Raw genomic sequence first — 67,777 nt, 5'->3', positions numbered from 1 at the left:
GTTGAATTGCCAATGTATAAATAAATATATCTATGAGTGAATGGCTGATTTGCCAAACCGTAATTAAATTGCTATGTGATAGATGATTAAAATATCATCTATGGTCATTGTATGTATAAGTTAGATTATGATTAGATATACTTAAATTAGAATAATCTAGTACTTACAAGTTAGTTATTTATTTTATAATACTAATAAAGTAATATTGGTGGAGACATGGATAAATTGTCAAAGCATAGTTATTGGATATGTGATTTAAATAATTAAATCATTATTAGGTTTTGGATTAATTATATTATTCCTTTAATTATAATTTATTATCTAACTGATTAAATAATTGTTTGGGTTGGAATTAAGGTTTAAGAGACTTTTTTTTAAAAGAAATGGTGGATTGTTTAGGAATGATTATTACTTAATCATTGTTAGTGGTTTTGGAATTAATGAACCTAGTAATAGATGTGAATGTTATATTGTATATAATTAATTATATATATGTATATCATTGTATATTAAAGATAAAAAAAAAAAAAATTAAAAAAAAAACTTTATTAAGATTGGCTTTGATCAGAGATGATCTTTCTATTGGTTTTCAGAGGCCTGGTAAAGAGAGCTTGCTCGTGGTTCTAACCCACGATTTATTTTTCAGGTTATTAAAAGGTCCAAGTCTCCAGGTTGAGAATCCACAGTTGGAGGACTTATCCATTCTTTCTATTTTATTTCATAGTAGGATGTTATTACTTCAGTATTTATTGATGAATTTCTGGATAGTGGATTTTGGTTAAGGGATCCTTAAGTTACGGGATCCCCGAGTTGTAACTATTGGAGAATTATTAATGGATTTATTATTTAATAGATTTTTCTTCAGCGAGTTATTTATTCTTTTTATTTTCTTTTTGTACCATGTGCTTGTTTGAAATACTTTAATTGTCTTGATATTCCTTAATTTTGTTCGCAAATTTGATCAACCCATGTTCCGAAATCAGGTGGTATCACAGTTGGTATCAGAGAACTCCAGGTTCAAGTGTCCCTAGGATGTCTTTTGTTGTGTGACTTCCGCGTTGTTACTTTTTTACTTAGAGCTTAAATTTAGGATTCACTGTATTATATATTCGGTCTGTTAATGCATCCTAAAGGTAAATCATTGAGTCTTATCAAAAAATGGTAAGATACCGATTTGGAAGGTATTTGAGAAGGAAGGAGCATAGGCGCCAAAATCGTATGCTAAATCAGTACGTAGGGAGATAATATTTATTGTGGAAACTGATTGAATTACATAAACTACGAAGGTCGATAGTTTACATTCACACAGTAAACACAGATACGAGATAGAGTAGATAACTGAATTGTGAAAATTTATTACTTCTACACTCAGTATTGTTCAAGGTGGATGAATGTAGTTGCAGAATAGGTTTTTAAGTTCTGTTTTGAGGATTGGGGTGTTTCAAGTTTATTTAGATCAAACTAGGTGATTTAAATGGTTGAAATAGACTGATTAAAATCTCAGAATGCATAATTTACATTAATATGCTAAGGACTTGAACAATATAGAATTTTAATTAACTTACATGTTGTGAATAAAGGATTTAGTTGCTTAATATTTCAATGTATATTTATGTAATTTTAATCATGTATTGGCATATAATATAATCATATATTTATCGGATTTTTATTATGTTTACTTCTGGATTATATAATGTATAATTATATATGTTGCATCAATTATGGATTTTATAAATTTATGCACCATTAAAATAATATGGGGGTATTTTAAGGACGGATTAATGGAAAAGTTAAGTCTTACCTATCTGTGTATTTTAGGGACAGATTAACGGAATAGTTAAGTCCTACCTATTTATATTTATATTTATAAGGGAACGGATTAACCATAAAATTAAGTCCTACTTATTCGTATCAGGTCAACGAAATAGTTGGATAGCATGCCATTGAAATAATATGGTTGGATAGTTTACTTTTATGTTTGGATAGAATAGATTTTATATATGTATAGATATGTGCCACGATATAAACTTGAGTCTTAGGATCAATGGTTAGAATGGAGGTGTATATTGCCGATTGAGATGGGTAGCTGGATTTAAGAATGTGTGGGCACTGGTAGAAGGAGGACTCGTGACCACCTTTGTGTGCGTTTTGCATGAGAACCCACTATTCGGTTGAGACTACCTTAGTCCAGTGAGAGTCTCTAGTGTGTACTTATATTTATCAATTACATAAATTTAGAATTAGCTAATTAGAGATATACAAAGATTGAGGTATGTAGACTACAAGGTAAGGCGTATCAGAATATAGAATATCAAGATGAAAGATAGGAATGATAGTGGTAATAGCCATCATTACTTCCAAAGTATCTGGTATTTTCGATATTAGGTGTGATCAATAGAGATCATTAGTGTTGTGCAGACACTTTCCATATTAAAATGGCCGAGGGGAGATATTTCTGCGAATAATATTGTGGGAATACCCATGTTGTGAGGGAAGTTTATTTCCATTGGGGTCGTCAATAGTTAGATGACAAGGTGGTTTATTCGTTATAACAAGTACATGCAGCAAAAAAAAAAGTCTTAGATAATATGGACAATTAGGTATTTACTCAAATTGTCTCCCATAGGGGAAGTAATGTTGATTAGAAAAGAAAGGAGGTTATCACATCACTATGTATCGATTTATGTTTTATTTATTAAGCAATAGCCTATTGTTGGTAAAGATATAAATATATATTTTGCACCATGTGTGTAAAGGAGTTTTTATGTGTTTTACTGCAAGAAATTACAGCAATGGGATATTTTCCCAACACATATAAGTTGGCGAGATTAGGTTACAAATAAATACAACGAGCATAGAATAGCTTAATATATTCTTAATAAATTACAAGATATGCTTGCTAATTATGAGTATGTTTCTTTTTTCCACACGGATAAAAAAAATAATGAAATTTGAAATTAAATAATCAAAGTTTTCATTTCATGAATTCGTGAATTTCGAGGACGGAATTCCTTTTGTTAGCGGGGAAGAATGTAATACCCTAATATTTTAAAGGTTTTATTAATTGAGATTAATTACTTTTATTTTATTTTAAAATGATTTGTTTAATTTAATTGAGTGTTTAGAATAATTGTCTTATTTTAATTAGATTATATTTCGTGATTATATTTGTTGAATTGATATGGTACTTTATTTATTTAATTTGTGTGTATTTATGCTTGTGTGAATTGTTTGTTAATTATTTATAATTATTAAATTTAATTTAATTATTTTAAGTGAATTTGGGCTTAAAGGAAGTTGGACCAAAGGGTGTGGTCTTGGACTTGAAAGAAGCCTTATTGGGTTAATTAATAAGGGTCCATGGTTATAAAGATATTTAAATAATTATTTTTGTATAATTATATATATACAATTATATATATGTAAATATAATTAATTAATTATTATTATGTAAGGAAATATATATATATATATATATATATATATATATATATTGATATATATGTGTGTGTGTGTGTATTATTTAATTAATTAAGGATTAGCATGGAAGGAAATATACATTTATATATTATATAATAATATATGTTTATATATATTACTTAAGATACTTACTATTTTTATTATTTTATTTAGTAGTCCTACTAAGAATAGGTTTTGGATTTTAACGTGTATAAATATACACATAAGGTTTTATAGTTAAAAGTTTACACGTTAGAAAAATAAAAGAAATAGAGAGAGAAGAAGAAGAGAAGGCTGACAAAGAAGATGCCGGAAATGGAAGAGACAATTAAAACTTGAAGTGTCGGTTTCGTTTCGAAATCTTCAGGCGAGTTATTCTCTAACTTTCCTCTTAGAACTCATAAGGATTTCACCTTGAGTATCAAGGCTTTAGATTAAATTTATTAATTAAATAATGATTAGAACGGATTAATCAAAAGTATGAATTATTATATTTTATTATTATTTTTTTAAACTTTGGATTTTGAATTGTTAGACGTGTGTGTTGTGTTTATTTTAAAAATCAACTGATATGCATGATCTATGACCCAAGAGGGTTAATTAGGGTTTATATAATTTTTAATAATTTTCTGGAATTTTTCTAAAATTTTCTGGGATTTTTCTATATTTTTTTGGATGTTTTAGAATTATATATATAATTATATATGTGTAAATATATATAGCACGGATTTTTCTGGAATTTTTCTATAATTTTCTGGGATTTTTCTATATTTTTTTGGATGTTTTAGAATTATATATATAATTATATATTTGTAAATGTATACATGTATATATAAACTATTTATATATACGCGAGGCTTTGTATAATCTGCGCATGAATAGGGGTACAATCCTGTGTGGGGCGGCTTAAGGTAGGTTGTTGTGCACACTGATCTAGGCCGTAGGTGGAGTTGATGGATGGTAGAATGATTCGGTGCATTGCGGCGTATGGAAAAAGGTGCTAGTGTGCATCTTGACCGTTGACTTGGTCTGGTCAATAGTTGAAGTGATCTAGTGCTTCACGGCTCACAATAACAGAGAGAAACAACCAACCAGATGCTGCCAACATGCGCCGAGAGTGGAACAGGCGCGTGAAGGAGCGTGGCAACGCGTGGACGCGCCTGCCAATGAAGGGTAAGGCTGCAAATGAGCCGAGCCTAGCTAAGCCAAGCTTTGGGTTGCTCGGGCTCGACTTGTTATATCCAAAGAGGTGCTCGGGCTCAGCTCGACAGAGATTCAACAAGCCCGAACCCGGCTCGAATCGGTCACATACACAACAATCCAATCTCCATCTTCAATAAATCATCCATGAAATCCGATCTCCGACAAGAATGAAATCCATCTGATCTCCATCTCTGATACGAATGAAATCCATTCGAACTCCATCTTTGACAAGAAAGAAAAAATAGAATTATAGAACAAATTTTCAAAATGATAGCAAAGCTTCCAAGGTTTTACCGACTTGATCTACAGTATTGTTGCACAGTTCTATGTTAGATCCTTTAAGAGAGAGAGGAGGTCTGTGTCGTATGGTGAGGACTGCTGGCGATAGCATTCGCGAAGCTGAAGAAGGGAACAGAAGAACATGCGGCTCTAATAGACTTTTAGTTCTAGGTTATACATATCTCTTAACTTTAGCGAATATACGGCTGAGATGTATTAACTTCAGTGAATATACGGCTCAGATGTATTACATAACAATGGTAAAAGAGAGAAGGTTATGTGATCATGTGTCAATACCTAGAGAATCCAAAGAGGTGAAAAAAAGTAAACAAAAGAATGCAAAGAGATAAGGTTACGTATATATGATTTTAAATAATCAAAGATTATTAAGGAATGTGTTATACATATATATATATATATATATATATATATATATATATATATATATATCATTTAAGATAGTTAATATTATTAGTCTTATTTGGTATATATGGATAGGTTGGTTATTAAATTAATTATATGCATAAGATATGCATAGAATGCCTAGGTATGAATTGTTTTGTTGATAAGTTAATTTGCCAATGTATGAATTATTTGGTTGATAAATTAACTTTTAATGTTTGCAGACATGGTTGAATTGTCAATGTATAAATAAATATACTTAAGGAGACATGGTTGATTTGTCAATATATAAATAAATATATTTATAATGGCATGATTAATTTGCCAATATATAAATAAATATATTTGTGGAGGCATAGTTGATTTGTCAATGTATAAATAAATATACTTGTTGGAGGTATGGTTGAATTGCCTATGCATAAATAAATATATTTATAAGGTAATGGTTGATTTGCCAAAGCGTAATTAAATTGCTATGTGATAGATGATTAAAATATCATCTATGGTTATTGTATGTATAAGTTGGATTATGATTAGAAATACTTAAATTAGAATAATCGAGTACTTCATGTTAGCTATTTATTTTATAATACTAATAAAATAATATTGGTAGAGACTTGGATAATTTGTCAAAGCATAGTTATTGAATATGTGATTTAAATAATTAAATCATTATTGGGTTTTGAATTAATTATATTATTCCTTTAATTATAATTTATTATCTAACTGATTAAATAATTATTGAAGTTGGAATTAAGGTTTAAGAGACTTTTCTTTAAAAGAAATGGTGGACTGTTTAGGAATGATTATTTTTTTAATCATTGTTAATGGTTTTAGAATTAATGAACCTAGTAATAGATGTGACTATTATATTGTATATAATTAATTATATATATGTATATCATTGTATATTAAAGATAAAAAAAACTTTATTACCTCAAATTAGATATATAAACATGCTCAAATGATAGGAATGCAACTCACAGCAAAATATCAACATTATATACTTATATAGGGTAAACCAAAAAAAAAAAAAAAAAAGATGCACAGATGGAGGTTGGCGACGTCAAAATGAACTATAACAATAATATGTGTATGAACAATGACTATGTAGTTGTCAAATGACAAAAACAAAAAGAACAAACAAACAAGCTTGCCTCAACCCCTAGAAACCCTTGCAATGGCCTTAAGCCTGGATTGAACCTCTGAACCTCTATTCTACACCGGCAAAACAGTACACAACAGCCTTAAACATCCTTCACAAGCTCACACTCACTATATGGATCTCTAAGATGAAATTAGCATATAAATTGTTCTCAAATCTCAGGTGAAGTTCATTATTCTTAGTGTCACAATGTAGCTCACAAGGATGCTCACAAGGGTGCTCAATATGGCTTGAGAGGTTCATTGCTATAATAGGATATATATAGGGTACATGGATCTGTAATCCTACCCTAAAGAGGAAATCCACATGGCATCATTCACCAATCATTGGACAAATAATGTCCTAATATTCCCATAGCAAAAGGACCATAAACCTTTGTAGCCAAATTAGACCTTTTGAACCTGAGACTGAAACCCTAGAAGGTTTGAAAATTGAAGTACAATGTACCTTCCTCAAGTAATATGAATTGATCTCTCATGAATGTAAAAGGACCATATTACCCCTGTAAGTCATTGTAATGCACCGAGCACTCCAAAATCACTTAAAGTTCATTGAGATGGACCTGTGATAGTATTTTGACATTTAAAGTGCAAAACCTAATTCAAAAGTGGGACCAACGGTCTCCCTCTTTTGCCTTTAAATGTCAAAAACTAAATAATTATTGAATATCATAGAAGCACTTAAAATAGCAGCAATGTACCATTAAAAGTAGTGAAAGCATATTAAAGGATATACATATCCTTGATTTAGATCAATTTCTCCCGCTTTTTGACATTGAAAGTCATAAGGTGAAAGGAACAACAATGTAAAACATGGAGCGGTACACCTTGCCAGTGGAGGACGTGCGGAAGTATAGCAAGGCCAACGTCACAAGGAGTCGTGACAAGTAGAGAGCCAAGCTACACATTGAGGCCATGGAAGGGTGTGCACCAAGAGGCACTAAGAGTAGAAGGCTCCCGTGCGAGGAAGGAAGTGCAAAGACGAGTAGAGACGAGTAGCATACAGAGAAGACACACAGCTAGAGTATCTCGTCAAGTGGAAAGGTTCCCAGACGAGTTTGTAAGACAAGCGTTGAGATTACGACGAGGGCGTCACAAGAATTGGGTGGGGGAGAATGTCACGCCCTGCCTAATTGCAAGGAGTGGCGAACATGTGTACGCGGATGAGGCGGCTGCATGGCATGAGAAGAATGTAGTAGAGTTCTAGATGGTAGGGAGTTTTGTATAATGTAATTAATTAGGACAATTATCTAGAAAAATGTAAGTTAGTAAGATGCCCATCAATTGGAGAGGAGTTAACCAACAAGCTCTGGTGTGAGAGAGCATTGTACACTTGAGTAATAATAGACGTATTATTCCTCTGGCCAACAATTGCCAAAGTGCGTGTGTGCAATCTGTGTAGAGGGAATGAGACATTACAACACGGGTTGATTGTGTTGGCACGAGCAAGTGTGAGAGTTAGACAGACCAAGGCCTCGGCGCCGCACGGGTGTGACTGGAGTAGCAGTGAAACCCTAGGCCCTTGACACAAAGCTGGTAAGCAAGCCACTACTAATTGTACAAATGCCCATGGCAAGGAAACAGGAGTGTGACCTGGCCCTGCCTCGGAAACTGAGTTCATATACGGACACACATGGATAAGAAATCTAGTTATTTTTTGTGTCAAAACTGAACCATATAGACAAGGAGGACCAGTTATTTTACGAGTATTGTGAGGTTGAATAATACTGTATTTAATTGTACCTGAGCTTATCCAATGACTTATACTGTGTACCAAATAAACATGTTTTAGTTGACTAATACAAGTAAAAAAAAATTATCTCTACAATGATGTGACTAAATTTGAGTGAATTCTAGGTTCTTGGATTCTATAAAATTTACCTTGAAAGCTAACACATCAAAACGTTCCCGTACTATATGGATGTGTGCGCGCGTGTTATGTATGTATACTATTTGAGCGTGGATGACATTTTTTGGATCCCAGCACTGAAAAATGTATAATTCTTTTTTCTACAAATGGGAGCAGATAAGAGCAACTAAGACCAATAATAGGTAGAACAATATATCTATAGCCACAGAGCTCATCAATTGTAGTTTCAATTTCACCAATTCATCAAAATTATTTCACTAAAGCTGCAAGCACACGAACGAATATGAATTGATAAAAGTTATACACATTTAAGCAAATGTTACATTAAGTACATGACTCGTACATATATAATATACAGCAAAGTCGTGAACAACACTAATCTATATTGACCAAAACAACTACTCAGGTTATACAAAGAGCGTTGCACTGGCTCCAGCAACCGAATATCCTCTTGTAACTCTTTAAACTTTGGGATTGCAATTTCCTTTAATGAGTCCGCTAATTAAATAACATGAATAAATATTAACCTGAAATTTATCCACTAATCGAACAACATGAAAACATATTGACCTGAATTTTTTTTAGGTCAAATAGAAGAGATTTGCACTGGCTCCAGCAACAAAATATCCTATCTCAGAACTCCAACTTCTGAATTGCCATTTCCTTTAGTGAACTCACCAACCTACAGAAAACTTTAAGGCTGTGACCAGTTTTATCCTGTGAACACAAGTGAAAGCCACAGAAGAACTAATTAGTATACAAAATTGCTGAAAATTATGGGCGAAAATATTCCAAACTCAGATGATGGATGCATGAAGCTTTTGAAAATTTAGTGCACCCAGGTACACAAGGAATGAAATGAGTAGAGAGTTTAAACAAAGTCTTCCCCAAAACCCCCAAGTAGCTAAGGTAAACAGCTAAGAAAATAACATACAAAGTCTTCCTTGACATCTACCAGAAACTAAAATTAACAACTAGGCAAAACACCCATTTGTAAAGAGCAAATAAAAATGAATGTTTTGTCAATGGGAACAAGAAAGTGTTTCTAGTACATACTCATGGCAATATAACAAGAATCCTCATTTGAGACACAAGAACATGTATATACGTTGTAAAATACGAAAATTACCGCATTATTAAATATCTAATAGGCAATGAAGATCACACCATGTTCATATGGCGAGCAAGGGATAAGATAACAGTCCTTATAGTGTATGTAGATGACATAGCAGTGACTGTTGATGCTGAGGAAGTGTCCAAGTTGAAAGCTCACCTAGTCCAGAAATTTGAGAAAAAGAACGAATATGGAATCTGTGTTACATAATTTGAATATAGGTTGCCAGATCAAATAAGGACATTTTTATCTACTAGAAGAATCATACATATTAGGTGGCAGATTCTTCTATTGAGACTAATCATCATCTTCAAACTGGTGAGGGTGATCAAGTGGACAAATTAAGATATTAGGGATTGGTTGGGAGACAAAATTGCTCATACTCGTCCTAACATAGCATATGCAGTAGGAGTCGTTAGTTAGTTTATACATGATCCTCACACCACATATTTAGAGGTGGTTTTTGTATTCTGAGATATCTAAAGTCTCCATGTAGAAGGGATATTGTTCTCCAATCATTTGAAACTTGAGCCCTTCACAGATACAAGATAAGCTAGTTCAATTGATGGTAGACAATCTACCTCAGATTATTGCACCTTGGTAGGAGGGGACTACTTACAAGGGAAAAAAACAAACAGCAGTAGCTAGATCCAGGGCTATGGCACATGAAATATCCGAACTCATGTGGCTTTAGACCTTGATGAGTGATTTGCGAGTTATTTGTATTAACTCATGAAACGATATTTGCAATAACAAGGCAGCCAACAATATGACGCACAATCCGATTCAAGATGATAGAAAAGGCATGTTGATATTGACATGAAGTTCATCAAAGACAAGATGAATGATGGAGTGATTTGCATAATTTTCGTGAAATCGGAGGAACAGTTGGCTGTGCTAACTAAAGGTTTGAGCTAAAATTTCCACTAATATATGCAAGTTGGGCATGAAATATGTGTGTGCGTGCACCAACTTGAGGGGGATTGGTGGAGATTCAAACTGATTTTTATTCGATAATATAAATAGATGGGGTGTAGAGATCTTAAATTAGATCTTGAAACCATTGTCTTATGTCTGCTCTCCTCACCCCCCCCCCCCCCCCCCCCCCCCCCCCCCCCAAATCACATTATTGAATTCTAATTGGGTCAAGTGTTCTACAGTCTATAATTCTCCTCTTTACATTCCTACCCTTAGCGAGAAATTACCCTACGGACTATGTAGCGGAATGGGCTAAGGTGATGATGGAAAAATCAAATATCTTAAGCTTTGATTCTCCTGGAATCTTGACCTAGTGAAAATTAGGGGACACTATGGACGGGCTCCTTTATTTTGTTAGGTTAAGGGGGGAAAGGAATGGTATTTCAGAATGCAGCACAAGCAAAATTCGGTGTATAGCAGATCTTTAATGGATAAAAAATGGAAGGAAACTAATTTCTTCTCAATTTCATTTTCAAGGAAAATGATACAATCTTTTCCTTGATTTCATTACTGTTGAACTAAATGAACCATGAAACCTCACATTAACAAACCAAATCTCAAAAAATGATTGAAAATCCAAGAAAATAATAATCGATACAGGATACATAAGACTCGGTCGCTTGATAGGATGACCAGGAAAAACAAGATACCGAGCAGTGAGATTAATAAAGGAACATTGCAGCGTACCTCACTCAGCAATTCTAGTCTTTCTAAAGTTGGAATTAACTTTTCACACAACAAAGGCAACTCCTCTCCAGAATCAGGCTTGGTGCCATACGTAATCATTTTCAAAGCTTCACTGGAATCACCAAGTTCAAAACTGCCAAGAAAAACATTGATCAACAAACAAGAAATAACTTTAACAAGTAGTACAGCTGCAAGTAATAACAAGCATACCCATCCTGGAAATGGATGAGGATAATGTTCAGCACATTCTCTGCAAGCAGAAGTAATAGAGTAATAAGCTGATCCCTGTTTCCAGCAATATGGCACATCTCCACCATAGCAATATACCTCCTGTAGAAATGTAAGCAATTGAGAAAACAACTAACATATTGCACACACTTTAAATGACAAATTAGGTTAAAAAAAAATATATGTAACAGAACATTAAATTGTGATTCATGAGCAGGCCTATTCCAGATCAAGCAATCATGTTAGACAATATTGCTTCCAGCAGTACGCATTGTTCCATATTTTTTCTATGTCAAAAAGGCCTGCATACCATGATATGCAGAATGAAAAAATTAAATGATCTTTCAAAACTGGAAAATCTTAAAAAATGTTGAGATGTTCCAGTTAAAGTAAATGTTTAAAAGTTTAGACTTCCAATGGGGTCAACCATCCTAGTACTACTCACACCCAAGCACGCTTGTGGATTTCTGATGGGATCCGGTGCAGTAGTACTGGTATGATCACATCCAAATGGATACAATTTCTTAAAGTCAAATGGATCCAATTCCTTTCCACAGGAGCAAGACCAGGATTGTATTATCAAAGGCTTGGACAGCAAATGAAACCAGATTCGAGTCTGATTCAAAGGTGACAGAGAATCTTATATCTTGGATAAATTCCAAACTACTTCAATAGATATCCAATCTGATTTTGTTCACATGTGCTGACATGGAGAGTAAGGGCGGAAGGATATCGATCGTAACATCCAGGGGCGGAGCCAGGATCTTGAGGTTGGGGGGGCCAAAATTATAAGCAACACTACTTAACTAGAACTTATGGAGAAAAAAAAAAATATTACGTAGGCAAAAATATTTTACTATTTATTATATTCATACTAAAATATATCTATCTAAATTTTTTTTAAAAAAAAAATAGACACACTCACACAAAAATACATATATACATACAAAATTTATATAGAGAGAGGATCAAAAAAAAAGCTTTGAGATTAACCTGACTGCAGTTTGCATAAAAATTATCTACATCCATGAGCAAAAAGTGATTCCTTAGGTCAAACAAGGTTATGGAAAGAATCGTGATTGAGTTGGAATTTTAGGATAATAAGGTTATGGAAAGAATCGTGATTGAGTTGGAAGGATTTTAAAATAGAACATTATGGAAAGAACTCTGTTTGAGTTAAAATTTTAAGATAGCCACATTAAATTTTTATGAGTCATTTTTTGTATTACTCCGTATCTTTTAAATGCTAATTAAAGAAAGAATTATTTTTTTTGTTTTTTCTTAGGGGGGCCAAGTATAGATTTTATACCATATATGTTATACTAAAAAATAAATTCCAAAAAATCAAGGGGGGCCATGGCAACCCCCAGCCCCCCCCCCCCCCCCCCCCCCCCTTGGCTCCGCCCCTAGTAACATCCAATTTCACTGACGCCATGGCCTTAGATAGAGCGGAATGGAAACAGATTTCAAATATAATCTACTAGCAAATTATGTTTACAAAAGCATAAACACCTCATGTATCCTTCAAAAAATTTAATCCAACATCATGATTCCAAGAATTTTATTAACAGGACAGTATTCTGAGACCTTAGTTGATATAATATCAAAATAAATAATGTTGAAAAATAAAGCATAAGATTTCTTCTACAGTCTCAAAACTCATTTTTTTTTGATAAGTAATAATAAATTAAAAAGGGTGATCAATAGGGAAACGCGTCACGTGGACAAAGGAACCGGGGTTTAAGGCCCCAAAGAATCCAGAAAAGAAATTAAATCAACAGAAGAGGAACACGAACTTCTGTTCACATAACAAAAAAGAGAGCGAATGATAAAAAGTTTCAGTGTCGCTGTAGACGACTCCTTCCCTTCAAACATTCTACTATTTCGCTCCTTCCAGATGCACCACCAAATACAATGTGATACAGATCTCCAATAAGCACAAACGCTCCTACTCACACGACAACCTCTCCAAGTATGAATTAGCTCCCTAGTAGAACGTGGCATTACCCAACACATGCCAAATAGGCCAAGAATGAGATTCCAGCAATCGCGCGCTATAGAGCAATGCATTAGGAGATGATCGACTGGCTCCCCATTCTGCTTACATAAACAGCACCAATTAACAAGAAAATTTCCCCTTTTCCTCAGATTATCGATCGTTAGAATTTTTCCCCAAACAGCAGTCCATACAAAGAATGCCACCCTAGTAGGGACCATGGAGCACCAAATAGTCTTCCAAGGAAAATCATAGGATGCAAAATTAGACAGACAGAAAAACAAGGACCTAACTGTAAAACGCCCGTGAGAGGAGGGAAGCCAATTTAAACTGTCAAAACCCCTGCCAATTCCTTCTTGCCGATACAATTGATCCAAGAAAATGCTCACCTCTTCCAACTCCCAATCCTGAAATGAACGCCGAAAATGAACATTCCACGTAATCCCACTATTATCAAGATGATAACAGTTAGCAACAATGGCATGTTTATCAACTGCAATACTATATAACCTGGGAAATGTACAACATAAAGGCTAGTTCCCACACCAAAGATCATCCCAAAAGCGGACACAGCTACCATCCTGAACTCTAAATCTGATATGAGAGGAAAAGGCATCCCATCCTTGTCGAATGGATTTCCAGGCCCCAACTCCTCCCACAATAGAAACCGGACGTGTAGTCCAACCACCAACATCTTCCCCATACCTACAAGACACTAATCAGCGCCAAGGACGATGTCTTTCCTTCCCATATCTCCACAACCACTTACCCAAAAGAGCTTTATTAAAAGGGATCAATCGTCTAATACCAAGACCCCCCAACTTTATAGGCTTGCAAACTTGCTCCCATCTAACAAGATGATACTTGAACTCATCTCCCCTACCTCCCCAAAGGATATTCCTTTGAATTTGTTCGATTCTATCAGCAACGGAGCATGGAATTTGGAACAAAGAAAGAAAATAAGTGGGAAGGCTTGATAAAGTGCTCTTGATAAGAGTTACTTTACCCCCCTTAGATAAATATTGCTTCTTCCAACCAGCCAACCTCTTTGCATACCTATCAAGCACAGAATCCCAACTCCCCACTAACCTGGAAGAAACCCCTAGGGGCAATCCCAAATAAGGGATGGGAAAGGAGTTCACCCTGCACCCAAGAACTGCAGCTAAAGAAGACATATCCTCAACATTCCCGACCGGGACAAGCACACTCTTGGCCACATTCACCTTTAACCCGGAAACTGCCTGAAAGCAAGCCAGAATGCATCTCAAGTATCTAAGTTGAGACACATTAGTATCACAGAAAACCAGAGTGTCATCTGCAAAAAGTAGATGTGAAATCTCCACCTGATTGTCAATATCTCTTCCCACCCAGAATCCCTTGATAAGACCAAGATTCTCTGCCCGTCGCATGAGTCTGCTTAAACCCTCCATAACAATTAGAAAAAGAAAAGATGACAATGGATCACCTTGTCTTAAACCTCGAGAAACGAAAGATAGCTCTCAATCCATGTCATCCATCTACTTCCAAACCCCATTCTTTTAAGCAAGTAGAGAAGGAAATTCCAATTGACATGGTCATAAGCTTTCTCAATATCAAGTTTGCAAAGAACTCCAGGAACACCACTACGCAACCTTGAATCCACACATTCTCCAGCAATAAGAACTGAATCAAGAATTTGCCGTCCTCCAACAAAGGCATTCTGGGAATCTGAAATAATCACATCCATAACTTCTCTCATTTTATGAGCCAGCACCTTAGCTATGAGTTTGTAAATACAAACCACTAAGCTAATAGGACGAAAGTCCTTAATATTTGAAGCGTTTCCCTTCTTAGGGATAAGGGCAATAAATGATGCATTGAGCGATTTTTCAAAAACACTAGTAGAATGAAACTCCTGAAAGGTACTCATCACTTCATTTCTCACAACCGCCCAACTCATTTCTCACAACCGCCCAACTTTCTTTCAAAAGGCGCATAGTGAACCCGTCTGGCCCCGGGGCTTTATCCCCATTACAACTGGATAAAGCCTTAAGAACTTCTTCTTCAGTAAAAGGAAGCTCTAACCCATCTCTCTCCAATACAGAAATGGCCTCAAAAGGGAGACCATCAAGTTTAGGTCTCCAATCTAAAGGTTCTGTGTAGAGCTTCTGATAAAAAGAAACGATCCCACTACACACCTCTTCCTCCCTCCACAACTCCACGCCTTCAACCCGTAGACGTCCTATATGATTACTCCTTCTGTGAGCATTAGCAAGTCTGTGGAAAATTTTTGTATTGCGATCACCCTCTTTCAACCAAAGAGCCCGGGTTTTTATCGCCACGAAATCTCCTCCATGCGAGCAATCTCAGCAAGAACTGCCTGACAGGAAGCTCTCCTAGTAGAAAGAGACTCCACATTCCCACCCGCCTCCTCAAGCCGATCAATCTCAGAAAAATTAGCAAAGACTCTATTCTTCCTCCATTCAAGATTCCCAAAGACATCCTTATTCCACTGCTTAAGAGCGAGTTTGAGAGCTCTTAATTTCTGTGTTAATATGAAGCTGGACGCACCTGTAACAAACACTCCCTCCCACCAAGAACAAATAGTCCCTTGGAAGTCCTCCGCTCTCAACCACATATTCTCTAAACGGAATGGGGTTTTCCTAGAACACAAACCCCCGCAATCCAAAACTAAAGGAACATGATCAGAGGTAACCCTTTCTAAGACACCTTGAACAGCGTCTGGGAATTTTTCTTCACACTCCCCAGATATTAAAAATCTGTCTAATCTTGAGAGAGTAACTGGGTCTCTACCATTGGACCAAGTATAGGTTGCACTTTCCATTGGTAAATCAATGAGAAGGTGCTCATCAATGAAGTCTGAAAACTGATCCATGTTTACGGACCTTCTTCCTCCAGTAGACCTCTCTGACGGGAACCTGACTGAATTGAAGTCCCCACCCAAACACCATGGTAAAGAGCATAAACCTTGAACGAGGCTTAGTTCCTCCCATAAAATAGGTCTCTCAGCATCGTCAACCGGTCCATAGACCCCAGAAAAAACCCATCTGAAATTATCCTCTTCCATCTTAAACTCACAAGAAACAGAAAATCTCCTCTTCCATACATTCATTCTAGACAACCACCTGCTATCCCACATAACTAAAATACCACCCAAAGAACCTGTAGCATCCAAGGCCTCCCATTCCACAAACCTTCCTCCCCACAAACTTCGAACCACTCCGTTAGTAATGGATGCCATCTTGGTTTCTTGCAAACAAATAACCTGTGCCCCCCATTTTCTTAAAGCTACCTTCACCACCCTCCTTTTATTCAGGTCATTGAGACCACGAACATTCCATATAATGATTCGTAGCTTCATTAAAAACCAGTTGAGATTAACTCCCCTCCCCCCCTCTTCAAACTCCTACTCCTAGTCCTGCCCCTTTCCATCACCACACCTTTCTTCTTGTCGTAATTGACATGAGAGATGAGATTCTTAATCTCATGAATCCCTTTCCAAGACGATATGGGTTTCGTGTTTATAACTTCATTAGTGACTGCTATCTCAGTTCCAGTCACAATTGATTGAAGAAGAGATAAAGTCTGAGCATTATTACCTTCTGTAGAAACTCCCAGCAACTCACTAGTAGTTCCAATGTTATCAACCACCCAATCCCTCCCCAAGTCATCTCAAAACTCATAAAAGGAACTTAAACTTCTATATAGTATATGTGATGTGGGTTCAAACTAACAACTTACTGTTGGCTTTAGCGATGATATTCCATGTGTCTTAAATGTAGCACGCGGATCAGGATACCATTCAGAAAAGACTTCTTTTAGAGAAGGGAATGGAAATTACTTCCTTATTTCCCTTAAATTTTGAAGTAACTTAGATTTAATAAACTTTTGAAAGAAGTAAACCTTGCCATGCATCATAAGAAGCATACATGTACACTACTATGAGGTTATCACAACATACTGCGAAGATAGTGCCATCCACAATAATGTGCATATTGATAACTAGGCTTAATATTTGAGGGGCTTTAGGGAATCTTCGAAAATTCCCAGCCAGGAAACATTGAGTTTGTTATACTTTCTTATTTTTTAAGTGACCTTGAATCCAGAAATAGATGACTTCGGCTGTCACAGGCCAACATAAAACAAGGATATCTTATCCTTACCTAATTGGTTCTCCAGTTTCCAAACAGTCCTTAAGATATAGTCTTTCAAATTCCAACTGGAAATTAATGTTTTGATTCTTTAATTATTAGAAATGAAGAAGAAAAAGAAATTGCAAGTGTACCTTCATGTTTGAGCTTTATTGAACAACCTTTTTTCAGCTTTTTCTAGTTTTATTACCTCCTACAACACTTTTAGTTTGCATGTTTTATTGTTTTAATATTTCTTCCTTGTTTACCACAGGGGTATTGGCCCTGGTGCTGTGAGCTCTACTCCCCAAAGGGGGGATGAACAGTTTGAATCTCACATGGTCGCAGGGTAGTGTGTGTGAGTGTGTGCGTATGTTGCTTACTTATCCAAAAAAATATTTCTTCCTTATTTAAATTGCACATACTTAATGTAGTCCTTTGTTTCATAAGGTTGTGTACCTTCTTGCTTTTGTTACTAAACAATATGTTACTTCAAGGAAGATCTAAAAGTATCCTTGGGCCAAGAGTAGTGGTGAACTTTGATTCTGTAAGGAGACTGCTTAATCCCTCCCTACCCCATACTATATCTAGAAATCAACTTTGGGTGACAAGGGGATAAACCTTAACCATATACGCAGGACTAAAGGCTTCTGACCAGGGTCCAGACTAAAGAAAACTAGCATTTCAGATGCTTTGGCTTTCTTATGTCAGGAAAAAATCCGTTACAACAAGAATTAAAAAATATTGCAAGGATAAACTTATCAAAAAAAAGATTGCAATGAAATGGCAAAAAAGTAACTATAAGTAAAAAAAACATTTGAAGTCAATCAGAGATTAGACCATTCATGTTTGTCATGAATCCGGAAAAGGTTATGCAATGAAATCGTAAATTTTGGTGAAATTTAAAACCAAGTAATAAACAACTTCAATATGCAAGCATGATGAAATTACGACAAATGTCATAATACAACTATACATTCAACCAGGCACAGGCTGCATTGGGTTGCCTAAGGCCTTAAACAACGCCTGTCCTGCCCACAACTGGGGATGAGTTTTCTCAGTCAAAGCCAAATCCGGTTTGAAACTACAGCCCAATTTTATCTATTGGTCAAGTTTGGCCACATCCAAACCACCAAAGTTAGCACACGGAATGGCCAAAGCACGCAGTACAGATGGTAGTTGACAAGAGGGTCTAGTTCGTTATGTACTCCATAAGGAATTTACTTCAGCATGACATACATTTTAACTTTTAAACTTACATAACTAATGTCCATAAAACCTTTAGCACTTCTGCATAAATGCCATAAAATAACCATATCTCAACATTCATTTACAATGACAATTCCAGAATACTCCACTGTAATTATAGACACGAGGCACAGAACAACAGGGAGTTGATACCAAAATTTCACAAGCAATAGGACACTACAACAATAAAGGTGACAAATTTTCAAATTCCAACACACGTGACTGAAACCGGACAAAGAATTAGTGGGTTACAATAGAGCATAATTGTATTCGTGTTGAAATTCTAGCGATACAATTAACTGGTTGTTTTTATGTTTCTTAACTTGACAAGAATTACCTGATTTGATCCATTTATTATGTCACATTAATGTCATCCAAAACTATGTAAACTGCTCTCATAGTTTATAAACGATAAAGGGGCAAAGAAATTTGGACGCTATTGGAACTCTAATTCCTTTTTGTTCAAACTGAAGAGTTTCTATGGTGGTCGTTTCTTACCATTAAACCTGATCACAAACTAAAATCTGCATCAAATGTTAGATCTTCAATCTCCATATTGAAAAGGTAACCATGATGACTCCCCCCTCCTACTCCTCCTGGGGGGGTTTTAGCTTTTGAGTTGAAACCCTAACCTTGAAAAAACCTGGCACCTATTTCTCTCTCTTAACAGTCTCAAAACCTTGACCTAGGACTTGGAAGTTAAGAACCAAAGTCTCTCTCTCTCTCCCTCAAACACACTAGTTCTTCTTCAAGGACTTTTCTTGTTTGATTTCTATGAAACTGTATATAATATATGATCCTAATTAATGTAATTTTTTCGAGGATATCATTGGTAAGGTAATTACACTTTTCTTGACAGATGTTAATGCAAATTTGAAATTGAAATTAGAGGATTATGTTCGTAAAGAATATGTTATAGTCCCTACAAGGGTATGAACCAAATCCGATATAGTAACAAATAATTTTATAAAATTTGGAAAATGTTCTTGGCTGGCTAGTTGTTTGAAGTAGGATTAAAAAAGTTAATATGTTTTATAACTGATTTGTACTTGTGTTGGGCTATGTTACATGGACTTGGGGAAGTGCATCAGGTGCACATAACAACCATCGGATATATCAAATCTGGGTAAATATTTATATTACTAACAACTCTTCTGTTTTCTACAGTAAAATAATTATTTTACGGACACAGCGTCTTCATTTTAGTCAGTTCAAATGTAACAAAAGGAATATATTTAAAGAAACTCCGTGTACAACTGTACAGTGAACTTAAATTATTGGATATGCTTCTTCCGTGCATGACCGACCAGACACGTCGCACACATAGCTCATGCCAATGTTTGAGAGTCTCATGTCCAACTTCGACATGAGAAGTTAACAAGAAATGAAAGTGATGCTGGTCTGACACACAACTCCTTATATGAGGCCATGATTCTTAGAAAACAATTCAAATTTAAACCTTGATAATGCACAGAACTTCCACATAATGTACACCACTGAAATTCATCAAAAAATGATAACAAAAAAATTGTAAAGCAGGCCAACTTATCCATCAAAAAGATTTAACTAATTCCAAGAATTAATTGATCTAGATATTGCATAGGATCTCATAACATAATCCAACAACAAGGCCTAAAAGGAGAAACAAAAGATAACTCAAAATTCAAACGACATAAACCGAACAGAATATTTCCTTACTGACTTAAGCGATTGAAAACCAAAGCAACAAATGCAAACATATTAATACCTTTTCTGTATATTGTCGTTCGATTTAACACAATCTTGTCGAACACACATGTTGATAATTTCATCCACCTCTTGTCTGGATAGTTCATTTATGTCTTGAATCTAGAATACCAGAGGTATAAATAATTTAGTTGTGACTTAAATGAGAGTAGCATAATGTCAACATAAATATATATATATATATATATATATATATAAGTAAATAATGAGTGAAGTCAACATATGAGAAGCATAAAAAAGTCACAACTAGTCCACACACACTTTCACCTTGTTAACTAGCAATGACTTTTCCTCAGCAGCTCTTTCAAGAGCAGTTGTCGCAGAATTAAGAACAACAATGAGTGAATTCAATGTAGGCTGCTGCTTTTCAGCAGGTGCTTGGTAGTTGGTGGGAGCATCTGAAACCTGGAACGAATCATGTTGGTTAGAAGAGAATATACGTTTCATAACATTAACAAAGATTTGGAATGATAGCAGCAACAAAGAAAAAACCATATTGCTCCGAGCTCGACCTTTAAACATCTACCTGCAGTCTAAGGGATTTCTTTGTGACCAGAAAATATAGATAAGAGCTCAGGCTGAAGGAAAGGCGAAAAGTGCTCAGTTCTGACTTCCTCTGATTCTGAATATTCATAGTAAAATTTTAAAAGAAAATAAAGGGAAAAAGTAAAAAAGAAACAAAGCATAGTTAGATATACATTCATTTTGAATCAGTCTGTACCCTCCACAGTAGCTTCAATAGAGATTATATGACTTACCTCCACAGAACGTGCTGATCGGGGAATTGAAGAAGATTCCGAATCATGCAAGAAAAGCGCATGCATCATACTGAAAAGCCCTTGAACAAAACCATACTCACCACTTTCTTCATATGGCCAAACCTATAGAAAAATCAGAAGGGTGACAAAAGGCAAGATTCATGAAATAAATAAGGACAGAGTTATTGAGGGGCCACTGTCATCCCAGAGTCCATTGTAATTTTCACTGTGCCCCAGCAGTGTTAGTTTCAAGGCAGCTAAATTTACACTTCTGTGCTAACAATTCTCTAACTCAATTAAAGGGCCTATACCTTGCTAAGTATCCCAACAACAAGATTTATCATCTCCATGGTCAACTCATCAGCTTCAAGAACATCTTCCCTAAGAACTTGATCAAAAAGGAATTGATGCCCTTTGACAAAATTAATGACCTCGCGAACAATTTTATTCTTCACCTGTCAGATAACCAGATCAACAAGAATAATATTTACCAGATGCTAGAAAACGAAAAAGAAAATAGAGGGTAAAGAATAGCATCAAACTTAAAGGCCCATTTTTATACATCTTAGGGTTGGAATTAGATGGCTTGTCTCCAGAATACGTGGATATAATTTTTGACTTGCTCAAGCTTTCATCCCAATTTAATTGTTGTTCCAAAAGTTATGACGTACTTTCCATTAAAGATAATAAGTATATGATAGTGCAGTTTAAATATTAGCAAATCATTTCTCTATAAGCAAAATTCAAGTAAGTGGCTATTGATCAGGCATAGATGAATTAATGCAAAGTACTAGACATCAGCACTTGCTTCTGATTCTTTCTTATAACAGCACCTGTTCAAGGATACCGTTATTTTGTTAGCTCAAGGTTCTTGATTTTATCTAGCTAGGTCAAGGTTCTAGAATGACATAACCATGTTCCTGTCACCAGAGAGCTGATATATTCGTCAGCCCCTAATTGTATCATGGAAAGACACAGATAATACATTACTAAACATTTAAAATAATAGCAAAGAATACATAAATTAGAACTTGCATATGCAAAACACAATGCGACAACAGAAAGTAACAATTGAGGAAATTATTGGAAGCTGACCTCAAAGAAATCAGATGTATCTACCAAAGAAGTCAGAGAAAACACCAATCTCAATATTGGAGCTATGATCATACGTTGCTTATCAACATCCGCAGATAAATCTCTTCCAAATTTAGCATCAACCCGCCTTAAGCTTCCCTGATACAGAATCGAGCATCAATTTAGGCCCATTGAAATGAAAACAAGATTAACAAGCATAAGTAGTACCTTAATCTGCATATTGACTGCCCTGCATGAAGCAATATGCTCCAAGGCACCCATGGAGAATAGAACCTGAGCCCCCGATTTCCCATACTTGTGGCTGATTCTCAACAATAGAGCAAGTTCTGCCTCAAGAGTACACACCCGCTGCAATGAATCCAATGACCGCCCGACATCCTAAAAATTAAACGTAAGCAAAGAAAGAGGTAACATATTATCAGTAGAATTTACATACAACTAGCAATAGAATTTACTGGCAATAATACAAATAGGGAAAATTACCCTGGCCTATCCTGAGATTTGGGGTAATCACTAATGGATGGAAGTTTTAGAAAAATCATTCTAATACCCCTTATCAAAGTTTGGAGCCTATTGACCCAAGACATCTGATTCTGATGTGACTATATTCATTTTTAATTTTAATGACAGCATAAACAAAATAGGATGAATTTACCAGTTAAACCCTCCAGCAGTTTGAGATGTAATCAGACTCTCCCTCTCTATTCTCCCTACCACCACAGCAGTTGTCCCCACACTCTCTCCTCCCTCCACCACCACTGCCGCCCACCCCCACATTCTCTCCTTTCCACCATGACCACCACACTCTCTCTTCTCTTCACCACTGCAACTGTCACTATCAATTCTTTTACAGAAAACCCCCATGACCAAACACTGGTCCGAATCAAACTTTCATTGCCTTGTTCTCTCTCTCTCTCTCTCTCTCTCCCCCTATATATATATATATATATATATGTTTCTCCTCCCCTGTTTTTCTTTCTAGAATTTCTCTATCAACATTTATACCTACACCTCCTCTGATGGCCAACGGAAAGAAGCATACAGGTCAACTGCAAATTGGGTTTGCATATAGCTTGCTTCTTGGACCTTTCCGTGACATATATATAGCATTTAAGAATTTGCCCAGATCTACATCACAAGTGTTATGACAAACGCAATGAACCCAAGTTGAACCTAGAATCACGACAAAAAAGTAAACACGCCACACAAAGAACACAAAGATTTATACGTGGTTCGACAACAGCCTACATCCACGGTTAGAATCTGGCGAAAGTTTTCACTATGTGTAAAATCAGGGATTACAAGTTTACAGCCCCACTCTGTTTCTGTACGAATATCAGAGTCTCTCTTGTCCACCACTCCAAACCCTAAGCGCCCTTATATATCGGGCTACAATTGGGCCCACACAAAGCTCATCCAACGGGTAATCGGGTGACCCGGCACCAAATTCGGGCAACAATATCACAACAAGGAAGCTAGCTCCTTGCATATTTCAACACAAGACAGAGATATTTAACTCACTCTTTGACTCATGCTTAGTCTCAAATTCTTAATATTAAATGGAGATTGGAACTGTGAAGCATCCTTAAACCCTTTATCAGCCCTTCAATTCAATAACTTCTGCCCAAACTTGCACCACAAAAGAGGAAGTAAAAGGGGCCATCTATAGAGGGAGAAATTAGAGAGGAAGAGATTGAGATCTCCAAGTTTTTGGTGGCACGGTTAATGGTGGAAATGCATGTCGTTGCAGTTGGCCTTGATCTATCCATTTGGGGGTTACAGAGGGATTTGTAGAGGAACGAATTATGATGAAGGGTGTTTACGGAGGCAATAAACTATACGCATTATTCAAAACTTAACTTTAGGGACTGAAAGTTGGGCATCAAAGAAACAAGTATGAGCACGACTTAGATGTAGGTCTTGAGATGGATGTGGTAAGACAAGAAATAACAGAATTTAGATGCGGATACTGGATACATGTATGAGATGATGGATGAAGCACCAACTGAAATAATGACAAAGGTTAAATATGTATCCAAATCTGCCCCGTCTCTCGCACGCAGACATACAATAGGCTTACAAAAAATAAATAGTTCCAATAAGAATAGTTAACCAAGTTGACATATTTTGATTGTATTGTATTTCAGTTGCTACAGAAATAGACATGTGACTTCAAACAAATTTCAGTGGTTCCAAATGAGTAATTACTTCAAGGAAATTTTGTGGAAGCTAATACCAATTCAATAGATTAATATTGCCTGGACAATGTAATTCCGGAGTTAACAGGTTCGGAAACAGAACAGAGAACACAACTTACTCCAGAATGCTGTGAAATTTAGAGTTGGTCAATCAAAAGACACATACATAGTTCCAAACATGAAGGGGTTTCAACTTATCAAAGATGATTTTGGTGTGGTGGTGGTGGTGGGGGGGGGGGGTGTGTTGTGGTGTTAATTTTGTTGTAAAAATTATACGCATTTGATTGTATACATTAAGAACCATAGTACTATATCTTGCCCACATGGGCTATTTCTGCACAATGGCCCTTCTTTTTATTCTACTTTTCACATTTTCCGACAAGTTTATAATCCTAGAGGAAATTCAATGGAAAAGACAGCAGCAGTTTCTATTTATTCAAAAATAATCATACTCATCATATTAATGAAAAAGAAAGTAAGTGCATGCTCGAAAAGACACGAACCATGTAAGAAACATTGCTGATGTTCATAAAGCAAGATCTTAGAAAGCCTCTGCTTTGAAGTTGGCTTAAGAAATACTTATCATGATCAATACAAATCAATGCATCGAGAACATAGAGCGATATTGTTTTCCCAGATTCACTGCCTTGAGTTGCATCTTTTATGACCTGAACAGTAAAATTTTAAAAAAATAAAATAAAACAAACATAATTATACAAAGCAAAAGGAAGTATTGCAGTTAGGGTACACAAACATAACTACTCTAAGTTAGAAAAGTGGAAAACAAAGGAAGGTAAAAGCTGCCCCATGAAAGCAATAAAATATACACTATACAGAAACCATCTTATTCAAGCCATTTATCCTATAACACTTAATTTTAAGTCATTCCCAATTACATCATTCCATATTAGTTTTGGTTGGTCTCTGTCTATTACCACCACTAATGTAAACACCATGAATATTTAAATTTATTTTTTGAAAAAAAAAAAAATTTGGGGTAAAATAGAAAATAAGGTTATTTTGGGATTTTGATCTCTCATCTTCATTTATGATAATTAAGTTTTGAAAAAGTCTTTCAAGTAGATATTGATACTGTACTTTTTGGATGTAAATGCATGTTCGCTGTAAGATTTTATCAAAATTATATGCTATATGCAAATTTACATGATCATGAACTTTTGATTTGAAAATGTGTACGCAAATATGTTCCTTGTTTTGAATTGGAAATAAATTGATTTGTGAAAAATCTGAAACTCTTTGTATAAGGGTATGTGACAAGGTCTGTGATGACGGATGCCTGAATTATAGCTGCGAGTTGAATGGCCAAGAGCTCCTTGTACGCAAAGTACAACCACCATGCGGTGTTTAAAGGGACTCCTAGTAAGGGATGCCTTCCAGGGTCACATGACAAATTAAAGGGAATGGTTGGTTAATAAAAAATAGCAACTTTGATTCGAAGAAATGGGTTCTGAATGAAAATCGAATTGGTTTTGCAATCTATATTACTATGTATTGTTTTATTCGGTTGATACTATGAAAATCTATTTGATTGTACAAACTTGTATGAATTAGGGGATGAACAGTTTCCTACTGGGATTTTCAAAGCTCACCGCCCACCCTCATTACTTCTCAAGATATGGAATTGGGAACACGTGGAGAAACTACAAGTTAAGATTTTGAGGTTTTTGTCGCTGAATTTTGTAGTTTTTTATGAGATTGGATACATTGAGAAGTAAAAATATGCAAGTGTCAACGCCTAGTTGATTTCTGTATAATATTGCGTAATCAAAGTTCAGGGTGTGAAACCTAATTTCTCCGTCACACATTTCACTTCTAGTCTATGTTATGATCTATCAAAGCAGTCCCATTTCAGCTACATGAATGGTTTCTTTTCTTTCATTTTAAATGCCAAACACTCTGCTCCCTATAAAATACATGGCCTAATACCAATCATGTAGAATTTTCCTTCTAACTTATTTAATTTTTTTTTTTTCCCTTAATTAACTTATTTGAAATTCTTTTATCACAAATTAAGAATTTATTAAAAAATAGCGGCCTAAAGAAATATGGCACATAAAAAAAGAAAACAGGAATCAACGCATAAAATGAAAGCAAAATATAACATGTTTAAGAAGGAAAAAAAAAAAAAAAAACGACAAGGCACCCACCAAATCTAGGACGGCCTGAGCATCTTTCTTTAGAATTGAAAAATTGGCCCGCGCTAACTCTGCTTGCTCGTTGTCAATCTGGAAAGCACCTAATTTAGTTAATTTTCTTAAAACATCCACAAGTGAATAACTTTAAGAATAAGATAATAGAACTCCACACCTTCTGGAAATCCAGATCATCGGAGTCCTGCTCATCAAGCAACAAGAACTGCAGAACTGTTGTTGGAACATCTGGATCAAGCATATGTCGACAGTACTGGAAGTAGCTAAGAAGCAACGCATATTGGCTGAATTCAGAATTATCAACAAAGGTCAGATGTGTACTGCCATGATTAACACATAGGAATACGATTTGACTGCCTAACTAAACCATACCGTCTCCTTAATGCTTCCGATGATTCATGTCGCAGAATTGCCATGATAAGCTTAAACAAAATAGAGTGACAGGCCCCATTTGGTAATTGTTTTGCCATAATAATATCGAGACATGTGACAGTGTTGGAGTTTAAACTGCCAGGGTATAAAAATCTTTCATCACGTAGTTTGGCCATGCATGTAAGAGCAACCTAAACAGAAAATGAAGAGGTAAAAACAATAAAGCAACAATTGCCAAAGTTATTCTGTGATAATGTGCTAAGAATAGAACTGGTACAGGTAGATTAAACCTACCTGGATCAATATTACTGCCATCTTCAGCGAACAGTCCGGAGAAGCAGAAGCACTCAAAGAGGCATCAAGCAACCTGTCGGTAATAAAATAAACAGTTACATAATGACAATATAACATAGAAGAAAATTAAAAAGGCTGACAAGATGACCCACTGAAACAAAATTTCAGATCGATTTTCAAGATATGATATTCTTCTGGATGCAGAGATCTGCAAAGACCACAATTAAGATGAAAATTACAGAGTTGCAAATATAAAGTTAGAGGGAAAAACCTGTAGACCGATAGCACAACACCCTTCGAAAAATTCAATATTTAAATTAAATAAAGACATTAACCTCAACAATCTGAGACCAGCCAGCTAACATATGAAGTTGGGCAGCTTGTTCCTCAAGGTTCTTATTGTATTTCCATCCCCATCTTAACAACTGTTGGATTGTATCTCTTACTTCGTTCAGCTCAGCTTCACTTCCAAAAGAGCTCATCTGGGGATTAACAACATTGCATTTCTGAAACAACAAACTTATATCAGGATCAGAGAATTTCTATTGCAAGTTCAGAGACGAAGATTCACCCCAGGAAACTTTTGGAAAAAAATGAATAAATAATCACCCTAGGAATACTGCTAAAGTATAACTGAGCAAAGACAATTCCATTTTAAAGAATTTATAGACTAAAGGAGACCACCTGCCAAAGTTTGTCACGAAAAGCAGCAAGATCGATCAATCTGTCACCACGCTCGGAATAATAGTAAATACCGCCCTTTCCAGATGTTGCTGGATTCCCAAGTATATCTTCAGCCTAAAAAACAAATGGTATAAAACGCAGCAAATAAAAAAAATCAAAAATCAAAAGACCCAGAATTTGAATCTTACCAGAAAGCCATACTTCATATTAGAAACTGCCTGAGTATACTTCATAGTGGTGTCAGGGGATCTAAACTGGACAATTTCAAGCAACTCAAGCACCTATGTTTGAATGCAAAACGATAAAAGCAAAACAATAAGTAGCTTCCTTCCAGCAAAAGAGTAATAGAGCACGTCCTGATACCAAACAAAATCTACCGAAGCCAAAGAACTCACACTGTATTCTCATAAACCATGAAACATAGCAGCTTTACTATAAACCAGAACGTCATATAATGTAACGGAAAGTAGCTGTCTAACTGAGAAAAAAAAAAAAAAAAAAAAAAAAAAAAAAAAAAAAAATCCTACCTAGCAGCAATGTCCACAACCAGCTAATGCAATTGGATAAGACCATTCCTGGTGACCACACATAACTACTAACAATGACGACTACATATAGTCTCAAATAGGTAGCTCCTTAGAAGAAAGGTGGCAATATTTGGCAAAAGCATACAAAACAAAGGAACCAAATGGAAAATCAATGCATTATATGAATCAACTGAAAAGATATTTGTTTGTCAAAGTATCAAGGGAACAGCATGCAAGACAAAACAAGGGGAGCATTTGCATTTTTAAATACACACACACACACACACACACACACACACAGAGATATAAAGAATAAAGAAATGAGAAAAAGGTGGAAAAGAAATTACGTTCCTAAGAGATCTATAAATAGTAGGGGCCATCTTAAGATTATCATACACAGCACACTTTCCAAATTGTCAAAAGCACATATTTGCCAGAATCATGTGTGTTTTAAAACATCCTTTGTCCTAGTAAAAATTATGACAGTTAAAGTAATCCTAGGAGTACCATTTATCTATCTGTTATACCCCTTTACAACAGATAGAGAAGGTTTAGTCTCTCATCCCTTTGGGCAAGTTCAATTCAAATTTCTGAGACAACCTTCTAGAAAATAATTGAAAGCCGTAATTGATTCCTCTGTCTCCAAATCCATAAATTTGCTCCATAGTAAAACCCAACAATTACGTTTTCTTAAAGTAAATTTTAAAAGAATAGAAACTCAGTTAGCGGACCCAGTTCTCCAGCAGAAAATTAAAAATTTTGAAGAACTCCAAAGAAAGGTTTGTTCTAATATTCCTACGGCCTTTTGGCATAGAAAAAAACATTCGATTAAGTTACCATACATCAAAGGATTTAATGAAAAAGACATCCTGACTTTTATTTTTATGAGTTTTTAATAGTATAAATAGTCATGACTAATATAGTTGATGCTTTATTTTGATAATCTGAAATGCTTTAAATTTTAGTATAATAGCAAAACATGTGTCCTGATCCACAAAAAGGTAACAAAGTCCTGCTTCCATGATAAATAAACGATCTTCCTGCTGCAACCACCAAATTTAAGAGTGAACCCTCAAAACAAAAGAAGTGTATCAAGAGTATGAACATAGAGCAATTATAAACCATGATTACAGCAATACGTAAAACAGAAAAAGAAACAATAACTAGCAATTATGAGTACCTTACTCTTACTGATTGTCCGGGTTCCAGCATTTGCAGCGCTATTTTCAAGGAGGAATGAGTTTGATATATTAAAATCAGTGCCGTATTCAATGATCTCCTGCCCAAATATATGGGCGACAATACTTTGACATGCTTCTCGATGAGTTGAACTAGCCAAATCACCAGCGTGCAATTCTACAGCTAAAAGTTTCAATAGCCATGCTCTCTGGGAAAGGCAAGGACAGACGGAATACATAAGAATAGAATTTAAGTAAAAAAATCATACAGAACCACTCAAAAGAAATTATCATAGTTAAAAAATATAGAATGAATCAAAATTAAAGCCAGAAACATTTGCAACAGAACATTCAGAGCCAGCCTTGCCAATGCCGAGTGCTAGAATTGGCAAAATACAAAAATGACCTTCAGATTATTCTGACAAAGTGGCTCTCTTATTTATTACCTATTATAGCCTCGCAACAGGCATACACATTACAAGGACATCTCTGTGGACAAGCCTCATCCCCTTCTTTTACAAAAGTTTCTGAAGACTATCATAAGAACCTTCATTATATGGACAAGGCTCGCTCGAAGGCAAAGGCATCTCGGTGCATCTCATGCACTTAGTTGAAAGCCAGACACATGGAGACTCTACAACTTGAAGTAAGGCTGTAGTCAAGTCCCACCTAAGGATAAGTAGATATGGCACAACCTCTGTTGTGTGGTCTCGTCACAGTCCACATTGGGGTAAACAAGCATATCACACTCCACCAGGATCCTAGGAGTTAGTAGGTTTACTGAGTAAAGTCCACAACTTGCCTAGATGACCTCCCTTGAGTTTTAGACAAGCCTCAACTAACCTAAAAAGAGAGACACTGTACCAATGTGCCCACCCTGACATGGTGATACCATATTAGACCACTATGAGATTTTCTGGGGAGTCTTTGCCTTAGGATTAGTCAGTCCTATTTCTTGATGGGGCCAGGAACTTGCGACACGATATGGCCAACATAATGCCGTAAGAGCCATTCTGCAACTGCAACATGGTTCCTATCATGACTCAGTCAAACAAGCCCAGTGCAAGTGGAGGTGTCTCATTGAGCTGTAACACCAAGACGTGTCATGACCTAACTGGACCCCACGTCAACATAAGCAGCGTCTTACTCTCATGTCCAAACCATAAAGGCAATATCTTAGAACCCTGAAACACCTCAAAATGGATTAGTTGATTACATGGTCACTTGAAACTGATACAACCTCTCTGTTCTCTAATTTAACCTCAACATCCACGTAACCCAATTTGCTTGGAACATCCATCATATTACGTGCAATACTGTCATTCCATACTCATCATCAAGTACCCACATCCAGAAAACATAATCGAAGTTAGATAGTAGAAAGGTATGTTCCACACATCAGATCAATATAATAATAACAATTCTATAGGTTTTCTCTGACAAAATAAGACTATTCACTTTTGCATGATTTCAACATTTCTTGGGACAAAACAAATGAAATAAATTAGATGTCAGTGAATCTGAGTAGAGACTCAGTTCTTAATTAGTGTAATTTTATATTATGGACTAATAAATATTAGTCAAACCTGCTTTACTTCTTTGATCAAATTTACTTCAATATTTGTGGAGATGACTTGGTATAATTATAACAAATTTGGAAATAATGCAAAACATATGTTGGAATAATTTGAATGTGGTTAATAAGTAGTCCAATAATATAATTTTGAATATTTTATATCCAAGAGAAATGAAGTGTGGTCCAAAATACACAAACAAAACATGTAGGGGGAGAAGAGAGGGAGAGATGATAAAAGTAAACTAGAGGAGGTACTGTCAGCTATAAATAAAGTAATTAATTTGAATTATGTGTCCTGCGCACTCACAAGCACGTGTATGTTTCATGCGCATGCGTATGCGTGTGCAAGTATAACACATTGATATCAACAATAAATGGTAAGCATCAGAAATAATTAACAATCACTATGAGATATCAAATGCTTCAATCACAGACAAAATTGAAATAAAGAAACTCAGAAATAAATTACCGCATCATAAAGGTGCTCACGATATTAGAAATAAAGCAAACAATACTAATTCATTAATTATGGAATTATGCTTCTCTGTAATTAGCTGCATAAAAACTAAAACAAAAGGGCACCAACTGTTCAGTTGCTTCAGAGTAAACATCCATAGGAATCAGAGAAACAGAAACTCACGACTTACAATATAACGCATAGGAAATGCCAACTCATTTTCTATGTGAAATTAAGATACATGAATTGTCTACCAAATTCACCAAAGAAAAATCCAATGGGGTAAAAGCTCTTTGACAATGTTCAAAGAAGCTACAGAGGACCACACTCAATAAAACTGGCCTCATACATGGACCACTTTTCTAACACTGCCAAATAGCAATAATTCCCAGGATAACATTGCTTCACAGATAAAACATAAAGGCAAAAAAATGATGCATAACACAGAAAGCCAGTAATAAACCTGATGGAGGGAGCTGATGCGAAGTGCCTGAGTGCTATTTCTTTTAGGAAGTGGAGCAACACCAATTGAATCCAAGTGCTTTCAAATGAAATGAGATATTAAAAAATACAATCAATTTGCTAATTCAGCAGAAAATTAGCCACTGAAGAGCATTGCATATATATATATATTCATACTGTAGTAAAAGTTTTACCTTTACAAAGAATTGATACTTCTTAGTACTCAACAGATCCATGGTCGGACCACATGTTAATGGATCCATGCACAACTCATAAAGAAGCTGCATGCGCCAATCAGTCAAGAGTTTGCTAAAATTTTGAGGAAATAAAACTTTGAAAAATAGGAAGGACTATCAAACCTGGAAACCGAATTCATGAAGCAATGCATTGACATCAGACTTTAAATGTTTTTCCAAGATATCAAGAATAACCTTCAAGCAACTGCCAATTCACAAAAAATCCGCAAGTAAAAATACAAATATAGGAGCAACATACACCAACATGTTGGTGAAAGTCATTACAGATAAAAACCTGTAATGAAACTTTGGCTGCAGCAACGTCCTTTCAACATGACTGTCAAGATCAAATTTGAGTAACAAATGTGCAATATTTGGGGCTGGACGACTAATATTATCAATGAGAAGCTGCAATTGTTAAAGACGGTAAACAGATGAACCCCACACAATAAACTGTATATAATGGCTGCCCTGCCCTATGACAGCGGAAGAGATATAAAAGCAAAAAGCCAATAGCACATACCTGCAATATGAGAACACCCGGATCTTCGCTGCTGTTCTCTATAATCTGACACTCATCTGATCGTAGCTCTAGGCAGGCAGCATAATCCTCGATCAAGAAGTTCGCAGCATTGGATTTTAACAGCAACTGTACAAGCCCGGTCATACGAGAACTGCCACAGGCTCAAACATCACAAAATAAAATAGTGGATACAAATCATTCAAGTGAAAATATCAAAGCAATATCATACATCATCCACTCATATCAAAACAGAAAACAAGAGAGCATTTGAATGAAATGCAAACCTTAGAATACTCATAATTTTGATGGAGGATAGCTGAATTTGTGGCAGAAAATCATATCTGACATACTCCAACAGAGCTACAATTTGATTATGGTCTTGAGAGAGTATCATATCCAAAGGCTGCATGTTCATGGAGAAACAAACAGAAACATACAGGTAAATGTGATAAACCATGGACACAAAAAAGGAATTTGGGTAGGCAATTAGACTTTAACCAGGTTAAAAGTACATAAAAAAATAATATAATAAAATTAGACTGACACCAAATTGTGTCTTTCACTAATATACTAGCATTTATTTGCAATCAGCAGCTTGTTGATTCACAGAATTCCACATACGCTAGGTAATCAATTTGGTTTATGTTGGGATGATTCTCCACAGACCTTGGTTTCTCACTTACATCACAGATGGATAACCTAAACAGAAAATAGTAAAGAACATAAAAAAGGTCATAACCTAGTGCTAGTTTCACATATCTAAGGTGTTGAAGGGGAAGACCTCTTATATCGAAAATATATATTTAATATAGGAAAGACCTTATATAGAATGTATCCGAAAGAAGACAATAACAATCCTTGACGGATAGTATGGCAAGCTTTAGAAAGAAAGAAAATCTAAATCAGACATTAAAAAAAAAAAGTGAGGGTAAATTCTGATAATGGATTGCCTCAGGCCCATAACCTAACAAAAGTAAGCAGATCTAGGGATCATTAAACACAACCACCCAGCAAAAAGATGCCTACACCAATTAAGGAAGGGGGAGATAGATTCCAACAAAAAAGCTTCTTCCTCAGTACAAGGAGACAATACCTGATGCCCCAATGTTGGAAATACTCCTACAGAAGGAATGGAGGGGTAAGTCAAAAGGCCTAACCACCTAAAAGATACAATTGAATTAGGGAATATGGTGCAACTACCTAAGGTTTTCAAAGAAGGGAGTGTCACTCAACTAGAGAGCCAGATGTCAATTGAAATGGGAAAAGACTTCCACAATTATTGGTTCAAGGGGAAAAGCAGGAACAATAGTTTGATTATAATCTCACACTATCTCCTCTAAGGAAGCAAGCACCTGCTTGGAAGGGGAAATCTCTGTTCAGATAGAGAACAAACTCATGAGGACAGGGGTTTCAACTCCTAGGGAAGCCCCTTGATGCAGATAACACATATGGTTAGGACTCTCTCCTTTCTTGACTACCCAACATCCAGCATGGCCGGGATCAGTAAATATGCCAAGTATTGCACTTATGAAAAAAAAATCAAAGGCGTGTGTGTAAGCATCGGCACATCAAGAACGATACCATTTGCTCAACTCGAATAAAGGCATATAATGTGAGTATATATATAGAAATTGGGTATTCCTTTTTCTCTTGTCTTTGTGAAAAAACTTTCATTTTCACTTTTCTCCTGTCCTTGTGAAAAACTTCCATATATTTTGGTTCAAATGAATCAGCTTAAAGTTAACATATGAATTTCAATTCTTCCACCGACTTTCGTTGTGGTTCACTAAAGATTGGAAACACTTTGACAGTTCAGATGGAAAGAATGGCGAATTTGATTCTTGCTTGAATTAAGTTTAACAAATATAACCCTTGGATGACAACTAGTCGCTGTTGTGCGGGGAAAATCAGATACTGTGCTGAAGGTACAAAAGAATAAGATACCTGGTATAGAGGGCGCCAGAAATCAGAAACGATTAAATCTTTCTCCAGAACAAGGATTATGATTTCCACAGAAAGAAGCACAGCTTTTTCTAGAAGGTGCCCATAAATTTTATTCGTGCGTTCAGCGATGATAAAATTGACTCCCAGCAAAAGAATACCCATGATATTTCGAAAAACAGTTTTCCCACTCATGAAATCCTGCAAAACAAATAATTTGAACATATTAAACAAAAGAATAGAAACACAAACACAAGTCTTGAGAAGTGTAAAAGATGAACTTCGTTCTAAACCAAGAGGAAGAATAGTAAAGCAAAAATAAATTCCAATAAAAGAAGCGAATATGTTTTTAGGTATCATATCATTGGCAAAAAAAAAAAAAAATTACAACTAGAAATATTAACATGTGACAAACGGGATCAAAACATACATATCTTTCACTTTAACAAGTTTGCAAGTTAAATAAAAAATTCATGCCTGCATTAAACAATTTTTGTTACTTCTAAACTAATACTCCCTGTACCGTTGTTATATGAGGAGTTGGATTGTCCCTAGGATCCTTAAGTCCAGAAGAGTGCTACTAAGTAGACCCCAGTTACATGTAATGGACAACTGCGGACACCAATATGAGATAAAGCAGAAAAATTGTGTAAGGTGAACATGAAATGTGAAATTACATAGCATCCCACATTTGGAAATATGCACATGGATCAATAACTCTAAAGTCTCCAACCATTTTTAATAATAAATAAATAATTAAAAAGAGTACAACAACAGCAACATAATAATAATTAAAAAAAGAGAGAGAGCAGACCACAAACAGGAGTGGATGTTGTAAAACAACGAGAGAAATAAAAACCACAATCGCTAAATAATAATATAAACAATGACAAGGAGAAAAATAACAATAATGACAACAAATGCACCACTGAAGCCCTAGTTGAAGTGGTATTTCATCAAACTCCCCAAAGGAGAGGTTTAGGGTTCAAACCCCAGCAGGAGCAAGTGTTCATGATTTAATTTACCAATCAGAAAAAAAATAAAAATAAACAAATGCACATACTTTCAGTAACTCTATGACAGGGAGCTGCATCTGAAGTGGGGCAGATTGTGCAATAGCAGAGAGCTGAGGTCGGTCAAGAACACTTTCAATATCCTCATCCTTAATATCATACATGCTCAGTATCCTGTACATTAGGTTACATGAGATGAGTAATAAATTTCTTTACTAACTCATAGATAAAGCTCTTTAAACAGAAATACCATGTGAAACTAAATAAATAAATAAATGAAATAAAATAATCAATAAAACTGCTCCAAAGGAAGCAGCAAAGGACTGTAGATACCATTTTAATAGATGTAGTGTCAATTCCATGATTTTATACTCATTCCATACCGGACCATACTGGCATAGAATTATATACATTCTTTTTTTGATAAGTTAGAATTATAAACATTCTTATAGTGAGAAGTGTCATTCAAGGGTAACAAAATAGATGCTACATTTACATAGGGATTCTATGGCTTTCCATTCAATTTAGGATTAGGGATAATCGCACTAATCAGACAAAATCAAAAATTTATAGTTAAAACACCTCACAGATTCAATCAGTAGAGGATAAAATAACAGAGCTCAAGATTGAAAATGTAGGACTCACATTCGGAAATGCTGAAGACAAGCAATAACCAACTGCCATTTCTCACAGGGATCTGCATATGCTCTTTGTGGGAATGGTCCAAACACGTGATCATAAATGAACCTAAAGATACCAATGAATCTGCAAAGTATGCGTCACTTACTAGAGTGAGGCCTCAAGGGTAAAAAAAGTTCAAATGCTATAGAAAGTAGAAACATGAAAAAGATTATTAAGGGCCAGTACCTACGACCTCTATCGCTTACATCCCTTTCTTCAGCAATAAGAGCATTTAACAAGTTTAGGAATGATATCGTTGAAGGATACTGTTCTCTTCTTGCTTCTATTTCATTTAATTCAAATCGCATATCATAAACCTGCCAAAATCATAGTTAGGTGACCTTGCTATAAATTTTTAACAAATAAGTGCATAGTACTTATGAAGAGTTTGTCAACTGCAGTTACCAAGATCTATTTCCAATTACTAGCTAATACATAAAATAGTTTAATCATTGGGATATATTTAACAAAAAGAAAAAGAAAAAAAAGACTACCAATGAAACAAAAAAAAATTAAGAGTCAGAACTAAAGCATTATACAGACAAGAGGGACAAAATGTTTTGAGATACAGGACTACAGCATTATACAGACACAAGGAAACGAGCCAATTCACTGAAGCATAAAAATTAAATTCAAAAAAATTCCAAATCACAAGGCTTAGTTCAAGGCTTCAAGCCGAAAGCCTCCTACTTTGTAGGGCAGCAAAATGTGTAAGATTGATCCAAATATTAGGCTGGCAAGATCTACTCAGATGACAAAAAATATTTCTATCATTGTCACTAAAACGGTTGTAATAGAAAATAATAGAAAATAAATAAATAAATGTGGCCAACCCCATTCATATGGAAACAAGGCATATATGATGATGATGATCATTGTCACTAAAACTGTTACCGATGCCAATTTGAACCAGGTTTGGAGAAAGCAACCAAGAAACAGCAAAATACACATAATTTTACATAGATGCTTTTTTCCTTAGTTGAAACTCACACACACACTTTGCCTCTATGGGAACTTGAACCATCATCAACCTTCTACTTTGGAAGGTGAGGAAGTACCACTAGGCTAATAAAAACGAAAGAACCAAAGAAAATTGATAGATTACCAAATTCCAGATAATGCAATGTAGACAACAATACTTTGATATAATAACATTATGCTTCATAGGTAATCTCCTCAAACATAAAGTAATTTAGATATTATGTACAAACCAACCTGCGCTGTCATCGGTTGTGTGCTGCTCCCAACATGTGGTCCAACAACAACTGGCAGATCATATTGCTCAAGGTAACTCCAAATAGTATCTTTTAGAGTTGGAGAAACTTGAATGAAAGTAGCAATGGCATTACGCAAAGCACCCTATAAATGAATTGAGTTAAACAAAAAAAAATGATAAAATAAAATCTGATGCAGATTCTAATCATCATTGGAGACAAGAACAAAATTTGAAACCAAGGTACTCATATGAAGAAGCATGCATTACCAACAACAACAAAAAATAAACAAAACAAAAACACAAAAACCAAAAACCAAAAATCAAAAACCAAAAACAAAAACAAAAACAAAAAACAAAAAACAAAAGAAAAAGAATAAATAAATAAATAAATTTAAAATCAAGTAACAACAACAGCAACAATTAACACCTTTAGATAAGGAGGCACGTTCTCATAACTAAGGAGCCTGAATAACGGCTCAATATCAGGAAACCAGTTCTTCCTTTCCACGGGATTTCCATTTTCCACCACCTGTAACAAAAAGAGAAAGATGTCACAAACCAGGTGTTCCTTAGAAATTTTAAGAAGACCATAAAACATACAAGATACCTGTCAATTACCATCCAATCTAAAAACTTAAGCTTTTAGAGAGGGTGTAACTTTACTATTTATATCCTCTAACATACACCCTCACGTGTTGCCTTCGAGCACAAGTTTTCAATTTTAATTATCAAGGTGACGGTGAGGTTTAAGCCAGAGACATTTGGCTTTGATACCATGTTAACCCCCATTTACCCGACAAGCTTAAGTTGTTTGACATAGTGCAGCTTTAATTTTTATATCCTCTAACAATAACAATGAAAAGCAATCAAGCTATACAGCCTGATAATAAAAAAGAATCAGCAAGTTAGTTGGCTACAGATCAGAACAGATTTAACCCTAGACATTCAATATAATAAATATAACAGTAACTATTATAGCAACAACTTTTTACTGGAAACCTATTTTTTCCTTTGCCCGATACATTAGAAAAAGGAAACTGCACAAACTTGGCCCAGTTAAACTGGAGAGCAAGGAGGGGTATTGGTTAAAGACCAAATCACCGATTATTCAAACAGAAAAGCTGCTCTGATATGCAAATCCGCATTTTTCTTTGACCTTAGCCTCCCCAGTGCTTATCAACACATAGATGCCTTATTATCTTTCGAGACTTCTGCTGGTTATCCAAAGAGAGAGAAAATATTGGGAAAGACCCACTCTGAATGAGACCAGATTTTATTACTAGACGTGTATTGCCACACATCCAATAATGACACCAGTTTTTTTGTTACTAAAGTAACTAATTGATAACCTTACCATTCAACCAATTAGCACTCAGGTATGCAACTAGAAAAAGAAAACAAATAAATGGGGAGGGGTGTGTGGTTGGATACTGCAAAGTTCTTGAAATAATAACAAGATCACATGCCAGGTTTAAGAACTTACAACTTTTTCAGATGAACAAAGAGAAAGGGGATAGGATCTAAATTACAATAAAGAGCCATTTGAAAGCAACTAGTCTCTTCTTGAGAAACTCCTCCAAGCTATGGCGAAGCTTAGAGAGGTGGAAACAATAGCTTCTAAAAAGAAGCCAAACCAATACGGTAGCCATGCAAAGGTAGTGAGACAAAGCAGAGCCACTAGCAGAGAGGCGAAGGAGGCCTACTATATGTAACTGTTTATAACAGTTGACCAAGCTATGAAGTTGGTAAGTTCACAAAAAGAATCAACTTATCATAGATGAGTAGGCACTCAAATAATTAACTGCGCAGCTGATGTAAAAAGTGTGTTGAACAAGATGAAATCAAGAAAGGCTTCAGAACCAAATGGCATTACTATTGAGACTTGGAAGTGCTTATGTGATGAAGGCATATCTTGGCTAAAAAAATTATTCAATATAATAACTAAACAATGCCACCTGAGTGGCATAAAATATTGTAATACCTATAAATAAAAATTAGTGCAATATTCAAAGATGTAAAGATTCTGGGGTACCAAATTAATAAGTCATAATACAAAACGTTGGGAAAACTAACACTTGAAACTACAATTTCAGACAATTAATTTGGATTTACGATAAGAAGATCAATAATGGAAGCTATTTACTTACTAAGAACATTAATGAAAACATATAGAGAGAATAGGTAAGATATTCATGTGCATTTTATAGAATTAAAGAAAGACTGTGTTAGGATTCTTAGAGATTATCATATGGTGTCCAAATAGATAGTAAAAGCAATTGTAAGACAAAGAAGTGAATTCCAAATGTTGTAAGCTTACATTAAGGATCGGCATTAAACCAATAATTTTTTGCTTTAGCTGTGGATGAACCAAAAATGCATCCAGGATAAGGTCTCGTAGTATATGCTATGCTATTCGTAGACAATATCGTTCAATCAATAAAACTAGAGCATGAATAAGTGCTAAATCAAAAGTTACGTGAGCTGCTCTAGTTACATGAGGATTTAAGATAAGGCTATAACTGAATATATGGACTAGTAAATCTAAAAATAAAAGCGAATATGTAAAGAAGACAAAGGTAAATATATAATAAAACAAGAACATTTTAGTTAACTCGGGATGTACTTTAAATAGTTAAAAGAAATACAAGTGGGGATGTACTGTTAATAATTTAAAAAGTTAATCCAAAACCATAGAAACAAGCTGAAGTTTAAAGGGAAAAAGATATGTAAAGTTTATTGGTCCATAACATATTAATAGTCAATTCTGTTATTATGTCATCTAGAGGCAAGATTGGAAGAAAAAGAACAACACTTTGTTTTATTTTTTACAAACCCTTTTACCATTCTTGCAAGCTAGTTTTCGTATTGCAGACAACTTCTATATTCACCCTCGAATTCAGAATGATGCAAGCTGAACATAAGAGAGGGAGAGACGACCACACCTTCTTAATCTCGATGCATAAATATATTAATTTATAATGCAGATAAAAGAAAGCCAGAGGACACAGCTAATGTCAACATATCATCCCAGATTTGTATTATTATCTTATGAAAGCATAACTTAAGGAGCCAAAAAAAAGGATCAAATGGGGAAAATAGAAAATAAAACAAGTTAAAACCTTCTGAAGAACATTCAAGTATGCAACAAGTGCTTTGGCGTCCCCCTCCTGGAACTCCGGTAACATCGCCCCAGCACTTTGAAGGGATTGTTTGAACTTCTCCTCATAAATCGATAAACAATCAAACAAAGTGCTCCATCCAATAGACCGGAATGTTTTACCCTGAAGTAAGTCAAAAACCTTTGAAGCACCCTCTTCACTAGAAGCCTGAAAAAAAAATGACAAATTAAAGAACTCAGAGTACACTAAAAACTGCCTCACCTGAATGAAGAATTCATAAATGATACTTATTCGCATACCAAAGTACTCAGCATTTTCAAGAATGCTACGAGTGTTTGAAAATTAGTATGATCCTCTCCAGCAAAATTTACAAACGTCCATAACACATCGTTGCCAGACAACAGCTCTGGTTCCTTCTAATGAAGTATAATGCAAAAAGAAAAAAAAAAAAAAGGTGATCAATACTTATGTGACAAATCATAAGACAAGAAAAGCTGAAGCATAGCAACAGATAAAAAAACATATGAAACATAAGAGATTAAAAGGGCTTTTTTGAAGCAAAAAAAAAAAAAAAAAAGATTCAAGTAACAACCTGTACCAACAAATCTGCCATAGCTAGAGTTTACAGACTATACAGCAGATGTCCAGAATTTTGTCAAGCTATTGCACGATAAATAGAATACATTCAAAACTAATTTCTCAACCCAGCACAAAATTCAATTCTTCCAAAATAAAATCAAATAATCATATGCCATAACACGAAAAGCAATTACAAAAATAATAATAATTCTAAAAAAGGATGAAATTGGAGGAGCGTGAGAGGTAATCCTAAAAATAAATGAACATCAAATAGCTCTCAAACATCTCAAACCCAAAGAAATTCGCTGATGCATATCATCCAAATGAGAAAATTGATGATTTGTCTGGAATTCATCATAGATGACTTTTAGAAAACATCTTCATATAATCACCACATAGAAATGGAGTTGTCAGCATAAATGAGCTCATATAGGTGTAAAGATTTGAGAGTAATCAAGGATAAGTTGAGTTGGAAGGCATCATGTTCACAAATGAGTAAATAAAAGATCACCTAAATGGGATTAAAGCCAACTCGCTTGAAATTAGGTTAGTTTTTGGAATGCAAAATGGAATGGAAATGTGATCTGCTACACACTTCAAGACATGGTGTAAGTGGGGTAGACATAAGTAGCTCTAATAGTTAGAATGTGAGAGATTGTCTTTCCACTAGTAGATGATTAATAATATATTAGAGCTTGTCATTCTACTAGTAGATGATTAATAATATATTCTATTACAAAAAATTCAAAGATGTCATGTTAGGTAGATTGTTATATTTAAATTTGATAAAAGCATGGAAGTGCATATAAAATGATGACAAGAATGAGAATATTGATCCGGTTTTGTTTTTCCTGACCTTTGCCCCAAAATGCAAGTTTCCGAAACATACAGTAAAAAGGAGTCCGAATTAAAATTTCTTTGTAATGTTTGAGGAGCACAATTAGAATCTTTTCCATATTATGAAAACCTATCATTCATAGGATACCTAGTTATAGAATTTTTTTCAGAATTTTGTGGGGGCAAGGCATGTCCATGTACACAAGGTAGAACATAATTATATCTTCCCCCGTCTCTTCCTTAAAAAAAATTAATTCGAAAAAAGATTCGAGCACCAAGAAGAATAAACATTCAAAGATCAAAAATTTTAAATAATTATTAACCATGCAAATATATACACATATATGATAGGTTTTCACTCCAGTGAACGTATCGCAAATTTAGTCATTGTAGAAAATTAGAAATATACTCTACTCAACAAAACCTTTTCCAAATTCCAACTACCTGGAGTTGGCTACATGAATTCCATTTCTCCTTATTCATAAAATCAACTCAACAAAGCCTTTTCCTAAAACATGAATCATATTTTTCAATTCTGTAGAAGAAATCCCCAACTGACACGATCATAAGCTTTTTGAATTTCTAATTGCATATAACACTCAGCTCGGAACATCTAAATCTAGAATCCACATGTTTAATTTTACCAACAATATGTAAGCTGCACTATTCTATGTTCGCCAGTGCCTTCCTGCATCATAGTTTGATCATCCCTCACGCAACCAAAAAATTTCTAGGGAAAACTACACTTACATAGAGTTAGGAGCTTAAATAACAAAATAGTCTATTTTAAAAGTTTATTTTTCACTTTGGTTGAATTAACTAAAATAATTACATATGCATCAATAACTATTGTTTAGGTCCAAAATACCCTCCAAACACTTATTCCAAAATACTAAAATTATTCCCCTAAAATCAAGTGCTTTCTTTAAATAATTTCTTTCCTTTAACTTTGAACCATAGTGCTGCAACTTTCAAATATACACACACGATAACTTATACATATAATAAAAAAGATTCAATATAGTAAAAAATGGGGCAATCAAAGGTTAGTCCCCAAAAAGAAAAATATAATTAAACTCAAGAATATATAAATTGTCTTTGCTGTGGTGCATGGCTTGAGATGATCATCTATTTTTTGGCTCAATTAATTACACTTGTTTTATAAAAAATAAAAATAAAAATGATCGCTAGTGTATCATTTACTGAAGCAACCATTTAGTTTTTTCATGATCTCCCTCTCTCGCCATTTAGTTTTTTCTTAATCTCCCTCGTGCGTGTGTACAGTATGTATGTGTGTGTGTGTGTGTGTGTGTATATTCATAGAAAAGTTTTCACATTTGCAGGTTTATATTGGTATGAATTAGGAGATATGGTTAAAGTTATGTGCAAATAAAATTATATATATATATATATATATATATATATATATATATATAGGATGAATTTCCACTTACTAAAAAAAAAATTATATACATAATAAATTTCCACTAAATTATTTGTATAGTTCTAAATTTATATTTGCACGTTTGAACCGATATGGATTAGGAGATATCGCTAAAGTTTTTTGCACAAAATTTATATAATATATATTTTTTTTTTAATTTATTTATTTTGGTAATATATACACCATATGTAGAAATGCCAAGTTGAAAGTCAACTCAGAAATCTTGTTTTTCTAAATTTTATGAATGAAATAATTTTTTTTTTTTTTTTTTTTTTTGATAAGTAAGATTTTATTGAAAACGCTTAAGAGGGGAGCGGAACCCAAAGAAACAAGGGCCAAAGGCGTCTTAAACCTTCAAAGAGGCCAAAAAAATAAAAATCTCCTCAAAAGATCTATAATCTCTCCCTGAGACCCAACAAAAAAGAGTGGAAATAATAGAGAACTTAAGCATAGAAACAGGTTTCTCCTTTCCCTCAAAATATCTCCGATTTCTCTCAAGCCAAATGCACTACCAAAGACATAGAGGCGTAGGCCTCCAAGCTTCCTGCACGAGAACCCCAACTGAAACACCTCTCCAAGCCTCAATCAACCCTCTAGAGGAACAAGGCATAACCCAATGGATCCCAAATAATCCAAGCATCAACTCCCAATAGTCTCTAGCCATGCCGCAATGTAAAAGAAGGTGATCAACTGTCTCCTCATCACTCAAGCACATATAACAACGATTGACCACCACCTGAATCCTCCTTCTCAAATTATCCTAGGTTAAATTCTTGCCCAGGACGGAAGTCCAAGCAAAGATGACCTTAAGGGGAGCCTTATAACGCCAAATAGACTTCCAGGGGAAAGGGCCTCCAGCACAAACCGAAAAGCACCTAAAAAACAGACCTAACCTCAAAATGGCCTTGAGAGTTAGGATCCCAAAGCCAACAATCCGAATCCCAACTATGATCACCTGGCGATACAAAACCTCCAAAAAACGAGAAACCTCCTTAATCTCTCGGTCCTGAAAGTGTCTTTTAAACTGAACATCCCAAGTCAATCTGTGAGAAGCAATCCTATAAAGCCGAGGGAAAGCAAGAGCAAGAGGAAGCTCCCTACACCAAAGATCCTCCCAAAACATGATCCTCCTACCATCCTTGATCCGAAAACGAACATGCTCGCAAAAAACATCCCACCCCCTCCGAATGAAAGTCCAAACCCCCACTCCCCTAGGACCACGCACCTCAAGAGAGCTCCAACCACCTCTGCTCTTCCCAAACTTGCTCGCGATAACTCTCTTCCAAAGCTAATGCCTCTCAACCCCAAACCTCCAAAGCCATTTTCCAAGGAGAGCCTTATTGAAAGGCAACAACCTCCTTAACCCTAAGCCTCCATTCCGAATCGGACGGCACACTTGATCCCGTCGAACTAGATGATACTTGAACTCCCCCCCCCCCCCCCCCCCCCAAAAAAAAAAAAAAAGAAAGTTGCACTGCCCCCCCCCCCCCCCCCCCCCGCCCCAAAAAAAAAAAAAAAAAAAAGAAAGTTGCACTGCAATCTCTCAATTCTCTCAGCCACCGAAGAAGGAATCTAAAAGAAGGAAATAAAATAAGTGGGGAGGCTAGAAAGGGTGCTTTTAATTAGCATGACCCTGCCCCCCTTTGAGAGGTACTGCTTTTTCCACCCCTCCAACCTCCTTTCAAATCTATCCACAACAGGATCCCAGCTCCCCACACATCTCGAAAGGGCTCCCAAAGGCAACCCTAAGTAAGAAATGGGAAAAGAACTAGTGCGACAGCCAAGAATCTGAGCAAACATCTCAATCTCAGGAACATCCCCAACAGGCACAAGAACACTCTTACCAACATTCACCTTGAGGCCAGAGACAACTTGGAACCAAATCAAAACACATCTCAAATACCTCAGTTGGGACGCATCAGCATCACAAAGCACTAAAGTATCATTAGCAAGCATCAAGTGGGAAATCTCAAGTTGACTAGCAACATCTTGCCCACCCGGAAACCTCTCAAAAAACCCAACTCCACAGCCCTCTTCATCAATCTGCGAAGAGCCTCCATCACAAAAAAGGAACAAGAAAGGAGAGAGCGGATCCCCTTGTCTTAAGCCCCTCGAACTAGAGAAAAAACCCGTCGGAGCCCCTTTCACAAGGATTGAGAACCGAATACTAGAAATGCAAAACAGAATCCATCTCCTCTAACGCCCACCAAACCCCATCCTCTCCAACAAGTAGAGGAGGAAGCTCCAACTCACATGATCATACGCCTTCTCAATATCCAACTTGCATAAAACACCCAGGACCCCACAACTCAAACGGGAGTCCACATATTCACTAGCAATAAGAACTGAATCCAAAATTTGTCTACCCCCCACGAAGGCATTCTAAGAATCAGAGATGACTCCATCCAAAACCTTTCTCAACCTGGAAGCCAAGACTTTAGCAATCAACGTATAATTACATATGAGATAATTATTTGATTTAGGAAGGATATTTTGATTTTTTGAAATAAGAGTTTGGAGGGTATTTTGGACTTCAATAATAGTTTTTAATGCATGTAATTATTTTACCTAACTAGACCAAATTGAAAAATTAACTTTAAAAATAGACTGATTTGTTATTTAAGGCTCCTAAATCTACTTAAGTGTAGTTTCCCAATTTTCTATGTATGTTGACTACTTGAACCTAAAAAGGTGTAAAAAGAAAATGATTTAATATTTTGGGGGGTGGGGGGGCGGCGCCTATAATTTCAATGTAAATTTAAATCGTGAATAAACACAAACAACTGAACAAAAATTATTTCCTTTTATCTAAAAATATATAAATGGTATAAAACAATAACAGAACAGCATGGAAATCAATCCCTTGTGTCACAAGCCAATAGTTCTGACAATTTAAAGTGCACTTCTACTTAAGCCCACACCTTCTATTGCATTCCAATGTTGTATATCGCATATTTCAAAGAATGATTAGGGTTTGTAACAACCATAAGGAAACATTGTAACTTAACTGCACAGTCAAATAAGATCTCTTCTAGATTTGAAAGCTTTTACAAGATTCATTTAGCACTATTACATTCTTATTCACTATGAATAATTCTATCATTGTTCAAGTGGGTATCTTGAGAAAGAACTTACATAAATCACCATTCAAGCTTATACTAGCAGTTACCCAGGTCTTAACTTAGATTTAATGGGAGTAATGATTATGAGATATATTGCTTTATCATAAAATATGAGCCAAAATTACTATTCTTGAAACCACCAAAATAAATTGCAAATGTACAGAAACATTAAACAGTAGCAGGAGACCAACACAGTTAAAACACCCAATGAAGATAACTAGATTAACATAAATCATAGTACAAATAACGAGCCTACTGACCTGATAAATTTCACTAACAAACTCCAAGAGAGAGACAAATGGTTGAGAGACTGTTTCAGCGGCATGCTGAGAATGCACACCATTGTCACGCATATAATCATGTGATCCAGCCATCCGGTATGGGCTAAGTGCAGCCATTGCCTTCTCCTTTGTTTCTTTTACCTGGCAGAAGGTGTTACAACAACCATGACAATAGTGAAAGGATGCAAGCAAACATAAATACATTTGGAAATTAAAAATAATAATAATAAATTCATACTTTATTAACTAAAAGAAAAGACAACAACAAAATGTACTTCAAGGCCTGAATGCTTGAAGGCCCCCTATAAAAAGCACCCTATAAAACACCAAAAAAAATAATTTATATGCAAGAATTAATACATCTATTTATGTTGGAAATTCAAACTCAAAAACACCAAGTTATAAATTCCCACATATTCTTCAAATGAATAAAGGACACAGATTAGAAGTCCCACATACTGAGCAACACAACAAGAAGCTTTCTTCATAAATGGGACAAAATTTTAAAATGAAACGGTTCTTTTCTGATCACCTACATCCATATCTAAGTGAATAAATATATATTAATGTTCTAAAATATACATATGTGATAAAATGATGAATATGATTGGTAAAGTAATAGGAAACAACCTCCTTTTCAGAGATTTCGGACATAATATTAAGACCAGCTACTGGGGGAAAAAATTTACTATATTTGAAGAGCACAAGAAACGGAAAACTTCAACTGACCTTATCTCTAGCAAGTGGATGAGAAAGAAAGCATGTAATCAGCTTGTGCAGATAAGCATCGTACATATAGATCACATCCTCATCATCATTCTGTACAAATAACAACAGACATTAAATCGAAGTCGTACTTGAAAATATGCACTAAAGAAAAATGAGAAGTAACCTCAAAATGACCAAAACAAACATAAAATGCATGAATCCAAAAAAGACTAGAAACCAACAAGATGACATGTCCTTGGAAAGTAAAAAAGCGGAATTTGGTGGTGTATCTGTGAAGTGAGACATTAGGAGAAAGGAGGCAAATAAAAGACACAAAGCAAAAGATGAAGAAGATAAAGCAGTAGATTGTCTGAGAACAGCCACTTTGGATAAATAATGCCAAAGAATAGATCCATACCCAGTCCACAGCGCCCTCAGCCAAAGGAACAAACTGGATAATGCCCTTCTTTAGTAGAAAGCAAGGAGGAAATTTTTGTTTTTTTTCATCTTGAAATAAATGCAACTTTCTTCAAACCCATAAGGTCAACTTAGAGAAAAGAAGGGGGAAAATTTCACAGCAAAAAAGAAAGAAAGAAAAACAAAAAGAGAAATAAGAGAGAGGAAGGGAAATTAATTACTTGGTCTATAAATATATTACAGAAGAACAGTTTGAAGTAGGCATTACAAGTCACAAATTAGCAAACAACTAAATTGAGGAGGGGGGGAATGGAAACAGTCAATAACGGAGGTTCAGAACATTTCAATACATTAACAGAATCCTTTCGTTGCTCGTATACATAAAACAGCCGTTCAATCAATAAGTAAGTTTGGTATTGAAAAGGAACACTTTCTGAAAACATATGGTTCCCCTATGGCTCTTAGCATAAACTGAAACAAATCTGAAATCTATCGAAAAAGAGATAAGCACGCTCCAAATGCAGTGGAGGTGATGAATATAGATAAAACAAGGGCCAGTTCTATATGCGGAGAACCAAAATACCCATACGATAATTCAACTTCAACAAATCTGACTAACAAATTAGTGAAAATAACAAATTTAATTCAGTTTCATAGAATGCAAAGAAAAACCAAACTAACTAATATATATATATTCTTTGTTGCGTTGATCTAAATGAATACTAAAATCCACTAGAATTTTCCAAAAGATCCCTTAATAACTCTAATTAGTTAAAATAACAGTAGCTGATTCCTTACAAAAGTGCCATCCACTCTTAAAAGTCACAAAAGTCCTGATCAACAAACCTTCACGCCAACGCCAAGTGGCCTCCATCACATCACCTCTTAGGGATGATCTCATCAAATTTTGGTAGGTATTTTCTGTTGACATTGCTTCATGTAATTAAAAATATACATATTATTAAACTTGGTTGCAAAGTGGCCTCCACCCAAAAGCAACTCTCCCTGTTGGAGCATAAATGCCTCCCCAGCATCCCTGAGATTGAGATGTTTGCTCAGATTCTTGGTTGTCGCACTGGCTCGTTTCCCATTTCTTACTTGGGGTTGCCCCTGGGCGTCCCTTCGAGGTGTGTGGGAAGTTGGGACCCGGTTGTTAATAGATTCGAGAAGAGACTGGCGGGATGGAAGAAACAGTACCTCTCCAAGGGGGGTAGGGTCACTCTGATCAAGAGTACCCTTTCATGTCTTCCCACGTATTTCATTTCTCTTTTTCAGATTCCTTCTTCTGTGGCTGAGAGAATCGAAAGATTACAGCGTAATTTTCTCTCGGGGGGTCGTGGAGAGGAGTTCCAAGTATCATTTGGTTCGTTGGGAGCAAGTGTGTCGTCCAATTCGGAATGGTGGTTTAGGGATTAGGAAGTTGTTGCCTTTCAACAAGGCTCTCCTTGGGAAATGGCTTTGGAGGTTTGGGGTCGAGAGGCGTTGGCTTTGGAGGAGGGTTATTGTGTCCAAATTTGGGGAGAGCAGTGGAGGGTGGAGTTCTCTTGAGGTGCGTGTTCCTAGAGGGATGGGGGTTTGGACTCTCATCCGGAAGGGGTGGGATGATTTCAGTAAACATGTTCGTTTTCGGATCCGTGATGGTAGGAGGATTAGATTTTGGGAGGATGTTTGGTGTGGACAGCGTCCTCTTGCTGTTGCTTTCCCTCGGCTCTACAGGATTGCTTCTCATAGGCAGGCCATGGTGGTTGACTGTTATCATCTTGATAACGGGAGGCTGACTTGGGATGTTCAGTTTAGGACTCATTTTCAGGACTGGGAAATTGAGGATGTCACTCGCTTTTTGGAGTTATTGTATCAACAGGCGATTTTTGCTGGGATTCGGATTGTTGGCTTTGGAATCCTAACTCTCAGGGTCGTTTTGAGGTTCGGTCCTTTTTCAGATGTCTTACAGTTGGCGCTGGAGGTCATTACCCTTGGAAGTCTATTTGGCGTTCTAGGGCCCCTCTCAAGATGGCCTTTTTTGCTTAGACCTCTGTCTTGGGTAGGATTCTAACCCAGAATAATTTGAGGAGACAGAATCAGGTGGTTGTGAATCGTTGTTATTTGTGTAAGAGCAATGAGGAGACTGTCGATCATCTTCTATTGCATTGCAACATGGCTAGGAACTGTTGGGATTTAATGCTTGGTTTGTTTGGGATCCCTTGGGTCATGCCTTGTTCCTCTAGAGGGTTGATTGAGGCTTGGAGAGGTTTTTCAGTGGGGGCCCTCATTCAGGACGCTTGGAGGGCTACGCCTCTTTGTATTTGGTGATTATTGTTTTTTTGGCCTCTTTGAAGGCTTGAAGCGCTCCTTGGCCTCTTGTTTTGTTCTTGGGCTTCGCTCCCCTTCTGAGCGCTTTCTTAATAAATTTTTACTTATCAAAAAAAAAGAAGAGAGAATGAAATTACCCAAGAGTTTGTTCTTTTCAAAATACATAGGCTAAATTACACTTACACCCCTTGAGGTTAGACCAAATTACACACGGTGGTAGAAAATGGGCCTAATATCACTGTTTACCCCTCAGGATTGGCGCGTATGCTCAATGACCCCTTAATGTCAAAGTGCAGATAGAACTGTTAAAAAAATTGACGAAATGACCAAACAGCCCTTTCCTTGTCCAGAAGACATTAATGGCCCTATAAAGTAATATAAAATTACAAAAATTCCATTGTATAGATGACCATAACATTCTACCACATGAAATCTAGAAACATCTTCCTACCAAAACCTCCATGACTATTGAAAGAGATTAGCATAGATGACCATAACATTCTATTCGAAGCTTTAAATGCCCCACACTGATGCAAAACAACGTCTGCGAAAGTGTCGTTCACAAAGGAGCACTGAGTGAGACTCAGCAAATCTAGAAATATATTTATCAACTCCGGAACTACTGTAAACCCAAACCATCATATATGTGGTTTCTAGAATGAATCTCCCATCCATCTCCATTGCAAACCATCTCCATTGCAATTTCCAGTAAAATTCTCTTTCTAACAGGTAAAGTTTTACCTACACAAGAATTTTCATTCAAAAAATTAAAAAAAAAAAAAAGGGGAAAAAAACAAAAAGAAAGAAAGAAAGCAAAGAAGAAAAGCTTTTTGTGACTCTAAAGGTGGCCAATTTAAACTAGATCTTGATCAAGATAATCCACAAAGAAGAAAAACCAAATTAATTCCAAGCTAATCAGATAAGAACGAAAATTAAATCTTAGAAATTTCCATGCAATCAAGCTCGGTGGGTCCCGCGGCCATCCTTCTGCCATCCACTTTTGGATTCTCAAGCGGCGGCAGCCAGCTCCCCACAGTCCCATATAGCAGAAGCACAACAAAAAAATTGAGTCAATGAACAAATTCAATCACAAATTACATACAAACGAAAATGATGTAACATTTAAAACGTACAAAAATTCTAAAGCATCGCACAGCGCAAGCTATTTCAATTTGTCATAAAATAATCTGCCAATTCCTTCTCCAAACACACCACCCTGCATTGGCGGCACTGTCACCGCCGAGAAGAACGACAGCTGAAGATTCTCCTGCAGTGACCACAAGCTCGGGAACGTAGACACTGGTGATGGCTGGGTATTTTGTGTTGCAAGGGTGGAGGATATTGTGATTGGGTTTTTGTTTGCGACGGTGATGAACAGAATACTGCTGAATTTTGTGATTGGGGATGGGCTGTGATGAACAGAAAGAGATAGAGGGAGAGAGGAAATGGAAGGATACTGTCATAATTTTTTTTAAAAGACATTTTTTTAATTTTATTCTTATAAAAATCAGGGGTACAACTGACATTTCATTCACATTTTTGACGTTCGTAACCACTTAATGGCCATAAGGGTTCTAAATGTAATAAAGGCCTATTTCGACCACCATGTGTAATTAGACCTAACCTCAAGGGGTGTGAATGTAATTTACCCAAATACATAACATGATAAAGCTGATGTAAATGACACAAAATCTCATCCTTACCCTCAAGAGTAGGAGAATCAAAGAAAATAATTAAAGGAACTTAAAAAGTGAGAAGGACAAAAATAAATAAACAAATTATTTAAACATAACTATCCTATTCTGTTGGTTGGAAGGAAGGACAGTAGTTAGCAAATATTTCAAGGTAACCAAAGATTGATATTCGACTTACACAACAATGTATACAAGTCAACACATTAACAGAACATATGGATTATGCACTAATTGGAATTTGCATGTAACCATAATAGAAACAATTACAAATTTTTTACAACAAATTTAATCAAAGACAAACCTGATAGGCTGCTGTCCGGAGAACCTTATCCAGCAAAAACTGGAAAACATTGTTCGAGAAAATAACTTCCAAGCATGAAGAAATATTTCGCATATCATTAGATGAAGCACTCAAAACTGTCTCCCTTGAATCCACACCATCTTGTATTAAAAGCAAATGTATGGCCCATGCAAGTCTAACACAATCAACAAAGCCCTCAACAACTGGGTCATTTCCGGCAGCTATCACCTAAAGGAAGCATGATCATCAACAACTTTCTGATAATGGCAAAAATTCTACTCCCTCCATCCCAAAACATGTGTCCCCTTCCTTTTTGAGATGTCTGAAAATAAGTGTCCCAAAAAAAAATCTTTCCTAAATTATCCTCAAGTTTTGACAGGCATGTCCCCTTAAAAAGTTGCGAATCACCAAGAGACACTTATTTTTGGGATGGAGGGGGTGGGGGAAGTATAACTACATTAAGAGGGCGTTGATAATTATTCAACTTACAATTTCCTGAAATTCATGCCTAAAAGAAGCATCATGTGACAGGACAGATGCTTTACCGGGTACCGCGCTCAAAGCATCTGATATGAAAGTGATTACAAGAGAAAAAAGAAGGCTATATGTGATCTGCACAGACCCAAAAAAAAAAATGTAAACAAATAAATAGTCGATAAAAAAAAAAAAATCTAATATCAAAAAAATTGGATCAAATAGGAGTCACTTTTTTTTCTAACTAGATGAGTATATCAACAACATGCAAATTTTAGGTTATTCCGGAACAAAACTTGACCATGCATTATAATTGACGGTTTTAGATGAATAAACTATAGGAATCAATAAGGAGAGAAGTGGTTAGAAAATAAAGAACTAAGTGGTGAAATTTAAAAAATAAAGAAAATAGAACTATTTGAGAGCAAGATGCTAAAAGAACTGACATATAATTTAGAAGACAAAAATAATATATGATAGGATGGACAGCTTTATAAAAAGAATATCAAAATAGGCCTTCGAGAATTAAAAGAAGCAGCTTATCTAAGGAAACTTGGTGGTGGAACAAGGAAGTCCAAACCACAAGTAAAATATGGTGTTAAATTGGCAAACCAAAGTTTCGAACCCAAAAAAAAAAAAAAAAAAGTACTAATATATGCATACTATGTATTTATTCTAATTTAATGATTGAGACTTTTTAAAAGATTTAAGTATAAAATAAGATTAGAGATGAAATGAATGAGAGCCTAATACGATAGTTTATTTGCATGTTGTCATTAAGGAATAGTAACATGATCCACATTGAGAATAAAGCTACTGGAAATGGAAAACCAAATTAATTAGGGCTAATAATATATATATATATATATAACTTCAAATAGTTAGGATAAAGCTTTATTAAGTTGATTTGAGTAAAATGTATTTCAAAATTTGTTTTAAAGTATGTATACATTCTTGCATACCTACACTCTAGTCAAATTTTTCCAAATTTTGACATGTTATGCTATATATATATATATATATATATTGGTAAGTGTTATGCTATATATTTCAACTACCAATCCAGTAATGGTATGTTGCTTAAAGAATTTCCACCAAATCAAGTTAAAATTTTAGGTACCCCATTATGTGTATATACACTGTCTTGAACGCTTCTATCCTATTCTATGTTTAGAAAAATACATATAAAAACACAGATAGTGCAATACATAACATCACAAATTAGTTAATGATCCCCATAACATACAATTATAGTGCTTTAAACGCACAAAAGAAAGGAGCACTAATGATTCAGCCAAGATGGACAATATAGTAAGACCTGATGCTTTAGGACATCAGCACTACTATTTAGTTCAGCTGCGCTATTTTTAAAAGTGGAAAACACATCTTTTACATCTTTTGGACCTGCAAAAGCCAAAAGAAATGGCACCGTTAGAAAGTGAAATTCTTGGAGGAAAAGAATTAAAAAAAACTCATACATTACATGTACATTCCGCTTGCTAAATTATGTGCAAAAATGCAAAAGAGATTAGTAAATCTTTTTGTGGTCAGAACTTCAGAAGGAAATACTGAGCTATGAAATAGGATGTAACACCACCTCAAAAAGGAAAAAGAACAAGGCAGTCAGGATTTGACCCCAAGCCTCTCATTAACGTACATAGATAATGTACCAATAAGCTTGCTGACACCTTCAACAAATTGGTAACTTTTAAAATATTTACATACGCCTTAAATATGGAAACAGTAGGAAATGATTAAATATAAAATTGTTAGGGGATTTAAATATTAAAGTTACACCATCTCTAACAGCTTAAGCTTTTAGAGTTGATGGTTATCAACATGGTGTCGGAGCAGGATAGGTTCTGTGTTCAAACCTCATTGTCACCCTGATTTAAAATTGAAACAACATGCGAGGGGGCGTGTTGGAGGATTTAAATATTTAACTTACACCCTCTAGTATCAAAGTAGGGTAGGTCTTGTGTTCAAATCTCACTGTCACCACCTCACTGTCACCCTGATAATTAAAATTAGAACACGTGTTGGACCAAAAAGAAGATCACACGTGAGGTGGCGTGTTGAAAGATCTAAATATTAAATTTGTGCCCTCTGTAACAGCTTAAGCTTTTAGAGTAGTTGGTTGTTACCATGGTATCACGTGAGGGGCTTGTTAAAGTATTTAAATATTAAAGTTATACCCTCTCTAATACCTTAAACTTTTAGAGTAGATGGTTGTTAACATGGTATCAGAGCAGACAAGGTCCTGAGTTCAAACCTCACAGTCACCCTCGTAATTAAAATTGAAACAAGCATTGGACCAAAAGGACACACATGAGAGGGCGTGTTGAAAGATTTAAATATTTAAGTTACACCATCTTTAAAGGCTTAAGCTTTTAGAGTAGATGGTGGTCAACATGGTATCAGAGCAGGGAAGGTCATGTGATTTGAACCTCACCGTCACCCTAATAATTAAAATTTAAACACGTGTTGGACCTAAAAGGCGGCCACACGTGAGGGGGGAATGTTAGAGGATTTAAATATTAAAGTTACACCCTCTCTAATAACTTAAGCTTTTAGAGTAGATGGTAGTCAACAAAAATCAATGCTGAGAAATCAGAGGCGGCACCAAGCGAGTGAAGGTCATACATGATTCATGAAGGTTTCACCACGTGCACCAAAGACATGAAGGCAGCAGTAATGAGTTGTTTGAGGTCTAGTTAAAAAGACCAAATAGGATAAAGGGAATGAAAAAACAGAAGGGTGGGAATGATCATGACAAGGATTCAACAAAGGAGATGGCTGTAGATTTGGCTGATAAAGGAAAACATTTGTGTATCGAAGCCCAATGGCTTGGGTCAACCTTTACGAAGTTAGATGATCACAACAACAATGCTGATTGTGGTGATGATCGTCATCATCACCACAATTATGTACAACAGCTCAGAGTAAGTGTGTGACCAAAAACCAACCAAATGGCCCACCACTCAAAACAGTGGATATTCAAGTTAGTAACGACTATGCCAACAGCACATTGTATGGCAGAGCCCTATAATTGGGATGAAGCCTTTGTGAGGTTGAGATACCACAGTGATAATGATGATAAATATGCAGTAACTTCAAGTTTGTCATAGCTACACTCTGGATAGCACACATATGATAAGACTTCCATCTAAAGAACATTAGGATGCAGAGCCTATGCGAGCACAAGATTTTAACAAGGCTGTCTTCCTTATATAATCAAGCAAAAAAGAAACTAATAACTTGCAGCAACTCAGGAAAAAAATATCTCCCAAGAAAACAAAAATGGAACTCGCATTAAGTTATAAATCACCTGAGAAGCATGGAAATTGATATAGGATACAGACACGCCAACATATAAAGTCTTAAAAAGTAGGATATGAGCAAAAGAGGAAACTTTAATAATATACATAACTATTATATAAAAAATATATATTATATATGCAGGCGTTACTTCATGACAACTAAATTTAATACTATATGACAAGATGAAATTTATGATTCATCATACAATCATACTCACACTTCTCATGTAGAGAAAGTTATAATGACATCAAATAGATCTGTTTGTGTATGCGTATGTACATAGTTATGTGTAGGTATGTCTACACACAATTGATGACTTCTCTGTCCTTTCTTACTCTCATCCCCACTCCCCTTCAATAAAATTAATTGTACATATTTTGTTTCTAATACGATCGCACTTTTTATAAATTTAACATAAGCCTATAATTTTATTCTTTATTACAATAACTCTTCAATTCATGCTAAGTCTTATCCATTGTATAAAGTTTATTGGTCACATGTTGGCAAGTATTTGATAAGTATAGGCCATGTGCCTAAAATTAAAAACAAAAATAAAAACTTATTTTTAAACTTTAGATGCATCCAAAAATGTGTCAGACAAATGTTTGGAAGTCCAAGAAGCATCAATGTCCAACATGATCCAATCCAAAAACAGCTCCCCGATAGAAGTGTCTGCGCTTCTTACCAAATCATAAGATGAAAAGTATTCAGGCTTAAATTTTAAAATTACAAATATTCCTATAGAAAACCAATCTATTGTGCATGAAAACCTCAAAAAGTAGGGCACGATTGGCCTTCAAGATGAAAGCAACTGTGAAAAACCAACTGGACACAATGGCCATTTGTAGCTTACTTGTCCGCACAACCAGAACAGAAAGGACAAGGCAATGACCAAGGATGAGTCGTTCCCTAGAAACCACAGCTCGTCGTTCCACAAGAGCGCCTCTTGAGTCAAGAATATAGGGCTCAGAGTTAGGCCCACCCAAACCAGCTGGTTCGTCTCGATTGAGCTCCTAGAATGAAATAAATAGCAACATTATACACAAGAAGAAAAACAAAATAATATTAAAAAAATAAAAATAAAAATCACCATCAGCGTTGGCAATGACAAGGAAATTTTAAGTAGGTAATTTTGTATTCCCAACAAAAAAACACCAATTTTTTTCACCATTAACCATATCATAGGATCAAATTAAGCAGAAAATAGATCCCTCATGCAAAGATGGATATTTTTCTTTACATGACTAACAGTGTCGTATCATGGCAAGTTTGTTGGTCTTTTTGGTCAAATCAATGAATTTTGAATGTTATTGTAACTATATTTCTGAGCAACACTAGGAGGTTCCATAACAGCTTACTCAGAGGAACACAAATCCTAATTCTACCAGCAAAAGCATAAGTATACAAAAATGTGCCATATCTAAGATATAAAAAGGTAAATAAAAGTTTGCATGACAGCAAGGACCAAAAGAACTTTTATCCTCACTAAATATAATAATTCTACAATAGAAAAGGAAAAAGAACACTTGACAGAAATGTAAACTGCCCTTCGTACACTTAAAAATCACAGTTAACCCAACTTCATCAAAACTTAATGTAATTGTCTTAAAATTGATACCATGATAACCAATGAAAATCCAAATCACTTTTATTTTATTTAATTAAGAATTTATCAAGGAAGAACATGGTGGGGATGAAACATTTTCCAAAACCAATGCATTCAAATTACAAATAAGACCACCCCTATCATTGTGCATTTCTGAAAGTTTCCTGTGAAAGGAATTCAAAGACAGAAGCCAATTACATAAAAAGAGAATATCATCAAAAGTCAGACCATTGATGACAAGTTTTTCCTTCAAAACTACTCACTACTCAGACAATTAAAGAAGTAGAGAAGTACTAACACAACATTCCATTTTGATAGAAGCCTTTAATATAGCAATCCTAGAATACATAGCTAGGGAAGCAGTTAGCAGAACATCTCAATGCAGGAATGGCTATTTGACTACTTGAACAAGTTTGGTGAAGGACTAAACAAGGGGAAGATTTGGTGAGAAAAGTGCATACCTAACCGGAGTTCTAGGCAGGATCAGTATTCTACATTCTTTACTAGACCAGCCCTGCCCCAATTATATAAACAATATATCACTGTGTCCCCCATTTTGGGAAAATATATCAAATATCCCAATGCTATGTCAACCAAATTTAAGATTTCAACAAACAATCTTTCTTGATCCCCTCTCTTTCACCATTCAGCCTCACCACTATAACCTTTGCATTACCCTTGTTCATGCTGAAGCTTGCCCTTCCAAAAGGTGCCCCTGTCACAGTTTTAATCAAAATTTTCATATAAAAGGTCCGTCTCTTTTGTCAATTTCTAAAGTAACTCCTGAAAAGATTGCTTCCATATTTCCAATTTCTCCAACATCTCCGCAATATGTTAGTAGGTTTTCAAATCCAACATTAGCATGATTTGCAAATTAAACCATTGATATCCAAGGTTTCTCCACGCATAACCCCGTTTCCCAGTCAACGACAATAGGCAATCCAAATCAAGTTATTTCATCCTTCGGCTCTGATTACATAGCGTATTCAATCAAAGAATGTAAATGTACTCGCCCATCGTTTTTTTTTATCTTTTTAAGGAAATTGCTCATAATCAGCAATGCGGGGTTGGTTTGAAGGAATTAACTGGGATCGAGGATCAAATGAAGCCTAGTTAAGGTTAAGGTATTAGAATGGTATGGTTGTGAAAGCGGTGCACCTCATACTCCCCTAGTTGCCATCCCTGCCTCTAACGAATGACAAAAGAAAGATGACAAGCCCGGACCATATGACAACAATGATCCAATGGCAACTCAGTGAAAAGGAACATGACACATGAATTCACAAGAAACATATCTGGAAACTGAGTGAAAACGAACCTGAGACATAAAGTCACAAGACACATCTTATAGAACGAAGTAAGTTGATTAGATCAGAAGCCTACACAAAAAAACATTAGATCATGCGCCCATATTACATACTGGAACACAAGACCTTACTTTTCCTTTTCATAGTCCACCAAGACCATATGCATCTTCTTCTCCATCAATTCTGCCAAATTTAGAATACAAATCACAGTCTTTTTATTTAAATCATATGTTCGTAATATAAAGATCATGAGCCAGTTGGGATTCTAATTATCTATTTACCAAGTTAAAAGTTGGAGAAACAAAAGTAACTTTATCTGCAAAATAGACGAGCAACTGAGCAGCAACATATTTTCAAACAAATAATGCAAGTGGTACAGGAAAAAAAAAAATAGCATTCACAGACCCAATGCAACAGAGAAACCCTTCAGCACTTGAAGATGCAGTCAGAGAGCATACAATTGTACAATTTTGTTCCAGAGAACAATAGGAACTGACAAGATGCAAGCTCTATAACCAGCACGTAGGCAAGCTTAAAAATATTGTGAACTGACTAATTTTCTTTCATTTATTAAAAATCACTGATAAATGAAGGAACCATCCAAGAATAACTCATACCAGTAGAAGTGCCTAGACAATTCAGTGACTAACATCATTATGACCGAAGCTTGAGAAAGAATCAGTCTAATTTTAGCAGGCAGAGTGTGAAAGACAACAGGTGAAGGTAAAAACCTTTATGAGCAATATTAACCGTTGTCGAAGACCAGAACTAATAAGATCTTCCAAATATTTATGAATGTCAGCTACAAGATCAGCATCAAGACCCTGGTCTAACACAACAGCCTGCAAATCCCCGAGCATATATTTAAATTTAAGAAGAAAAGGAACAAGATCAGAATTCTAAATAAAACAAACTTTCACACTGGAGAGGGACGGGGATATATGATACCCTCAATAGTGTGTAGAGTGCTGTTATTAGATCTCTTCTCTCTGTATACAATAGTCCAGCTGTAAGGCGCAAAATTTCCAATGGCTCTCGGCCCAATAAACCCCACTGGGAAGGGAAAAATGACAATATCAACAAGATAGTAAAAGATCAATTATTGACATGTAAACTTTTGTTGATAATAAAAAGGACAAACAAAGAGGAGGACTTTACCTCTTGATTGGCTGAAACAAGCAAACGCACAGAGTCTATTTCATTAAGGTGGAGATCATCACTCAATTTCAGAGCCTAAAAGATCCCAGCAAAACGAATACATCAGACAGTAGCTAACAAGATATGCATTGTCTTGAAGAGAAAAACAAAATGCATTAGTCTAAAACACAAGTTATTCATAGAAACCAAAAAAAAAAAAAAAACCTTTAATGCTTGGCACATAAAATTTATTATCTGACGGCATGTTATATGCAAAGCATTCAAAGAAAAATAAAACATACTACGTAATAAATTTAAGCATGAGAACATGACTCAAAATTGAATGTGGAAACTATGAAATGAAATCTTGAAGTGAAACCCAAAATTTTTTTTTTATATATATAAGTAATATTGTAATAGAAAGCGTTCAAAAGGGAAACGCAGCTCACAGACGACGAGGACCAAATAGGTGAAACCTAACTCTCCATTTGGTAGTTAAGAAAATCAAGAAAGCAAAAGAATATAAAATGTTCAATCTTACTTATTAAGGGACTGTTAAGTACATGTTTTGTTTTAGGTGTTTTTGTTTTAGGTCGGGTACTGTAGCAGTGTTTTTGGAAGGAAAAAAAAAAGTGTTTTTGTAAAAAATGTTTTGTTTTGTACAGTGCCGAAACGTTTCGTGAATAGTGGCCAAAAGTTGAAACACCAATATGATGTTTTTACATGTTTCCGTATTGTAGCAATGAGTACTGTAACGACAAACAGTAAAAAAGAAATTTGAAAAACTCTTAAATGACATTTTTAAAATAACCATTATATTTTTCAAACATGTTTTCAATGCTTTTCATGTTTTTGCTTCTAGAAATCTCGCAACAAATGGATGTTACCAAACATGTTTCCGGTAACTATTCAAAACACTCTACAACAAAACAATTGTTTTGTTTCAGGTTAAAACAAAACGCGCACCAAACAGGCCCTAAGTTGGCATTGCTTTCCCAGGACAGTACTAGACCTTTTTTTTTCTTTTTCTTTTTTTGATAAGAGGACACAGAACTAGACTATTTGACAACCTATTAAGTGTTGAAAATTAAAACTTTTCAATCTTGTTCCATTTACAGTGTTTGAAACGTACAGTTAGTTACCACTTAAAAATAAAGTTTGCATACAATTGGTTATTTTTTTTTAATCAAAAAGACCTATTTTTTTCATTATTACTGAACAATTTCTATGGAAGACAGTTTTAGTGAATCAAGTTTTGAGTGAGTTTAACTCTATCACTTCGTTTTCAGGAAAGTCTTCTTGCTGAGGTTGGCGAGGGATTAGAAAACCAGTTAAGGAAAGGCAGCTACCTATTAAGTAAATGGGGTTCATATTGGTTTTACTTACAAAAAATCCCTCTAAAGAGGAGTCTAATCCCTTGGCTCTCGCATTACAGTGAAGAAACAGTCATGAACTAGGAGGTATCTTTCATTTGCAGGTACAATTCGATTAACCAAAGTAATTCCCTTTAGCATCCAAACATGGCTGTAAAATGTCTTTTTGCTTCCCAAAGGATAACTGCTAACTACTGAAATAGAATGTCATTCTCTCCTTTTCTCAATTCTCTATTAAAGCAAAAATTCTGTGTCTTCCCTTTGTAATTTTGTGGAGAGGGAAGGTTCAGGTATTTTCCCTATTAGTGAATAGAATGCTGCTGCTATGCTTCATCTTATATGGTATTACAAGAAAAATCTCTATCTGGACAAACTGGGAAGGGAGGTACTAAATAAGGAACATAAATTCTTGGGAAAATTTAAATTCCTAATTGTTGTGCTTGGTCTTGCTGCAAATATTGAAGTGGCAAAGTGAGCGTTTCTATGAAGTACAAAAACTGGAGATGACAAGTTAACAATGGGAAGAGGTCTAGTTGGTACAGCTAGCTAGTGATATTAGTAAAAAGAGACATTACCCAATTATGGTCCCGCTACTAGCCAATGATATTAGTGTGAGCAATAATTGCATATTGCCTACGGCTAATTCAAGAGTACTTTTAAAGGTTAAAAAAATTATTCAAATCCCAGCTCAGTTACTCATTGGAGAAGGAAAGATGAGTTGTTTGGTTCTAGTGATCAATACACTCAAGTCGTGACTGGATCGCAAAATTGGGGTAAGAATAAGGTCACTTAGTCAGAATTGGCTTAATAACTATGAATTAGATAATTGGTTGTGTATCAAAGTATAGAATTGCAAATATGTGCCTCACTCCCCTCTCTCCCACTTTCCATCTCTAGTGGAGGAACAGTGGTTAAATCAACCAGCTCTCTCTCTCTCTCTCTCTCTCTCTCCATGAAATATTAACATCTTGAGTTTTGTTTTCTAATCAACGTTCTCCATCCATGAAATATTAACATCTTGAGTTTTATTTTCTCTCTTTATAGTTTTGCAATCCCTCGACTTTTCTCTTTGATTGGTGTCTGTTCATGGATTTCTCATTATTGGCAAATTCTCTTATTTAAAATCTTCCACTCTAGATAAATTAAGCTATTTTTTCTTTGAACGGCTGAAATTTTTACCATTCATCTTCTCAATATTACTCATCATCGTCATTCTTGCCTTTATCCCATACGAAAGGAAACTGTGATCCTATCCATATTAAAATTTCCACAAATTGATCCCTAAAAGTGGCAAGTTCATGAGAAAATTATGGTGCTCTCTATAACGGATATTATGTTTTGTGACCATGGGTTTCATCTTCTGTCACAAGGGGATTGTTCTTGCATTATTTTGCTGAAAAAGTTACAAGAATTTGAGCTTTTGATTTTTAATTTTTTGGCACTAAGTTTCCTACTCTTCTTCTCATCTTTCTTCTAACTCTCTCCCTCTCTCTCTCTCTTCCTTACCTACGTGTCAACTCTGGAATCAGAAATCTAGCTTTGTTTCATCCAAACAATATATTACAATTCCTGCTCAAGTCAAATTCCAACATAACACAAATTTATATTGGAATTCTAAATCTTAATCTCAATTCCATGTGTCCACAACCATCAAAGAGGTATTATACTATTACACATATGTATAGCAGAATTTAGGTAATGTTTCCGGGGTAAAACATTCCCACAACACACATTTTTCCTCTGGACTAATGAAGATAAATATTTAATTAACAGAACTACTATCAAAAAAAAAGAATTCCATAAAAACTTGCCCGCCATTTACATATCATGAATCACAGAATGAAAGGAGAAAATGAGCTATTCGTGAACAGTCGTTAACTGAAAAATGGATTTGATGAGTACTAAATTCAATTTCATTCTAAACAAGAATATCTCAAGGCAATAATATTGAATCCAATGAAGTAAAAGATGAGATGCACTAACAATCCAAACATCCTGGTCGTCAAGTGACATAGGCGAAGAATTAGGAAGTCTGACTTCTCTTGACTGGACTTGAGCTCGGTCGGAGGGTTTAGGAGGCTGCAAAACAAAATAAAATTTGATTACTGGAGTTTATCCAAATAACTTGGTTTTGCTAATTCTATATGTTTCCCCTGAAAATCTTATCAAACATTTCCTGATAAGGAAATAATAAAAAATAAAAAAATAAATAAAGAAGAATGTAACGGTTTACAAATTCCAGATGCAAAGGAATATATTACGCAAGTTCAAAATTATAATTTCCCCAGCTTCATTATACACAAATAAATACATTTACATATACATATAGAGAGATAATAGGTAGGCTGTACCGGATAGGAGAGGAGGGATTGGAAAGAGGGGAGAGAATGGCGAATGGCGTGCATGAGTTCGATCCTCTGAGACGGCGTTGGAGGAGTGGGGCCGAGAAGTGCCGATTCGATGGTGGAGAGGAGTTGCTTTGGGGACACCATTGCTGATTCGTGTAATTGAAACCCTAGAAGACTGAGAACAAGTATGTTATGCAGTAGAGATTGAGGAGTAAAAAGGCGGGAAAAGCCCTAATGGAGGGGTTTAGAGAGAGGAGGGAGAGGGAGGGCAGGTGAGAAGAAGGTCCGGGCTTTCTTTATACCCTACGCCATGCGGAGTAAAAATTGTAAAATTAGTCCGAGTCCCTGCCTCGCCCCACCCGTATGTTGAATTTGTGATGCCTAATGGTGTATGAAACGAATGGGAGAGGCCCCAATAATTTTTGCAAGTCATAAGTTTTTCATTTCACATTTATTGAATTAAATTAATTTTTTTAAAAATATTTAAAAAGTTAAGGAGCCATCTACTGAATTAAATTGTTTTTTTAAAAAAATATGTAAAAAGTTAAGAAACTCTCCTAATAAAATAACTCTATTAAATTTTTTTTCATTAATATTTTAAGATAACAGTAAGAATAATTTTTATAAGATATGAACATATAAGTTTTATATGATGGTAGCGGATGGAAACTGGTCTGGCTAAACAAAAAATGTCTGGCTCCGGACCCGTTGGTTGTTGTCATTCTTAATTTATACAAGTAATTCATTGCCTTGTTGAGTTTGAAACACATGTTAATATATTGCTCACTTTCAGAAGAAAAAAAAAAACCCATTTTTTACCGACCCTCGAAAAGTCAATTATGAACACACCTGGCTTTATAAGGGTAGGTTCGGAATATCCTACACTATTTACATTATACAATCCTAAACATATTCAATATATAATTATTTTATAAAAAACAAAAACAAAAATCAAATATAATAATATATTTTACAAGTATAATCATAATGTTTTTATTACAAGTCCATAATATCATGAAATATAATTAAAAAATCAAAAACAAATAATAAAATATACACTTGTATATATTTTTCATAATTAAATGAGTCAAGTTCAAAGTAGAATGGGAAAGAGGGATTAAGTTGGCATCTCCAACTTTATTTACTGCGGGCCTGTTTAACAACCAGTATTGCTTCATGTTTCTTTTTTCTTTTCTTTTTTTGCTTTGGACATTGTATTGAACCGATGCAAAATGATAAAACGTGTTTAGTAATGTTTGTTACAATCTGAATGGTACTAAAGCGTTTATGAAAAAAAAAGGCCAAAATATTGATGCTTCTGGTTGCTTATGCACTGTTGCAAAGCACAAAACTCTAAAATTGCGTTTTTAACTGACATATTATTTTTCAAACTTGTAACATTTTTTTAATAGACATACTTTTATGTTTTTCCTTTAAAAAATCTTGCAACAAATATACGTTACCAAATATGTTTCTAAATATTAAACACAATTGTTTCTGTTTTGGGTCAAAGCAATTGTGGTTCCCAAACAGAACCGTAGTCTTCAGTCTCCCTGCCTGTATGATTATTTTTTAGAGGATGAGGGTAATACAAATAAGAGGCTCACTATACTTTTTCATGACCCTTACAAAAAACCAAGGATCTGTTTGGTTTATATAACTCAAAAAATATAAATTTATTTTCAGAGAATTATAAAAGACAGTTTTCTGAGAACATGTCTTTTTATAACTGAATTTTCATAAAACTGAACCAAACGCAATTTTTTTAAAACATGAAACTGTTATGAGAGCTACAAACCAAGCAAACCGCAATTTGACACTATTTAGTTTTTAATAGTTTTGGAGTTTTTTTTTTTTAATACAATACAATTTAGCTTAAAAATAACATTACAATATTACTTATCAAAATAATAATAATAATAACATTACAATATCATTATTAAATGCAATGGAAATGCCATTTGATTTTCTTATTCAAAATTATATTGATGTGGAGATTGAATATCCTCCACCGGAGGATATTTCTTTAGGCTCAGTTTGGTAGAGTGGAAATGGAAGGGAAGGTGGTGGAGGGTAATTAAAAAGTTGTGTTTGGGTAAAATGGGTGGAAGGAAATGAGAGGGAAGGCTTTGGAGGGTAAAATATAGCTTTGCACAGTAATTTGTTTATCCTCCAAAAAATGGGAGTAAATGGAAGGAAAGGGAAGGCAATGGCTGAAGCAATATTTGTGATGCCAATTTTACCCTCAAGATTATATATACATACAAGTTAGCAGCTGCAGAGAGAGTGAGAGATGACGGGCCAACGGCTGAAGCTTACGAACGGCGAACCCGAACTGGAAAAGTGGCGATGGAAATTGAAAGATATGAGTTTTGATTTTATGAACAATCTGAAATGATATATCGATAGGGGGTTTTGAACTTTTGATTCTTGCAGACAGATAGATAAACTGAAATATATGGGTTTTGAACTTCTGATTCTTGTAGTGCAGCGAGAAAGAGAGAGGGCAAGTTCAGATTGGAGAATGAGAATGGAGATGGAGGCGAGATTGGGGAGGCTGAAATGAGTTGCCCTATTTTTATTTTTTTTTCTTTTCTTGTGGGCCTGAGGAGACAATATATATATATATATTTATATTGTCTTATATATATGGAGTCGAGATTGGGGAGGCTCAAATGAGTTGCCCTAAATTTTTTATTTTTATTTTCTTGTGGGCCTGAGTAGACAATATAAATACACACACACACACATACATATATCAAAGTTGAGAACGAGAATATGGAGGCTGAAATGATTTGCCCTAAAAAAAATTTATTTTCTTTTCTTGTGGGCCTAGAGACAGTATATATATATATATATATATATATAAATATAGAAAGGTATAATGGTTAATTTATTAAAATAATCCCCTTTCTTTTCTTTCCCATTTTTTCCCAAACATGATTATTGTCCTTCCATTTCTTTTCCTTTATTAATCAACCAAACACAATACCAAATTAAAATTATCCTTCCCTTGCCTTTTCTTCCCTTTCCTTTCAAACCCACCCTACCAAACATAGCCTTAATGCTGATAACGAAGGTGGTCATGATTATTGGGTATTCAGAGAGCGGAGAAAAAAGAGAACTAATATTTTTATTTTTATTTTCTTACTTATAAAACAACCGAGGGTATTTTAGGATTATTAAAAATAAATTAAAAAAAGGGTCAAAATTGACAACTAGGGGACAATTTGTTTTTTTTTCCTTTTCTAGTGAGTACTCATACACACACGTCTCTTTTGAGACTTGAACCCTTGATCCCCTTTAGAAAGTAAGAAGCCGATACTATTAGACAATGTTGGTAAAAATAAATAAATAAATAAATTGACAGTACAAGAGTTTATTTATATACAATTAATTTTCAATAAGAGTGTTTTTTACTCATTTTTTTATACATTGGGATTATATCTTGCACTTAACTCTTCCTAAAAATATATCTATGAATAATATGCATTTTATATTTCATTTACTTTT

The 67,777-nt window shown here is 35.2% G+C and overlaps 1 protein-coding gene across 1 annotated transcript; it reads right to left on the bottom strand.

Moving 5' to 3' along the window:
* Positions 1-8,663: 8,663 nt before the first annotated feature.
* LOC132277294 (nuclear pore complex protein NUP205) lies at positions 8,664-64,610 on the bottom strand. Its single transcript, XM_059779114.1, has 45 exons — positions 64,268-64,610; positions 63,900-63,995; positions 60,565-60,639; positions 60,355-60,459; positions 60,138-60,248; positions 57,347-57,506; positions 54,491-54,576; positions 53,188-53,310; positions 52,699-52,926; positions 47,998-48,087; positions 47,248-47,409; positions 41,305-41,421; positions 41,006-41,212; positions 38,314-38,415; positions 37,886-38,029; positions 36,857-36,987; positions 36,635-36,754; positions 36,040-36,163; positions 34,980-35,177; positions 33,320-33,438; positions 33,036-33,186; positions 32,808-32,920; positions 32,636-32,717; positions 32,471-32,557; positions 32,278-32,355; positions 29,784-29,990; positions 28,265-28,357; positions 28,077-28,190; positions 27,728-27,898; positions 27,545-27,600; positions 27,393-27,465; positions 27,099-27,289; positions 26,884-27,010; positions 26,724-26,801; positions 25,059-25,223; positions 22,565-22,735; positions 22,358-22,495; positions 21,574-21,717; positions 21,263-21,385; positions 21,031-21,126; positions 20,772-20,909; positions 20,506-20,606; positions 11,367-11,486; positions 11,157-11,289; positions 8,664-9,094 (listed from the first exon to the last, which is right to left on the bottom strand). Exons 1-45 carry the CDS (start codon positions 64,406-64,408, stop codon positions 9,011-9,013), a joined length of 5,673 nt encoding a protein of 1,890 aa, XP_059635097.1. The 5' UTR covers positions 64,409-64,610; the 3' UTR covers positions 8,664-9,010.
* Between the last annotated feature and the right edge of the window lie 3,167 nt (positions 64,611-67,777).

Source organism: Cornus florida, unplaced genomic scaffold (genome assembly GCF_030987335.1).
Source record: "Cornus florida cultivar Cherokee Brave unplaced genomic scaffold, ASM3098733v1 CherokeeBrave_3.0.0_Hap2_Chr10, whole genome shotgun sequence".
Classification (NCBI taxonomy): Eukaryota; Viridiplantae; Streptophyta; class Magnoliopsida; order Cornales; family Cornaceae; genus Cornus; species Cornus florida.
This window is presented reverse-complemented; position numbering and strand designations above follow the sequence as displayed.

What these genes read in the sequence shown, in the direction of transcription:
- LOC132277294 (XM_059779114.1), bottom strand. Translation starts at nt 64,408, where the DNA reads ATGGTGTCCCCAAAGCAACTCCTCTCCACCATCGAATCGGCACTTCTC. An exon ending in ACGACCAGGATGTTTGGATT is followed by an intron (nt 60,640 to 63,899) that starts GTTAGTGCATCT and finishes GGGATCTTTTAG; the next exon opens with GCTCTGAAATTGAGTGATGA. An exon ending in GATCAGCACGTTCTGTGGAG is followed by an intron (nt 21,127 to 21,262) that starts GTAAGTCATATA and finishes ATGAATATTCAG; the next exon opens with AATCAGAGGAAGTCAGAACT.